General features: G+C 37.1%; 3 protein-coding genes, 1 non-coding gene and 1 pseudogene across 4 annotated transcripts; 3 read left to right on the top strand and 2 right to left on the bottom strand.

Annotated features, from left to right (window-relative positions):
• Positions 1-9,258: 9,258 nt before the first annotated feature.
• Positions 9,259-9,365, bottom strand: LOC116130406. The gene has a single exon (XR_004128042.1). It is a non-coding gene; the product is annotated as a small nucleolar RNA R71 (small nucleolar RNA).
• Positions 9,366-25,626: 16,261 nt separating this feature from the next.
• Positions 25,627-32,371, top strand: LOC116129549 (the record flags this gene model as incomplete). The annotated part of the gene is given in 6 exon segments (XM_031415269.1): positions 25,627-25,890; positions 26,401-27,278; positions 27,390-27,976; positions 28,444-29,202; positions 29,205-29,293; positions 31,316-32,371. Coding segments are annotated over 6 exon segments (3,633 nt in total), but the record flags the coding sequence as incomplete, so codon positions are not given.
• A 13,096-nt stretch (positions 32,372-45,467) lies between these two features.
• Positions 45,468-49,327, top strand: LOC116130056 (calcium-transporting ATPase 12, plasma membrane-type-like). Its single transcript, XM_031415805.1, is given in 5 exon segments — positions 45,468-45,645; positions 45,648-46,430; positions 46,433-46,883; positions 47,717-48,270; positions 48,273-49,327. Coding segments are annotated over 5 exon segments (3,021 nt in total).
• Positions 49,328-58,279: 8,952 nt separating this feature from the next.
• Positions 58,280-61,429, top strand: LOC116129537 (annotated as a pseudogene).
• A 5,864-nt stretch (positions 61,430-67,293) lies between these two features.
• LOC116129432 (calmodulin-like protein 8) lies at positions 67,294-68,061 on the bottom strand. The gene is made up of 4 exons (XM_031415171.1): positions 67,909-68,061; positions 67,673-67,830; positions 67,516-67,596; positions 67,294-67,431 (listed from the first exon to the last, which is right to left on the bottom strand). Exons 1-4 carry the CDS (start codon positions 67,988-67,990, stop codon positions 67,294-67,296), a joined length of 459 nt encoding a protein of 152 aa, XP_031271031.1. The 5' UTR covers positions 67,991-68,061.
• Positions 68,062-72,089: the final 4,028 nt, after the last annotated feature.

Here is a 72,089-nt window from a genome sequence, read left to right as displayed (position 1 = left end):
GCGATTAAATGGTGAGATATAATGAATTCATGATAGCTTCACCCAACTACGTGTAACTTGTTTACTCGGTTAGAATTTGTATTTATCTCATGTCACCAAGTTGTTGCACCATTATCTATTAGCGTAGGTTTAAACGTGGCTTAGAGTTTAGACAATGGAACCAGCTTTTCAGCCTAATATTTTATGTTTTTGAAATTGAAAGGAAAGACAACGATGTAAGGACCTTGGAAGAGATCTCGACTTCCTATGTATCTTTCAGGATGCATGACCCGAAGTGCGGAAATAATTAATTAGATAGCGTGAAGTAGACTTGAAGTTGCAGTTGAACAGGAAATTAAAAAGGTTTCGCCAATTGCCATGCAACACTGCATGATTAATGGGGAATGCTGCTGCCCCAACAACTGATTGGAGCCCTTCCCCTCGTCACTAAACATTTTCTGTCTTGGATTTTACTACTGAGCAAAGGGTTCCGGAATTCCTGGAGAGTGATTTGACTTCGAATCATGAATTATAGAAAAAAATTAGAATATTATCAAATATCACATCATCCATAATTCCATATTACAATAATGAATTCTTACAATTTCATAAATTTTATTTTTCTCTCACTCATCTTTATATTGTATTAATGTTTATTGATAGTTACTAAATAAGATAACTATGTATTACTCATACACTAACTAAATGTGGTACCATATAAACATATAACCGTAATATCAAGAAGGTAGCCAGATTTTTTAGTGAGTGGGTTCAAAATATCTGAGCTCATAAATTTACCATAAAATATATATTAAAGTCTCAAATCTTATAACTTAGGCTTTTCAGCATCTAGGAATTTAATTTTTCAATTTCAAACCCATTTTATTAAGCTCAACAAAAACATATTCATGATCTTTCATTAATAAAGAAAGCAAAAGCAAAAAAAAAAAAAAAAAAAAAAAAGCCCCAAACCTTAACTTAGGTTTTTCAAAAAATTTCTACGAACCTAATAAAATTCAACTCATAAACCAATAAAAACTCATCAAGTCCAACTCTAAATATCAAGCAATTAACCAATATATAAAAAATTAAACCAAATCCCCAAATCTCTACAACTTAGGGTTTCATCAATTTTTTAAACCCATTTAAAATTAACTTAATAACTAACCAAAATTTATCAAACCCAATTTAAAACAACAATTAATTAATCCACTTCTCAACATAAACAAGATAAAATCAAAACCCACATCAAAATCCAGGAATTTAATCTTCCAATTTCAAACCCATTTATTAAACTCAACAAAAACCCATAGCTCATGATTTTTCATCAATTAAGAAAGCTAAAAAAAAAAAAAAAAAAAAATTAAGCAAAATAAAGAAAAATGAGCATATCTTATCATGTAACCTTAAAAGGAATAGACTTTCTTGAGAAATCCAATGAAAAGAAAAGAAAGTATGAGAGAGAATGAGAGGAAATGAAAAAGAGAGAAAAGGTAAAAAAATGTTAATTAATTAAAATTTTTGTGGGGTCAAAATTTAAATTCCATAATATATAAGGACTATTTTGATTTTTTCCAAAAGTTGAGTGGGTTCAATTGAACTCATAATTGTGTACGAGGCTACGTGCCTACGTCATATTGTAGGCTTTCTCTAAATTACAATGTCAATGTTCGTGCCTTCTTCAATGTAATTTCGTAGCACAACCTGTGGGGTACTTGCCCTGAATTTGGGTTGATTTAACACTTCTTTAATGTCTTTTCTCGCGGAGTCTTCGATGTCAAATCAGCAACGAAGTCGTCATTGTATTAATAATAAAAGATATATATCCGTTTCCTTCTACATCAAGTCAAGTGAACTCATCGAAATAGAACGTTATAATCGCTCTAACCAATATTTAATTATTAGATTTGTTAAAGGAGGACAATTGGCATCATATAAACACATAACCATAATACTGTAGGCTTTTTCTAAATTATAATGTTAATGTCTATGCCTTCTTCAATGTAATTTCTAGCACCAACTACAAGGTACTTGCCCTGAATTTGGGTTGATTTCCCACTTTCTTTTATATCTTTCCTTGAGAGCTGTCGATGTCAAATCAATAACAAAATCAGTCATCACATTATTAACAAAAGATATATATTTGTTTCCTCTTGCATCAATACAAGTGAACTCATCGAAACAAAATGTTATCATCACTCTAACTAAGATTTGATTATTGTGGAGGTCAAAAATCACTTGGGCCCCTATTAGGCCTAGGCCAACATCTTCTATCACCAAGGCCTAAGGACACGGTCCAACTCTAGTTGGGCCAGCATCGAACTCCGTGACATGGGCCTGGATCTAGCATCCTTCTTGAATGGACTTCATCAACAGCCCACCAAAGGCCAGGCCTCCGAAACAAGGTAAGTAGGATTCTTCCTACTCAGTTCTATCCTGATCCATCCAAGATTTCATATCTCGGAATTAAGATTATTTCTGCTAATGAGGCAAGTGAATCAAGGTTTTCCTTATTCATTAGATCTCCTCCTATGTAGATTCCAAATCCTATTAGGATACGAACATCCCATAACTACTATATAAACAAGGGTCATCCCACTGTTTAGTCATTCAACATTACACTTTCTAACCCCATAGTTCTCATTCCCAAGAGCTACACTTCTTTCCATGGTCTTAGTTCCTTACTAAGCTACTGGTAACCTTTCTTTCCCTTAACACTCACTAAAAAGCCTTCATTATCCTCGCTGACTTCAGTGTCGGAGTACCTACGGTAAACACCACCTCAATGTTTATCGTTCGCTTCACATTGGTTCCTTTGTGTATGTGTGTGTGTGTGTGTGCAGGTGTAGTAGATTGCCAATGGCCTCAACCTCACAGGATTCGTCCTTCCTTTCGTAACAATAGATTTTGACATCTACAGTTTGGCGCCCACCGTGAGGCCTCTGGCAATCAACATTCCTTCAACATTCTGCTCCACAGGGAAATCAATCATGATTGAAACAATAAACAATGTTCCTACAGATCTCTCGGCAAAAATCGAGGCTTTAATGGCCATGATGTAGCAAAATTTGGATAAGGTGGCAGCACTGGAGGCCTAGAACGAAAACATCCGGGTTGAAAATTAAAATTTGCGAGAGCAGGTAAACCAGTTTTATTCACTTGACTTCACTCATGACCAGCTGCCTGGGAATTGCTTTTGCGTCCCAGTAAGCTTCATGCAAAACCTGTCAACCCCTAACCCTAGAAGCTCAAATAAAGATCCACAATCATCCCACATTCAATCGTCCTTAACGGATGGCTCAGCGTTAAACACAACTGATCCATCCTTACAAACACCTTTCCCAACTGATCCACCACTCACACTCAACCCCATTACTCAGACAATTCCAAACCAACAATTGCAGAGATCAGCCACCATAAGGAATCCTACCCAATCTACCATGACCGATAACTCGTATCAACGAACCCCATTAGGCTTGGCTCTCCCTCATGGGTTGAGCGGACAACACCATGCCCAACAAACCCACCCTGGTATAACTTATCCCCATAGCTTGAGTCATCCTCCAAGTACACCCCTGATCATCCATGCCGGCCGAAACAACCATTGGGTCACACTAGGACAGACTTAACCTGAAGGGGCGATTGAGTACCCCAGCCAAACTAGCATAGAACACATCTCCAATCCACACACTATGACATGACTCGTTCAGGAGGACCAACTGGATCCCAAGCACATAAACAAAGTGTTGACGCTCAACAATTGGCCACGGGCACCCCTCTCGAGCAGATATTGGCGAAGAAACTGGCAGATATAGAGGCCATGATGAGGCGCGTACCAAGAGTGCCCACCTGTTAGTAAATGTTAGTGCATGCCCTAGAAGCTATTTGTGTTGTCGGTTTCAAAGAATTTTGTATTGTATCTAGAGGTGGAACAAATGGGCTGGGTTAGGCGGGCCAACCCTAACCCGACCTGAAATGAAGAGGGTTGAACCCGGACCGCCAATAACGCGGGTCGGGTTCAACCCAACCCGGCAGCAACCCCTAGACAGGCCGAGTTGCAAATGGCAACCTGTCGACCCGCGGGTTGCTGTTTTGTCCTTTCTAAAGAAAAGACCGCCAACCCGCGGGTTGGCTGTTGTCAACCCGGCGGGTTGGCTATTATACAATAATGGTCAACCCACCGGGTTGACCCGCGGGTTGGCAACAGCTGACGGGTTGGCCGAAAAAAATAAAAAAAATAAAAATTTAATTTGTTTTTTCAAATTACCCCTTTACCCTTAAAATATAGCCATTTTATAGCCGTTGGAGGGGTCTTTTTCGTCATTTTTCTTTCCCATTTTTTTCTATAAATTGGCCCTAAACTCTCACATTTTTCTCACAACTCAAATTCTCTCATTCTCTCATATTCTCTAATCTCTAATCTCTCAATTATTCATTTATTCTCTTAATCTCTTTGTTATCAATTTGCTCGTATTTTAATTTTTATTAGTTTTTGCAATTTTTAATTCATATTTCCAATTTTCCAATTTTCATATTCCAATTCTCTTTCTTTAATTTTTATTTCTTCTACATCAATTTTTTTTTCAACTACAATGGATAGATATTTCTCTCCCATTAATTACAATGATGATGGAAACTACTATCCTAGTCCTAGTCCCACTGATTTTACTAACATAAATGCAGGAGGAGATTCAAATAGTCCCGCTTTTCCATTCTCAGAATCCGATACATCTCAAAATATGCCACCGATTCCAACAGCTCCCAGTGGTTCTAGAAGTCGTCCCCGTAATCGTCGTGCTCGTCCAACTTCATCTCAAGTTGAGGCAGGATCATCAACTGTCGTTGAAACCGAAGACAGACACACATCAGACGTTTGGGCGCATTTCGACAAGTTTTACGAGACATAAAATGGTGTTCAAGTTAAGAAAGCGAGATGCAAATACTGTGGAAATATTTATAAAGCTGATTCAAGTAATGGTACTAGTACTTTAAAAAGGCATGCTAATAAACATATTAATCAACATGGAAATAGAGAAAGCAATCAAACTCAAATAACTAATATGGGTACTACTTGGCGTTATAATTCTAATGTATATAGGGAACAATTAGCTTTATATATTACTGCAACTGATCAACCTATTAATATGGCTGAAGATAAATATTTTGAAAGATTTGTTCAAAATTTATTTTTTCCAGGATTTAAAAGTTATTCTAAAACTGCAACTAAAAATGATTTAATAAAATTGTTTAGAAAAATTAAATTAGAATTAAAAAATAAAATACATACTTGTCATGTTAGTGTGGCTCTAACGGCTGATATTTGGAGTGGTAGAGCTAAACAAGATTATATTTGTGTGACTAGTCATTATTTTGATAATGAATGTAAATTAAATAAATCTTTATTAGGATTTAGATTAATGGATGTTGATCATAGTGGTCAACAAATTTATAATAAAATTGTTGAAGTTTTAGAAGATTATGATATTGTTAGTAAAGTGATAAGTTTAACTTTAGATAATGCAAGTTCTAATAGTAAAGCTATAGATTATTTTCAAAGTAACTATCCTTTATATAACAATTTGAAGTTTTTTCACCAATGTTGTGCATGCCATGTTATTAATTTACTTGTGAAAAGTGGTATGAAAACAATTAAAGAAAATATTAATAGAATTAGGATTGTTTAGCTTGGATTACTAGTAGTAATAAAAGAAATGCTGAATTTCAAGACTTTTGTATAAAATTAAATATTTCTCCTTTAACTTTTGTTTTAGATATGCCTGTTAGATGGAATAGTACTTATTTAATGCTTGATTCATGTTTACCTTATGCTAATATAATTAGTTATTTTATAGCAAATAATAGAGGTCCTAATTATTTGGTAGAAAATGATTGGCAAATAGCTAAAGTATTTCATTCTTTTCTTAAAATAGAGGTCCTAATTAGTGATCATAGCCAGTTATTATTGGCCTGCCATGAGAGCTGATTCAGTAGCCTATGTCAAAGGGTGTGATAGTTGCCAAAGGTTTGCCATTGTCTCACACCTCCCTCCTGAAAAACTTAATTCCATCCCTACTCCCTGGCCATTTATGAAGTGGGGTATGGACACAGTCGGTAAACTCCCAACCACACCAGGACAACGAGTATACATGCTAGCGTTCATCGACTACTTCACAAAGTTGATAAAAGCTGAGGCATTCGCCCAGGTGCGATACAGAGAAGTGTAGGGATTCATATAGAAGAATGTGATATGTAAGTTCAGCCATACCAAAGAAGTTAGTAACTGATAATGGGTCCCAGATCATTAGTTTAGGGTTCAAGGACTTCTATGATACATGGGGTATCAAGCTTAGCTTCTCAACACCCTACAATCCTCAATTAAATGGGTAGGTAGAGTCTTCCAACAAAACAGTGATTCAGACTCTCAAGAAACACCTCTAGAAAGCCAAGAGATTCTTGGCAGATGAACTACCTGGAGTATTATGGTCCTACCGAACCACAGCCCACTCATCCACCAAAGAGACACCCTTTTGACTAATATACGGCTCTGAGGCAGTCATCCTGGCCGGGGTGTCCATCCATTTAAGTAGTCTCCAATGGACAGATTAGCAAACCAACAATGAGAATCTTTGTCACAACCTAGATACCATTGATGAATTGAGGGAGCAGGTTTACATCAGGAACGCCATCTATCAGTAATAAGTCGCTTGGCACTATAACCAAAATGTCTGAGTGAGAACTTTCAAAGAAGGAGATTGGGTGCTTCAAAATTTTTTTCAAAACACCAGAAAAGTCAACACTGGGAAGCTCAACCCCAATTGGGAAAACCCATACAAGATAACCAAAGCAATGGACAAAGATGCCTACAGGCTCCAAACTCCAAAAGGTAAAGAAATCAACAACAGTTGGAATACCATCTATCTCAAACGGTACTACTTTTGTCAATCTAATTTTATGTTCCCTTTTTGTTTTATTTGTTTAAAAAAAAAAAAAAAAAAAAAAAGGTGAGAGGGCCTTTCCACCTCTTCTCCAGTCAACCACCCTTTCGGCCAGTATCAATAAAAGTACTATTTGGCAAACAAATCTTTTCAACTATAATCAATTGATTTACATTGACTCGATCGCGAGGCCTGAATTACATCGACAGTCGATCACGCCGACAAGGCCTTAGTACTTAGCATCTACAAAGTTTTTCAAACTTCAACGAATTTACACTGACAGTCGATCACACTGATAATCCGTGAATTATATAGTTTTCATTAGACCTTTTTTGTCGAATTTCAGGTACTTTCTAGTGCATTTTGACCTGAATTGTTGCTTAATTCTTTACTTTTCGTGTTTCAGGTTAAAATGGACATTTTAAGCAAATAAGGACAAAATTTGATATTTTTGACTCAGAAATTAGCGGATCTCAGAAGATAGGAGAGTTCCGGAGTAGGATAAAGCACGATGAAGCTTGTTCCCAATGGAGAGCACCGAGAATCGAAGAATCAAACGAAGAAGCAAGCAGAGTGGCAGTTCTGTAATTTCAGAACTTTTCAAGAAGCTTTGCCCCGGCGAAGGAATTGTCTTTGCCGTGGCGAAGTAAGCCAGGGACGAGCGTGTCTGCTTCATTCTTCGCCGCGGCGACAGTCATTATTTTCAATTTTGTTAAACGCACAGTTTCGTTTTGTGCGTGTTTTAGCTGGGTTATTAGGACGAAGTATAAAAGAAAAACTTAGCCTTTTGCCCAGGGGTCTTCAGCTGTTTAGGGTTAGCTGCTTTTACATTTTTTTCTTAGTAAACTTTAAGCGATTTGGGTTGTTAAAGGGAGAAGATTCGATTCTAACTAAAGGATTCATCTTTTGGGGAGATTTCTTATCTTATACCTCAGTTTCATTATGTTGAACTTGATTATTTCCGTTTTTCGTTTTTGTATTATTGATTTAGCTATGACCTAATCTTTTATGGGTTAGGGTTTTGATTGTAGTTTGGATTTTTAATGGGTTAAGTGTTTGATTGTTTTATTTTCATATGAATATGCTTTGGTTGTGTGTTTACTCTGAATTTTAATGTTGTATGTGATGAACATGATGAGATTGAGAAATAATTCATGTTAGGCTTCTTGGATAATCACCATTATAGTATTGGATGCTAGAGATAGATTCAAGAATTAATGAAATCATTGTAGGATTCTTTTGCTTAATGAGTTTGGAATTGTTAATCTTCAATTTGTTGGGTGCGGAAGGTTAATAAGAATGAATAGAAAAACATAGCCCGAGAGGGTATGTTTAACACCTTAGTGAGTTCGATTTACAACCATTGCATATGAATGTGAATGTAGTGTAATTTTCAGGTTTAACCCATAAAATCCAAATGAAGTGAAAACCCTACCCGCTTTTATTGAATTGATATTCGGTGTTTTCATATTGCTTCCTCAATTAAAATTTTAGTTTAAAATTCATTGTTAGTTTAATTAGAATTAGCTCCCATCAATCCAAAGTAATCGATTGCTTCAACTTGATAACATTAGGAAACTCAGTGCTTTGCTAACAATCCTCGTGGGAACGATACTCTGCTTATCATTTTATTACTTTGTGCGACTAGTATACTTGCTACATTTGCATGTTGTAAGAAACACGCATCAAGTTTTTGGCGCCGTTGCTGGGGATTGTTTTAAGTTAACATTGAGTTTTTCTTTAAGTTTAGCTAGATTGAAGTTTTAATTTTTGTTTTTAATTTTTATTAGAATTGTGATCTCACTTTCCTTCACTTGTGTTCGTTCAGTTTATGCGAAGAGCAAGACGTCAACCAGTGGTTCCTGTTGACCTTGAGCTTGAGAGGACCGTGAGAAGACGTAACAGAGAGAGAAGAGAAAGAGAGAATCTTACTTTAGAATCTGAAGAAGTAGTTGTTGAAATGGCTGAACAAGAAAACAAGACACTGAGGGAATTTTCAGTTCCCACAGTGAATGGAAGTGGGTCAAGTATTAGTAGACCTACAGTACAAGCAAACAACTTCGAGATCAAGCCGGCAATCATCCAGATGATCAAGCAGTCGGTTAGATTCAACGGTGATTTGAAGGAAGATCCGAATCAGCTCATTGCAAATTTCCTGGAAATTTGTGACACCTTCAAGTCAAATGGAGTGTCGGATGATGCTATTAGGCTGAGGTTATTCCCATTTTCATTGGGAGATAAAGCAAAGGGGTGGTTAATGGCATTACCACTGGGAACAATAACAACGTGGAATGATCTGGCACAGAAATTCCTGACCAAGTTCTTTTCTCCAGCTAAATCAGCGAAATTGAGAAATGATATCACATCATTTCTACAAGATGATGTCGAGTCATTGTACGAGGCTTGGGAGAGATACAAGGAGTTAATGAGGAAGTGTCCACATCATGGTTTTCCAGTTTGGCTTTATGTCCAAACTTTTTACAATGGTTTGATTGGTAATGTGCATACCATGGTGGATGCAGCTTCAGGAGGGGCCTTGCAGAATAAGACACCAGAGGAGGCGTATGAGTTGCTTGAGGTTTTGGCAAGCAACAACTATCAAAGACCAAATGAGAGAGTTACAACAAGGGAATCTTCGGGTCTTCATGAAGTTGATGCCTTCACAGCCATCTCAGCCCAACTCACTGCACTTCAAAAACAGTTGGGAACTATGCATGTAAACTCTATACAAGCACCTCAACTAACATGTGAATTTTGTGCAGAAAACCATGTGAGCAGCGAGTGTCAAGTTGGGAACACATTTGCTTCGACATCTTCATCAACGGAGCAAGTGAATTACTTGGTAGGAAATCAGAGACAACCGAATAACCCGTACTCCAACACATACAACCCAGGGTGGAGAAATCATCCAAATCTGGCTTGGGGAAATCAGAACTAGCAAAGTAACCAATGGAATCAGAAGCAAGTTCCAAATAACCAACCAAGGGTGACCAATCAACCAGGAGATCAATGAGTGACGAAGTTGGAGGACATGTTTGGTAAATTCATGCAAAAGATCACAGGTTTCATGAATGAGACGAGGACAAATTTTAGAAACCAAGGGGCGTCCATTCAGAATCTTAAGGTACAGATGGGCCAATTGGCCGAGAAGCTTAATGATAGACCGCAAGGTTCCTTACCAAGCAATACAGTAACTAACCCACGTGAGCAAGTAAATGCAATTTCGTTGAGAAGTGTGAGAGTTTTAGAAGAGGTGAGGGACCCAAGGAAAGAGGAAACTTCATTAAAGAAAAATGAAGATTCTGATGAGGAAATTGATGAAGAAAGTGAAGCTAAAGAGAAACCACCCAGCCTAAGAAAAGAAGAACAGGAACAGGAGCAGGAAGAAGGGAAAAAGAAAAAGAAAGAGAAATTGCCATTCCCCGAGATTCCACCAGAGTTGGCGCATCACACACCACCCATACCATTTCCTCAAAGACTCAGAAAAGAGAATCAGGATAAGCAGTTTATTAAATTTTTTGATGTTTTTAAAAAACTGCATATTAACATCCCTTTTGCAGATGCATTGCAACAGATGCCGAGCTATGCAAAATTTCTTAAAGAAATTTTATCGAACAAAAGGAAGTTAGAAGATGAGGAAACGGTGATGCTCACGGAAGAGTGCAGTGCCATCCTCCAGAAAAAACTATCCCTGAAACTCAAAGATCCAGGGAGTTTTACTATCCCTTGCACTATAGGAGATATAACCTTTGATCGAGTTCTATGTGATTTAGGTGCTAGCATTAACCTTATGCCTTTTTCTGTGTTTAGGAAACTAGGAATTGGTGAAGTTAAGCTGACAACCATAAGTTTGTAACTTGCAGATCGATCAATAAAGCATCCGAGGGGCATTGTTAAGGATGTGTTGATTAAGGTGGACAAGTTTATTTTTCCTGCGGATTTCTTTGTTTTGGATATGGAAGAAGACAAAGAGATTCCTCTTATCCTGGGATGACCATTCCTAGCCACTGGAAGAGCGTTAATCGACGTTCAAGAAGGGAAGTTGATCATGAGGATGCAAGATGAAGAAATAACATTTAATGTCCTTGGATCAATGAAAGCTCCACCTGAACAAGAGTCATGTTTAAAAATCGATATGGTTAATCAGTCAAGAGTTGAGCCTTGCCAACTGAATAATCTTAAGGTGGAAATTAAGAACTGCATTGTAAAACCGAATAAGTTCGGAAGTGAGGACCATGACGGAAGAGGTTGCACAAAATTCCAAGACAAGCCACAGTCGAGTTTGAGTACACATAAGGAACGGGTCTTTGGGATAAAAAAGGGTGAAGTTAAGCAAAGAAAACGAAAGGCGGTCTGAGAGAAGAGTCGAGCTACCAAAGTTATGACCAAGGGATGGAAATGGGTAGTGAAACTTGCAACAAAGCCACTGTGTGAAAAAGATCATCAACAAATGAAGCTCCGGTACAAGGGAAATTTTCGAGATGTGATGTATTTGGATAGTTTGGGTTGATTGAGAATTGAGAGAGTCGAGCTTTCGACTATAAACAAGCGCTTCTTGGGAGGCAACCCAAGTGTTTTTAACTTTTTGTTTATCATTTTGGTTGTTAATTTTGTTTAGTTTCATTATGAGTTTTTTTTTGAAGTCTTATGTAATTGTTTTTGGGTGTTTCAGGTGAAGTCTTTAGCCAAAGGAAAGTATGAAAAAGTTCCAAACTTCGCCGGGGCGAAGAAATTTTCTTCGCCACGGCGAAGTGACTTGAAAGTTGAGTAAGCTCCTGGCAATTTTCGCCTCGGCGAAGGAATTGTCTTCGCCGCGGCGAAGAAAGTGAAATTTTTTTTTGGAAAATTTGGCTAAGGCATTTCGCCGTGGCGAAGAAATTTTCTTCACCGAGGCGAAGTAAACCTTGTATCCTCGGGAAGTTTTCGCCCCGGTGAAGAATTTTTCTTCGCCGCGGCGAAACCTGGAAAATTTGTAGGGTTCATAAATGAAGAATGTTGCCGCGACGAAGTTTCTTCTTCGCAACTTCGTCGCGGCGATGATGCTTTTCTATAAATACTCACTTTTTCTTCTTCATTTTTCACGCCGCCTTACATTTTGAGTTGAGAGAGAATTTTTCAAACTTCCATCTTTTGCTTCCAATTTGTTTTTCCAACCAAAACTCTTACTCTACAACATTCCTAAACACCAAAACAACCCTTATCAACAACAATTTTCGTGAAAATTTCACGAAAATTTTTGGATCGAAAATTTGGTGCTTTCTAATCTGGGTCGTTTCCGGTTCAATTGGTGGTGCACACTCCTTCATATTGGTAAGATCTCAATAACCCAAAGCTTTATTTCGAAAAATTTCAAGTTTCTAATCATAGATCTGAGAATTTTGTTGCGATTGACTTGAGAATTTTTGGGTGATTTTGAGTTGTGATTTTGATTGAAGAAGAGAAGTTTGTGAATTAACTAATTGTTAGGAGTGTGAGTGTTGATTTTTTTGGATTGTTTGTGTTGAATTGAAAAATCATAGTTTGGGGGTTGAATTGCAAATTTTTGGAAGTGTGGGTTGTTTTTGCAGGTTGGAAGTGGCTGCGTAGAGTTAGGTCTGAATTTTTGGGGTTGTAATTTTGGATTGAATTTCATTTGGAACAATGGCTCCAAAAATTAGGCAACCGTACAAGGGCAAGTGTAAGAGTAAGGGGAAAAGTGTTGACAACTGATTTGTGAATGATGAAGCCGCAAAAGATATGAGGCGGTAATCCAAAGAAAGGATAAGGGTTTCATCCCTGAACGTGGGTTGTCCGCAACACAAGCCTTTGACTGGAGTAGAGGGAGACGTTGGGAGATGTTTATGCGTGCTTCTGAACATTCGGCTATAGAACCATTGGTAAGGGAGTTCTATGCCAACCTCTCGGAATGTCATGAAGATACTGTGTTTGTAAGAGGGGAGGATGTGAAATTTACGGCAAAGGTGATCAATGAGTTCTTTAACTTGCCCGAAATTCTCAATGATCAGTATATGGAGTTCAAAAGATCACAATTTGATGACAGTATAATCCTGCCAGTCATTGCAAAACCAGAAGCAGAGTGGGGAGTGTCTAAGAAATAAAAAAAGACGCTCAAAGGAACGCAGCTGATACCGATGGCTCGATTATGGCAATATTTTGTATGTGCAAAATTAATGCTGGAATCGCACTATAGCACAGTGACTCATGAGAAGGCAATTTTGCTCTACTCTATTGCCACGGGGAAGAGTATTGATGTGGGAGACATAATTTTTAACAGCGTCAAGCTAGCATCCAAACAGGGGCGAGCAAGTTACTGTTTCCCACATCTCATCACAGCCTTATTCATAAACGCTAGGGTCAAGGTTTAGGATGACGAGCAGCGTATTCATGCGGCTCCAATTCTAGATTCAGATTATTTCAAGAAACACCTTGACCGAACGGAAGCTGCGCAACCATGAGTAGGGGCGAAAAGGTAGAGAACAAGCCTTGCCACTTCATCCAGCTCCACAAGTACACAAAAAGAGATGATGCAACAGATGATGGGCCTAATGAAATATATGAAGAGACGTCAGGATTGGATGGTGGAGCAGACTCAGAGGATGAATGAGCTGCTGACGAACAGCTTTAAGGAGCTCAATGTTGACACTTCAGCATACCAATGGGTCGATTGGAACTCGGATGAGTAAATGGGCTCCGAGGAAGAAGAGGAAGAAGAGGAAGATGAGGAAGATGAGGGAGAAGAGGAAGATGAGGGAGAAGAGGAAGAAGAGGAAGAACAAGACTGAGCCGGAGCACCTGTTTTTGTTTTATGTTTGTTTAATGGTTTTAATTTAATTTCATGCCCACTTGAAACATTAAACTCAGTTTATTTTGGTTTTGGATTCTGTTTATTTTGTTAGTTGTTTAGTGTTGTTTTTAATTTTGTAGTTGTTGAAAGGACAAGATTAGGTTGTAATATTTTCAAGTTAGTTGTGAATTTAAGCTGACACAAAGGACACCACAGTTTTAATTGTTTTGACAGATTTTGGATGATGAAAAGTCCAAGAACAGGTGATCATTATGGAGCGACAATTCATGGATTAACCAGGGAGCATTCTCGTACCTTTCTTGTTTTATTTTTTTCTAATCCTGATTTGTGCATAATGGAACAATGGGGACAATGTCATGTTTAGTTTGGGGTTAGAAAATAGAATTAAAACCGAGTTTAAGTGTATATTGGCTGGAAACCAGTAACCACCTTAAAAACTGTCTAGCAGCACTTGGCGACCTCGGGTTTAACAACGCCACGTACACTTTAAACTAAAAAAAAAAAACTGTAAAAAAAAAAAATTGTTGATAGTTGTTTCTTTTGTCTGTTTCGTTTTTGTCAATGATGAATTGTATAAATCAATGATGAGAATAGGATTGTTGAATTTTTATTGTTAAGAAATGTTAAGCATTGCTTCAAGTTTATGTTTATTGACTGGATTTTGATTGAGGTTTGTTGAGTGGTTCAACCACCATTTTCATTTTTTTTCGGCATGCTTAGATTCATTTTATGTGGTTAGGTAAAGTCTTGATAATGTTGGTGGACTCTAGAACCTAGTTGAGAAATGCTTGAGGCGAAATTCTAGGATTAGACATGGTTGAGGAGATGATTTAGGCATTTTTCAAAACGTTTGAGCCTTTCTAGCCGACCCATGAAGGAAAGTATCCCTAGTCACCCATTTGAGCCGTATGAATTCTCTTGCTTTATTTTTCTTTCTTAGAAACCAACAAAATTGTCTAATCCTTTTCCCTAAACACTCTATTGTACCCTTAGGAGAATTCGGTCCTAGTGCAAAACAAAGAACAAGAAGAGTGTACAAATGAGCAAAAGAATAGTTTGGGGGTTGCGAGAAGAGAAATAATGAAGAGGCCAAAAGAATAGTTTGGGGGTTAAAAGAAAAGAAATAAAAACAAAAGAGGTAGTCACCTCAATTCAATTCAATTGTTGATTGTTGTTTAAAAAAAAAAAAAAAAAAAAAAAAAAAACCTAATTCTGCCTAGTTTAAGGGTATACCGGCTGGAAACCAGTAACCGCCTTAAAAACTGCCTAGCAGTACTTGGCGACCTCAGGTTTAACAACGCCACGTACACCTTAAACGAATTTCCCCCGCGTTTGTGGTATCCAAAAATAAGGAAGATACGCATTTGAGAGCTGTGAATTAGTGGACATGTCTTTTGGTGGTTGAGAAGAAGTGGGGTTCAATGTGATTGTAGTTTTGCTTTAGGACAACCGAGTTCTCTTACTTTGTTACTCCTATACTTTTTATTGGAACCCACTACCCGAGCCTAACGTTACAAGCTTTTAAAGACCTTTTGATTCTTATCTGTGTCGAGTCCTCATTAGTGGAGAGTAGTTCGATATTTAGGCTTATGGAGTCTGCCACCATTTGATAAACTTTACATTTATGCATAAAATAATCCGGGAAGTTGGAATGTGGATTGAAGTGGGGATCACCTACTTGGTGGACCGATTGAGGAAAACAGTCGATGTAGCTTATAACTTCTTGGAGTGTTCAACATTTCCTGTTAATAATTTTTCAACAATTTTTGAGACATGTGCAACTAACTTCTAGGCAATTCGCTGTGGAATTTGAGTTTTGTTGGTTTTGTTCATTTTGTCTTTCAGTTTTATTGTGTGTGTTTTGTGTTTTTATTTTTGTTTGTTGTCTGTGTTTTCGTTAGTTTTGTACTGTATGCTCGGGGACAAGCATATCTTTAGTTTGGGGGTAGTTGTCAACACTTTTCCCCTTGACACTTTTCCAATAGGGCCTCGATACTCACCATCTACAAAGTTTTTCAAACTTCAACAGATTTACATCGACTTAGTTGCGAGGCCCAAATTACATCGATAGTCGGTTACATCGACAGGGTCTCATTACTTAGCATCTACAAAGTTTTGCAAACTTTAACTAATGTACATTGACTTGGTCATGAGGCCCGAATTACATCGACAGTCGGTCACACTGATAGGGCCTTGGTACTCAGCATCTACAAAGTTTTTCAAACTTCAACTGATTTACATCGACTGGGTTGCGAGGCCCAAATTACATCGACAGTCAATCACACCAATAGGGCCTAAGTACTTAGCATCTACAAAGTTTTTCAAAATTCAATTGATTTACATCAACTCGGTTGTGAGACCCGAATTACATCGACAGTCTGTCACACCGACAAGGCCTCAGTGCCTAATATCTACAAAATTTTTCAACTTCAATGGATTTACATTGAGTCGGTCACGAGGCCCAAATTACATCAACAGTCGGTCACACCGACAGGGCCTCAGTGCTTAACATCTACAAAATTTTCAACTTCAATAGATTTACTTCGACTCAGTCGCGAGGCCTGAATAACGTTGGCAGTTGGTCACACCGATAGGGCATTGATACTTAAAATCTTCAAATTATTCAACACTCAATCAACACACAGTCGACCATGCTGACCGAGACTCACAACCTTAATTCATATCTAAATTACACCTACGGATTTGCAAATGGTTCTCATCGATAGTCAGCCATGTCGACCAAGCCCTAAAACATCTAAATTACATGCAATCTACAAAGACAGTCGGCCAGATCGACCTAATCCTTGGGAACACACATTAGGAGATTCAATCACCCTAACCAAATACCCGAGTTCCTAAAGAATGAAAACATTCCAAGTATGCGAATCGCAAAGCAGATGAAGAAACAAAATAAAGATTTATTAGAAGTTTAAGCTTGAATCAGCAAATAGTCACGAATACAAAAGTTAACAAGGCATCACATACCTGAGAAATCTAAGGCAGAATTGGAAAGAAGATAAAAACTAAGGGTCGACAAGACCCGACTGATCCTCCTAGGTCAACTGATCTCCAATCAGCTTGACTTCTTTTTCTTGGACGGTTGACCCACCAGCAATGGCCGCATCTTTTGTAGACTCAATCGAACCCACCAAAGCCTTCTCTTGATCTTCAACAAAATCCGTCTAATCTTTCGAATCCGACTCGACTCGCCCCCGTCTATTCAGTCATCGGCACCAGCTGCTTTAGCTTCTATTTCCTCCCAAAGCTCAATGTCGCCATCAGGATCCCAATGCGAAGCCTTCCTAGCCATGTATTCTTTCATCAACTCAGTACGGGCCTTGATCATAACGTCCCCCGCAATGGATTTACAACACTCTTAGAGTGCGACCAACTCTTCCTCTTTCTCAGCTAGTTCTTTCCTTGCATCGGAGAGCGCCTTCTCAAGTTTGGCTAGCATACTTTTCAAGTCGACCGACTCTGACTTTGCATGCCACTTCTTGGCTAAACTCTCATTTGCATTCTTCAAAGCTTGAGCCTCCCGAGTTCTTAGACTAGTGTTGGACTTGGTTAACTCATGGATCCAGGCGTCCTAAGTGATCATGGCCTTCTTCAAATAGAGTGTCCCGCTTAACGCCTACAAGAAATCTTGAGAGTTAGTTCCATAACTTGGCAACAAAAGAATGGAAATTTGAAGGTACTTGAAGTTACTGAGTCATTACCCACTCGGCTGCAATAATCGCCTCCATTTGGTTTAATTGGGACTTGTCAACCGGCAACAAGAATGATTTAGTTAGGTTACTTATCCTAGTTGCATTAGAGTAAACTAAGGCTGCATTGGGAAAGATGATAGTCAACTTTTCATCCTCATCAAAAAGAGCTTCCTTAGATGATCCAGCTCCAAGCAACAACAGACCTACTGCAGGTCAACTCAGTATGCTGAACCTAAGCCTTACTGTGGGACGACTGCCTCTTCCTCTTGGCCTTGCGTCACATGACCACATCACTCGTATTTGGGATATCCACCTTCTGATTCCTCATTAGCCTCTCTAGAACGGTGTTTGTGAATGAAGAAATGAGTGGCCGAATAAAATCTAATTATTGTAGCGAAGTAGTAGCTTGTGCCACAGCTGCTTCGACGAGGGAAATGGGATACTTCTTTGAACAGCCTCCACTTCGGCCTAAAGATGACTTGTTTTTAAGTTGGAATCTTTTAGAATCACTCTCCAATGTCACCGTTCTTTTGGAATGGCAAAGAATTCTCTCGTCGTCATGTTGAGATTGTCTTCGCTCTGTCCAGCTCAGTTGAAGTTGGGATCTACAATAGAAAGGGGGAATAAGACTTAGTAATCATAAGTATAAGCAAGAATCAGTCTCTCACCCGTGGCTCTCCATGTGTATGGTATCTCTCCCCGACCTTTTTAGCTGCATATAGCCTCGCCCTTCATGAAGAAGAACTGCTCCTTCCAGTTCTTGGCACTTGACCTCAAGTTTGTCACCAAGTCGAGTTGATCATGCCTGAGGGCGATGGAGTATCTACCCTTCTTTTGATCACGCTCCTTCAAATAGTAGGAGTACAAGAATTCATGTAGATCAAACATGACTCGGTTTTGGACATATAACACATCCAAGCACAACAACAGCCTCTAGGAGTTCGACATGATCTGTGTTGGTGCGATCATAAAGTGATTCAATACTTCTCGGACGAGCCAAGGTATGGGGAGGCGCAATCTATCATGAAACCATATCTCATACGCACTCACCTATCCCTCAGCTTCCCAGTCCACCCATTTGTAACTCTTCGGAATCCTGAGATCCACTGAAATAGGGATGTAGTACTGCATTCGGATCTGTCATTGATCATTCTCTTTAAGTAAAGGTAGATAGTCGATGCCTAGGATTCCACTACCTAGCCAGCTTGGTTCTTCTACCAAATCGCCATTAGTCAAAGCATCACTCTTAAAGCTATCAGACTCGTCCTTTGTCTCTTCCCCACTTGTCCCCTACCTCTTCGAGCTATCGTTGCCAGACTCAATAGCACCAGTCGGCTAGGAAACTGCTACATTTAGTCCCTTAGAGACTCCTACTGGCATGTCACCCTTCTCCGGCATTACTACCATGGTTGGGGCGTTCTCGTACTCGCTCCCTAGGTTTGTCACCATATGATGTTCCTCTCTCGACTTGGAGTTCAACATTAGATGAATCCCTGTGATGCCTCACTCGGCTTGGAGGATCGACCAAATGACTAAGAACAAGAATCTCACTCGTAGGGACTCGGCTCGGAGTAAGATGCCGAGATGAGTTGAATAAGACTACTAAGTAACTTGACTTCTCCTTCCCTCCCATGAAACCTAGAAAAACTCAAATCATCAACGAACTAGTCAAATCCCATAAAAAGCACACTTCTCGCCCAAAATTTTTTTCCCTCTCTTTGCCGAACTCAAACAGCAATTGGACATCACTCATAAACTAGAATAGACCAAAAACTTTATCAAACCAAATAGGAAATCTTATCTCAAGGAACCTCAACTTGTTTGCTACTAAAACACACTGAAATCCCCTAAAATTTGTGGAAGTGTTGAATAGAAGAATTTCCTCCATGGACCTGAGTTGCTTCCTGGAAACAAAAGTGAAGAATGAATAGTTCTAAACAATGCCCCCTCATTTTCTACTCCCGTAACCTATCAAAAAGAGATACGTAGCTGCTAGCAATTGGGAGTGACTACTCGAATTCCAGCCTAGAGCATAAAGGGAATCCCTGTCGTACATATTCATACGACAGCTCCAACATAGGATTTGTGATCCTCCATTTCCCGCTTAACTTACTCTACACATGGCCCGTTGCCAGAGCGCCACTAAGTTACCTAAACGATTCTACTCGACCAGACGAGCCAACCCTATCTTAGCGCAAAAAGCAATGAGTATTCCAAATCTGGAGTATACAAATGCTCGGTCGTACCAAATGATCGAGTACTACCAAAGGTCCCCTTGTATGTAATCACTCAGCTCGGTGAGCCAAATGGACGCGGCCCCAAGATTCGCACCCTAAATCCTAACATTGACTCAATCGACCAAATGAAGTCAATTGCCTGAGCGTGTGAGTACAACCTATGGAAGAATTTCGAGTCTTGCCAAGACATAACAAGTTTGCTCGGTCAAGACAGCACCCGCTTGCCTGGGCAGACTGCCTATTAGCATGATTAATCCTACCAGACCAATTACTTTCCAAGTAAATAGTTTTTAGCTTGGATAGTGGGGGGCTAACTATGGAGGTCAAAAATCACCTGGGCCCCTATCAAGCCCAAGCCTGTATCTTCCATCGCTAAGGCCCAAGAATAAAGTCCAACTCTGGTTGGGCTAGCACCAAACTCTGTGACGTGGGCCTGGATCCAGCATCCTTCCATAATGGACTTTGTCAACAGCCCACCAAAGGCTAGGCCTTCGAAACAAGGTAAGTAAGATTCTTCCTACCCGATTCTATCCTGATCCATCAAAGATTCCATAGCTTGGATGAATTAGGTCTCTTGCTACTAATGAGGTAAGTGAATCAAGGTTTTCCTTATTCACTAGATCTCTTCCTATTTGGATTTCGAATCCTACTTGGATACAAACATCCCACAAGTACTATATAAACAAGGGTCATCCCACTGTTTAGGCATTCAACATTATGCCTTCTAACCCTATAGTTCTCATTCCCGAAAGCTACACTTCTTCTCCGTGGTCTTAGTTCCCTATTAAGCTACTGGTAACCTTTTTTCCCCTTAATCCTCACTAAAAGGCCTTCATTATCCTCATTGACTTGAGTGTCGGAGTGCTTACGGAAAACACCACCTCGTTGTTTACTGTTCGCTTCATGTTGGTTCCTTTGTGTGTGAGTGTGTGTGTGTGTGTGTGTGTGTGTGTGTGTGTGTGTGCAAGTGTAGTAGATCGCCAGTGGCCTCAACCTCACAAGATTCGTCCTTCCTTCCATAACCATAGATTTTGATGTCTACAATTATTATAATTTTTAAAAGGGAACAATTGGTATCATATAAACATATAACCATAATACTGTAGGCTTTTTCTAAATTATAATGCCACTGTTCGTGCCTTCTTTAGTGTGATTACATAGCACCAACTATAAGGTACTTGCCCTAAATTTGGGTTGATTTTCCACCTCTTTTATGTCTTTTCCTGAGAGTCTTTGATGTCAAATTAGTAACAAAGTCAGTCATCGTGTTAATAATAAAATATATGCTTTATTTCCTCTTGCATCAAGTCAAGAGAACTCATTGAAATAGAACGTTATAATCACTCTAACCAATATTTAATTATTAACATTTTTAAAAGGGAACAATTGGTATCATATAAACATATAACAATAATACTGTACGTTTTCTCTAAATTATAATGTCAATGTTCATGCCTTCTTTAGTGTAATTACTAGGGGTGTTCAAAAGAACCGATTGGAGCCAGAACCGGCGGATACCCGGGGTTTGGTTTTGGTTCTTATCCAAAACCAGCCGTCAACAGGTAGGTTCCAATTCCAAATTTTTGGAACCATTAATGTATGGTTCCGATTCCGATTTCGATTCCTAACTATAGGAACCGAGAACCAAGACTAATATAAAATAAAATAAAAGAGTAGGGGGTTAATAAAACCTTTGTAGAAAAAGTACTGTGAATACATTTATATTTATATTTCATAACATTTAAAGTAAGTTAGTTTGACTTTTGAGAATCTACCTTTACAAAGTAATGGAGTTTGTAATTTTATTTTTGTTAACAAGTGCCAGGTAGGCAGGTATTTGTAACTTTTTAAGGGTTTTTTGCCATTTTAAAAACTTTGGGGGGTCATATAATTTTACAGGGTACCCAGAACCAGAACCAAACCTAGGAATTGGAACCATTTTGGTTCCAAATTTCAAGGAACTATCGGCTCTGGTTTCGGTTCCGGTTCCTTAAAAAAATACAGGGCACCCGGAACCGAACACCTATAGTAATTATGTAGCACCAATTATGGGGTACTTGCCCTAAATTTGGGATCATTTCCCACTTCCTTTTATGTCTTTTCTTGAGAGTCTTCGATGTCAAAACAGTGACAGAATCAACTATTGTGTTAATAATAAAAGATATATATCTGTTTCCTTTTGCATCAAGTCAAGTGAACTCATCAAAGTAGAATGTTATAATCATTCTAACCAATATTTAATTATTAGAATTGTTAAAGGAGAACAATTGGTATCATATAAACATATAACCATAATACTATAGGTTTTCTCTAAATTATAGTGTCAATGCTCGTGTCTTCTTCAGTGTAATTTCGTAGCACCAACTATAATGTGCTTGCCCTGAATTTGGGTTGATTTCCCACTTTCTTTTTATGTCTTCTCTTGAGAGTCTTTGATGTCAAATCAGTAACAAAACCAGTCATCATATCAATAATAAAAGATATTTATCTGTTTCCTCTTGCATCAAGTCAAGTGAACTCATCGATATAGAACATTATAATTACTCTAACCAATATTTAATTATTAGAATTTTTAAGAGAGAACAATTGGTATAATATAACCATATAACCATAACACTGCAAGCTTTCTCTAAATTATAATGTCAATGTTCATGCTTTCTTCAGTGTAATGACGTAGCACCAACTATGGGGTAATTGCCCTGAATTTGGGTTGATTTCCCACTTTTTTTTGTCTTTTGTTGAGAGTCTTCGATGCCAAATCAGTCACAAAATCAGCCATCGTATTAATAATAAGATATATATATATGTTTCCTCCTATTAGAGTCATGAAAGTGACTCTATTTTGGTGATAAAAATACCCCATGTGTGATTAAATTGAAGTATATTGAGACAATTAAAGAATTTATGAATTTATTCACGAAAATCACTTCCTAATATTTTTCTTATGAATTTAACGTGTTTGGAATGATTTTGGAAAGGATATGGGTTGATATTAAGTTATGGTTCAGGGATTATGGGTGATTTTGTCTCATTTATACTGTTTAGGGGGTAAACTATCATTTTTATAAGGGTTGATTTTGTCACATTTCAATCATGTAGGGACCAAAGTGGTATTTTGGCACTTTGTCTATAAAAGAAAACAAAAAGTCGCGTTCACCTGGAGGCGTTGTTCATCTATTTTCCGGCGACTCTTCGTCTTCTTTTCCAGTGGCCTCCGGCGACTGTTCATCTTCCCAGACCATCTATCATCTTCATCAGCCATCAACGCCACCGTGAGAAGTGATTTGCTGCTGCGACTGTTCGCATTTCACAGCCGTGACTGTTCGCATTCCGTCGCTGCAACTATTGGCATTCCAGCTGAGATTTCACCATTTTTCGGCAATGGTTGGGCTCCCCAGGACTTGATCTTCCTTCCCCACGGTTAGATATACCCATTCCAAGCTTCAGCAGCCGCAAAAACATCTGAAATCCACCAAATCGCTGTCGCGCCTCTTCATCTTCCAGCCTATATCTTGCTCACTTCTGGCGACCTTTCACCTCCCCAAGACCTGATCTGAACTCCCCATCACCAGAGCTTTCCATCAGTACCTTCGGATCCTATTTTCGCCACCACTTTCCAGAAGACCGTTGGAAAATTAACGTTTTTAGCGAGTGTGACTATTCGTATTTCGAGCTGTCTGTTGGTCGTTTTCACCCCTTCTTTGCATCATATCGTTGTCGGTTATCTCCTCTCCGCCATGATCAACTTTGTTTCCACCGTTTCAGCCTCCGTCATCACCACCATGAGCGACTAAGTTCCCAGTTGTTTGTTACGGCATAGGCGAGATCGAGATTGACTCCATGACTCTGCTCATCAGCTCTCGACTAGTTGGATGAGCCCGATTATAGGACATTTGGTAGTATTGTGCTTCGGATTATATTTGTTTTCGTTTCATGTTTGATTTCGATACTTTGATATGGTTTGAGCATAATCTGTGATGAATATTGTTGTCCATTGTGATTTAATGTTTTCATAGAACTCGCTGAATGATAAACGTTGGTTTGAAATAATTAAATGATTCATATTGCTTTTCATTACTTCGCATCGATTGTAATTGAGTTGTGTTTGGATTTAATTTCATTTCTACTGTTGTTGCGTTTATTGTGAAGTTGGTTGTTTGGAAGATACGTGTTGACAAATTGTATTTGTTAATAGCGTACCAACTAGTGGTATTGTCTTGTAGTGTTTATCGGCATTTAATGATATTTTTTAACCAATCAAACTTGACTGATCGAGTGAGACAGGATAGATTATACCTAGAGTGCCGGCAAACTATTTCATTGATTTACCTTGCCTTGTAGGTTTAGGGGATTGTAGAGGGTGGAGGAGAATTGTGTGAGTTGGTCTCGTGTCGAACCAAAACCGTAATGGTAACATTGTTATTATAAAGTCTTTATTAGTTTCAATTTCACTCTTTTATTATTTGCATTTAGTTTGTTTAGTTTCATTAATCAATTGCCAATTTCATTTCCGCTACTCGAAATACATTAGGTTGTTAGTCTTGCTCCCTGTGGATTCAACCCTGCTTACCACTAACTACAGTATTTAGGTTTAATTTTGTGACTATGACGACCGGTTCGACAAAATTTTGGTGCTGTTGCCGGGGAGCAACGTGCTTTTGACTTTGTGTGTTTGGGTAGTCATTAGTTTTTATTCTAGGTTTATTTTAGTCTTTGTTGTTTTGTTTGTGTTATTTTCTTTGTAGTGATTACTTTGTTTGGGTGAATTGTTTAATTTTTGTGTTCCGTTTAATTTGTCTCTTTGCATAATTTCATTTTTACTTCGTTTTATTTTATTTTCATTTTATTTTTATTGGAATAGTTTCATTTGTGTTTGTTTTTGTTTTGCAGGAAAATTGCAAATGGGAAAACGCTTCAGCGTGTCGAGAGCATTAAAGATCCTTCATAACCCGATTATGAAATTCTCTTAACCTTTGTTTATTTTTTATTCCTAGGATTTAATTTTTGTTCTTAGTATTAAATTCTTTTAGGTTGCATTGATAACTTTAGTTTTGATTAAACATATTTGCTGTGTGAAATTTTGTTGGCTATAGTTTTATTAGATTTTAGATTTGTTTTAGTTTTGTTTCGTGTGCTTATTAAAATTTGTTTCTTAGGATTTGCATTTAGCTAATTTTCTTTGAGATTGTTGTTGCGTTGCTTGTTGAGTCTTTTGTGTGTTTGATTGATGAATGCAAACTAGAAGGTCTTGTAATGAAGAGTTATTACCTTTGAATCTTGAAATTGAATGCACTTGTAAGAGGAATAGAAAACAAGCACGTAGGATGGCTGACCAGGATGAACCCGCACATGTGCCCCTTAGCAAACATTTCGCACCCACCACCTACACTTCAGCCTCATGTATCCGTATCCCCAATGTCCAGACACAACACTATGAGATCAAAACTAGTGTCATCCAATTACTGCCAATTTATTATGGGAATTTAAATGAGGAGCCATACAAACACTTAAATGAATTTTTAGAAGTTTGCTCCACAGTTAGACTTCAACATGTGAATGAAGATGTCGTGCGCTTAATTTTATTCCCATTCTCACTTAAGGATTGAGCCAAACAATGGCTCAATTCTTTGGTAATAGGGTCCATTATCTCTTGGGCCCAAATGCAACAAGGATTCCTAAAAAAGTATTATCCCATTTGTAAAACCAACAACATAAGATGAGCCATCACTAGTTTCACTCAACTAGATAGCGAGGAATTTTATGAGAGTTGGGAATGTTTAAAGGAAATGCTTAGGAAGTGTCCCCATCACGCAGTCCCTACGTGGCAATTAGTTTGTAGTTTTTATGACGGACTAACCGAGAGGCATAGGAATATGGTAGACGCCTCTTGTGGAGGAACATTTATGCACAAGGACGAGAATGAGTTATGGCAACTCTTCGAGACCTTAAGTGAAAATTCAATGCACTACATTTCTGCGTCTAGAAGGCCTATTTCAGGGCAGCCATCCAAGAAGGGTGGCGTGTATGAGGTGTCACGGTTAGATGACATTAGCTCCAAGTTAGAGGTGTTGGCTCACCTATTTGACAAGTTTGTATCTATACAAGGGCAACCCTCTACACAATCATATCAGAATAGGGCAAACCAGGATGTTTTTTCCATGCACTCTACTCTTGACAATCCAATTGAGGAACCTGCCCCTAACCCTTTTGAGGAGCAAGTGCAGGTTGCATAAGGCTTCCGAAGACAGAGCAATCCGTACTCAAACACGTACAATCCTGGGTGGCGTAATCACCCTAATTTTTCATGGAAGCCACAACCACCTCAGAATGTCTCCAATAATATGCCATACAGGAACAATCCTTCCAATCAACAAGGCAATTATAGGGAGCAACCTTCAATCCAACCACCCATCCAACCTAGGATCCCACATTCTGTTCAGCATCCCACTCCAGTGCCTAGTTCACTAGAATCAATGATGGCTCAAATGCTCCAAACCATGCAAGAACAAAAAGCCGACATGAATGCTAGGTTCCAAGATTTAGAGCAGAATACCCAACTTCTACATTCTCATTCCCAATCCATTAGTAAGCTAGAGACCCAGATTGGTCAAATAGCCGAAGCAGTCAATAGGAGGGACCAAGGCCAATTGTCTAGTCAAGTCATAGGTAACCCTAGTGGTTCTTCTCAGCAGAGAGGGTTTTCCGAACAAGCCAAGGCTGTGATGACTCTTTAGAACGGCCGAGAGCTAATTAGGCCTGAGAGGGAAGTAAAAGTCCAGGGTAGAGAAGAGGAAATTCTAGGTAGGGACCAAGCCAAAGAGAGTGAGAGTAAGCCACTTGTAGAGTCAATTGTTCAGAGACCGGGTAAGGAAAACGTTGGGGAGAATAAACCATCCCTTGCATCGTACATACTGAGAGCACCCTTTCCTCAGTGCTTAAAGCCCCCAAATGTTCCCACTACTAGGAAAAGTGCTAGGATGGAGGAAATGATTGAGTTGTTTAAGCAGGTTCAGATTAACATTCCACTTTTAGATGCCATTAAGCAAGTACCTGCTTATGCCAAATTCCTCAAAGACTTATGCACGCAAAAGAGGTGAATGAAATATCACACATCTAAGACTGTACATTTACCGAAAAATGTAAGTGCAGTTGTCTCAAACCGCATTTCCCCGAAGTTAAAGAATCCTGGAGCTCCTATTATTTCTTGTGTGATAGGTAATGTCACGATTGATAGAGCATTCTTAGACTAAGGGGTGAGCATGAACTTATTACCCACTTTCGTATATGAACGGTTTAACTTAGGTGAGCTCAAGTCTATTGAAGTCATCTTACAGTTAGTTGACCGATCGGTCAAAATGCCTAGGGGCCTAATTGAGGACGTGTTAGTTAAGGTTGAGGAACTATATTTTCTGGTGGATTTTCTTGTCTTAAACATTGAGTATATGAGCAGTGGAAGTATGCCACTGATTATTTTAGGGAGACCTTTTCTAGCAACAGCAAATACTTGCATTAACTATAGATTAAAAGAGATGGAAGTGTCTTTTGGGAATAGGAAACTAAGACTTAATGTGTTTAATGCTGGTTTAGGACCGATGCGTGAGGACGATAACTAGTGTTTCATGGTTGATGCTAGTGACAGTCTAGTGGAGGCTCATGCCCCACAGATGTTATGTGATGATGCAATTTACACTCTTATGAATCCATTTGTTTAGGAGATATCTAGCTTGAGTGTCGTGTCTAAGATTCAAGAGGTTAGTGCCTATATAGCTAGGTCGCCCACTTTAGAGCGTCGACCTTGGAACATCAAGTATGAAACCTTACCACCTTTGTCTAAGACGACACAACTGAGGTCAATTGAGTCTCCAACAGTCTTAGAGTTGAAAGTCTTCCCTGATACTCTAAAGTATGTTTTTCTAGGACCCAACAAGACCTTACCCGTGATCATTGTCGCCAACTTAGATAGTGAGCAAGAGGAGAGATTAGTGGCGGTCTTGACAGCACATAAGGAAGCAATCGGTTGGTTGGTAGCCGATTTGCGAGGGATTAGCCGTTCTTTGTGCATGCATCGCATATTTTGTGAAGAGAATGCTAAACCGGTGCATGAAGCTCAAAGAAGGTTAAACCCGAACATGAAGGAGGGGATGAAGAAAGAAGTGATCAAATGGCTTGATGCGGGTATCATCTACCCTATATCCGACAGCCAATGGGTGAGTCTAACCCATGTTGTACCTAAAAAGAGTGGCCTCACCGTTGTTGAAAATGAAAAAGGTGAGTGAATTCTTACCCGTACTCCCACAGGATGGAGAGTTTGTATTGACTATAGGAAGCTCAACCTAGCCACTAGGAAAGATCATTTCCTGCTCCTATTTATTGACCAAATCCTAGAAAAACTTGCAGGGAAAGCTTTCTATTATTTTCTGGATGGCTATTCCGGATATAACCAAGTACCAGTTGCCCCCGAAGACCAGGAAAAGACCACGTTCACATGTCCTTTTGGCATGTTTGCCTTTCGTTGCATGCCCTTCGGGTTTTGCAATGCATCGGCAATGTTTCCAAAGTGCATGTTATTATATTTTTTGACATGATGGGTCAATTCCTTGAAGTCATCATGGATGATTTTTCTGTGTTTAGTGCATCTTTTGATGATTGTCTCGAAAAACTTGAGTTGGTGTTGAAACGTTGTAAAGAGACAAATCTTGTTCTTAGTTGGGAAAAAAGCCATTTCATGGGTCAAAAGTGAATTATCTTAGGTCATGTAGTTTCCAAGGAGGGGATAGCAGTGGATAAGGCAAAGGTAGAGTTGATTTCTCAACTACCACCGCCTTCATCGGTCAAACAAATTAGATCTTTCCTAGGCCATGCAGGATTTTATAGGCGTTTTATCCAGAATTTTAGAAAGATCTCTAAGCCCTTGTGTGATTTGCTTGCTAAAGATGTGCCATTTGTTTTTTATGACTCTTGTATGATTGCCTTTACCATTTTGAAGGAAGCGTTGACCACAGCATCCATTATGCAACCTCCTGATTGGAACCTACCTTTTGAAGTGATGTGTGATGCGTCGGACTATGCCATTGGTGCAGTCCTTAGCCAACGGGGGAATAAAAAGCCCGTTGTGATCTACTGTGCAAGCAAGACCCTCTCTGATGCTCAATGTAATTACACCACTACAAAGAAAGAGTTGCTTGCAGTAGTGTTTTCCTTTGATAAGTTCCGGTCTTATCTTCTTGGGTCTAAGATAGTTGTCTTTACGGACCACATTGCAGTTAGGTATTTGTTAGCCAAGAAAGACACTAAGCCTAGACTAATTCGATGGATTTTGTTGTTGCAAGAGTTTGATCTAGAAATCAAAGATAAAAAGGGTAGTGATAATGTGGTCGCCGACCACTTGTCTAGACTCTTTACAGAGTATGTCTCTGGTCAATGTTTGAATGAATCTTTCCCGAATGAGCAATTATTTGCAATATCCCAATCCAAAGCACCTTGGTATGCCTATATAGTCAATTACCTGGCCGTAGGACAATTACCATTAGGGTGGACCAAAACTCAGAAAGATCATTCTTTGCAACCATCAAGCATTATTTTTGGGAAGACTTGGACCTTTTCAGGGTGTGTAACGCCCCACTTGAGGTACGTAGCTAATGTTTCTTCTTTTGCTCTTATTTGAGTTGGTTTATTAGTATTATTGTTTGGTTGACCTTTGATTGAGTGATATGTTGAATACTTGCCCTGAAATTGGTCGAAATAGAAGAAGTTCAATGTTCCAGGCTTCGCTTGAAGCCACGGGAAACTACTGGACAGTTACGCCGTAGCGACATAATATTCTTTGCAGCAGCGACATAATATTCTTCGCCGCAGCGACAGGCCGACCAAAATGTTTGTTAAGTTTTAGATATTTTCTTCCCTAAGGGCAATTTGACCATTTTATCCCTAATTAGTAGGAAAAGTGGGGAGTAAAATGTAAGGAATTTTCATGGAGAATATGTTGTTATTGGGGTGTGTTTGTAATGAATCAAAGGATATAGATGGAATTCCTAAGGAAGAGTAAGGGCAAAATGGGAATGCTTGTGCATAAATTTCATTAAAAGGAATTAAGTCATTGCAAACCCGTCATTCTTCTTCTCCATCGCCACTCTTCTTTCTTACTTCATCTCATTTTCTCTTTCATTTGTTCAAGGATTTTTTGAGGGCTTTTGGAGTGTTTTGGGGTAGAAAATCAATCTAAGGCATCCTAAGGTAAGGATTCTTGCTTTGGATGTGAAGCTTTGTGAGTTTTATGTATTTTTGAATATTAAGGTCTTTTGGTTCATTTGTTTAAAGAGTAGAGAAAAATCAAGCAAACCAAGAGAAAGGAAGAGCTAGTGAGATCTCTCCATAACAAGGTAAGTAAATCCCAACCCAAGTTGAGATTTGAGAATTTTCTTGATTAGGGTTTTAATAGCAATTATGTATGTATGTTATATACATGTTATATGCTATGTTATTGAGTTTTAAATGGAGATTATTATTGCTTGTGGTTGTTCATACACTTCAATTGTGAGAAGTGAGATGTGGGTTGGAAATGTAGTTTGAGATGGAATTGAAGGATATTGAGAAATCCTTTTTGGAAGTGCTATTCTATGGCAGGAATTATGGCTATGTGAGGGAGTTTTCTCCCATTTTGGATGGTTAGAGAAAGACATAGAATTATTGTTATAGTAGAGTTTTATTATGCACTTGAGTTGTTTGATGAAATGCCTAATAGAGGTTTGAGTATGAGTAGTGAACCTTAATTCTTGCAACATTGCATGTTGGCATTTCATAAGTGCATTAGTGGAGATGAACCATCCATAGGCATTAATTGTGCATTGAGAAGTGACTTAAGAAAGAGTAGGAAACTTTGTGTATGCACTTGCTCTATGAGTAGAGAACTTTGTGGATGCAACTACTTTAAAGGTAGAGAGAATGAGAAGTGCTAGAGTAGAGTGAATGAGAAGAGTATTAGAAATGGGTTGATGCTTTGTGATCATCACCCGACAGTTATGAGAATCGGGTTGATGCTTTGTGATCATCACCCGATAGTTATTAGAAATGGGTTGATGCTTTGTGATTGTCACCCGAAAGTCATGAGGAACGGGTAAGTGCTTTGTGGTCTCCACCCGATAATTACGAAAGCCGGGTAGGTGCTTCGTGATCCCCACTTGGGAGTCACTAAGAGCGGGTTGGTGCTGTGTGAACTCCACCCGACAGTCATGAAGAGTGAGATGGTGTTGTGTGAATGCCATCCGGTTGTACCTCCGGTAAAATGAGGCCATGACGTTTAGTAGAAAACAACAGAAAGTGTGAGGAAAGAATTAAGAGAAATACATACGGGGATAAACAGTTAGAGGGTTTACTTACTGAGCATTATTTTGTGCTCACCCCGTTATTTTCCTTGGTGGATGCAGGATCTAGGTGATGATGCAGTCAGAGGGGCGTCGGCAAGCGAGGAGCAATAGCTACACTGTTTCCCCTGTTTTTGTCTTTTTAAATGGCTTTTTGTAAATGATGCTCTTTGTGTATAAAAGACTTATTACATATAATAAAAAGAAAAGTTTTGGGCCCATTTTCTATTATTATTATGCATGCATTGTACTAGTTTACAGCAGTTGTTACAGGGTGTGTGTAGACCAGATAGTTAGGAGATGTGTTCCCGACCACGAGTTTAGTAGCGTACTTGCATTTTGTCATTCTTATGCTTGTGGTGGTCATTATAGTGGCAAGAGGACCGCTTTAAAGGTCCTCCAGTGTGGTTTTTATCGACCCATTCTTTTTTGTGATGCATTCTTTTATTGTCGTGCTTGTACTTCATGTCAAAAAGTAGGGAATATTGGTAGATGAGATATGATGCCCCTGAATCCTATTTTGATTGTGGAAGTGTTTGATGTATGGGGTATTGATTTTATGGGTCCATTTCCCTCATCTTTTGGCTTTGAATATATCTTGCTTGCAGTGGATTATGTGTCTAAATGGGTAGAAGCCATTGCCACTAGGACCAATGATCACAGGGTGGTCGTCAACTTTGTTCAATCGCACATCTTTAGCCATTTCGATCATCCGCGCGCCATCATCAGTGATGGTGGCTCACATTTCACCAATATTCACTTTGGCTCACTATTGAAAAAGTACTCAATCACTTATCGAGTTGCCACACCTTATCACCCTCAAACTAGTGGAAAAGTGGAACGTGCTAATAGGGAAATTAAGACTATCTTAGAGAAAATGGTACGGCCCGATCGTAAGGATTTGTTAGTGCGTCTGAATGATGCACTTTGGGCCTATCAAACCGCATATCGTACCCCTATTGGCATGTCCCCTTATCGGTTAGTTTTTGGGAAAACATGTCATTTACCTGTAGAACTTGAACATAGAACATATTGGGCCACAAGGAAATTCAATTTTGATATGACCACGGCCGATGACCATAGGAAACGCCAACTTTCAGAGTTAGATGAGCTAAGACATGAAGCTTATGAGAACTCTCGCATCTCTAAAGAGAAGACCAAAGCTTTTCACGATAAACACATTGTTAGGAAGTCATTCTCTCCTAATAAAAAAGTGTGGCTCTTTAACTCTAAGCTTCGCTTATTTCCAGGGAAGCTTTGGTCACTATGGGATGACCCTTTTATTGTTCTTAATGTTTTCCCTCACGGAGTTGTTGAAATCCAAAACCCAAAAACGGGACAAGTTTTTAAGGTTAATGGCCAAAGACTTAAACCTTATGTCGATAGCATTATTGATGGAGAGGTGATTGAGGAGTGTTCTTTATTAGAACCACATTAGCCATGTTAGTGCACTAAGTCTGGCTGGAGACTTTAAACTTAGCGCTTGTGAGAGGCAACCTATCTTTGTAAATATGTTTTTACTGCTCTTATGTTTTTGTCTTCGCAGGATTGTCATGTTTGGAAACTCATTAACTAGTCCAAGGCTATGCTAATGCATGCTCTACAAACTCTGTTGATGACAGCCCCACCATTGTTCCTCAGGTTGTATCTCTCCACCTTATATGTTGTTATTGTTAGATTTCTTGCTTCTCAAATATGTTGGACGATTTTAATGTTATTGATCATATTGCCATTTGAGATCATTTGATGCTAAATTGGGGAGGATGTTTGTAGTTGTGGGTCATTGAGGACAATGACATGTTAAGTTGGGGAGTGTTGATTGATTTTTATTTTTGCGAAGTGTTATTGATGATGCTTTTGTGGAGATTGTGATAGCTTTGTGAAGTGTTGTTGATTATGCTTTTGTGGAGATTGTGTGTTGAATGGATTGTGCTTAAATTTTTGTGGCATGATGAATTTTTTTGTTGAAAATATGTTGAATCTTACTCTTGTAAGTCCAAAAGTGGTTAAAGTGAACTAAAGTGAGTCATTTTTAAAAAATTTCATGAATTCATGCATAATCACCATTTTAGAAGCAATTGAGGTGCTAGATGAAAGGTTTTGTGAGGTTTTTTTAAATTGTTTGTTGCAACATGGTTTTAAACATTGAACTATTGGTTCTGTTTTGTGCTAGGTTTGTCCATAATCGTGGTTAGACACTGTTTTGTGTAAATGTCATGTGTTTTAATGTTTATGCAAGTCTCCCACATACTTTACATGCCCATGGAGCAAAGTTTCATTTATTATCTTGCGTGTGTTAAAAGTGCTTAAATGTTGCTTGATGATTTGGTTTTGATTTGTAGCCTAGTTGACTCAAGTGAGTACGCCCGAGGGGTGTTCTACACCTAATCCCCTAAAGCTATCTAGCTTGGGAGCAGTTGGCCTAAAGCTCGTTACATGGGTCCTCTAGAAAGCTTAAAAAGTCATTACATAGATCATAAGCTTTATAAAAAAGAAATAAAGTCTTGACTTGTAGCCTAGTTGGTTTGGCTGAGTAAGTTCAAGGAGTGTTCTACACTTAGTGCCCTATAGCCATCTGGTTTGGGAGTCATTGATCTAAAGCCCATTACACGGACCTTCTAGAAAGCTTAGAAGTTAAGACAAGAAAAAGGAAAAAAAAAAAAAAAAACAAGTGATGAATGAAAAGAAATAATATGTCAAAATCTTGTGTGGAAAATGAGCATTATGTTGCATGTACATAAGTTAGGGAGTTTTGCATGGCATTTTAACATTGAGTTATGAATATGAAATGTGTGTTTGAGAAGCTTAAATGGAGATAGGCAAATCTTGACAGAAACTTTAGTTTTTTATTTAGGATTGTGTTGTTTGCATGTTAGGTTCAAATTCTTCACTTTACCTTTTGATGAATGTCTTGGTTGTTGATGAATATTGTTGTGTATGGTTTTGTGAGAATGTTGAAAGAGTTCTTTTAACTTTACTCGAGGACGAGCAAAGAGTAAGTTGGGGAGTGTGTTAGAGTCCTGAAAGTGACTTTATTTTGGTGATAAAAATACCCCATGTATGATTAAATTGAAGTATATTGAGACAATTAAAGAATTTATGAATTTATGAATGAAAATCGCTTCCTAATATTTTTCTTCTGAATTTAACGTGTTTGGAATGATTTTGGAAAGGATATGAGTTGATATTAGGTTGTAGTTCATGGATTAGGGGTGATTTTGTCTCATTTATGCTGTTTAGGGGGTAAACTGTCATTTTTATAAGGGTTGATTTTATCACTTTTCAATCATGCAGGGACCAAAGTGATATTTTGGTAGTTTGTCTATAAAAGAAAACGAAAGGTCGCGTCCACCTGGAGGTGCTATTCATCCATTTTTCGGTGAATCTTTATCTTCTTTTCCAGCAGCCTCCGGCGACGGTTCATCTTCTAGGACCATCTATCATCTTCATCAGCCATCAACGCCACCGTGAGACGTGATTTGCCGCCGTGATTGCTCTCATTCAGCCGCCGTGACTGCTCGCATTCCAGCCGAGATTTCACCGTTTTCTGGCGACGGTTGGGCTCCCCAAGACTTGATCTTCCTTCCCCACAGCTAGATCTACCCATTCCAAGCTTTAGCCGCCGCAAAACTGCCAGAATCAGCCAAATCGCCGCTGCGCCTCTTCATCTTCCAGCCTAGATCTTGCTCACTTCCGGCAACCTTTCACCTCCCGAGGACCTCATCTGAACTCCCTATCACCAGAGTTTTCCATCGGTATCTTCGGATCCCATTTCCGCCACCATTTTTAGAAAGACCCGCCGAAAAAATTAACGTTTTTCGGCGAGTGTGACTGTTCGTATTCCGGGCTGTTCGTTGGTTGTTTTCGCCCCTTCTTCGCATCATATCGCTGTCGGTTACCTCCTCTCCGCCATGATCAGCTTCATTTCCACCGTTTCAACCCCCGTCATCACCACCACCATGAGCGGCTAAGTTCCCGGTTGTCTATTACGGCGTAGGCGAGATCGAGATTGACTCCACGGCTCTGCTCATCAGCTCTCGACTAGTTGGATGACCCTGATTATAGGACATTTGGTAGTATTGTGCTTCGGATTATATTTGTTTTCGTTTCATGTTTGATTTCGATACTTTAATATGGTTTGAGCATAATCTGTGATGAATATTGTTATCCATTGTGATTTAATGTTTTCATAGAACTCGTTGAATGATAAACGTTGGTTTGAAATAATTAAATGATGAATATTGCTTTTCATTACTTCCTATCGATTGTAATTGAGTTGTGTTCGGATTTAATTTCATTTCTACTGTTGTTGTGTTTATTGTGAAGTTGGTTGTTTGGAAGATACGTGTTGACAAATTGTATTTGTTAATCGCGTACCAACTAGTGGTATTGTCTTGTAGCGTTTATCGGCATTTAATGATATTTTTTAACTAATCAAACTTGAGTGATCGGGTGAGACAACATAGATTATACCTAGAGTGTCAGCAAACTATTTCATTGATTTACCTTGCCTTGTAGGTTTAGGGGATCGTAGAGGGTGGAGGAGAATTGTGTGAGTTGGTCTCGTGTCGAACCAAAACCGTAACGGCAACGTTGTTATTATAAAGTCTTTATTGGTTTCAATTTCACTCTTTTATTATTTGCATTTAGTTTGTTTAGTTTCATTAATCAATTGCCAATTTCATTTCCACTACTAAAAATACATTAGGTTCTTAGTCTTGTTGCCTGTGGATTCAACTCTGCTTACCGCTAACTATGGTATTTAGGTTTAATTTTGTGACTGTGACGACCGGTTCGACACCTCCTACATCAAGTAGAGTGAACTCATCAAACTAGAACGTTATCATCACTCTAACCAATATTTAATTATTAGAATTGTTAAAGGAGAACAATTGGTATCATATAAATATACAACCATAATACTGTAGGCTTTCCCTAGATTATAATGTTAATTTCTGTACCTTCTTTAGTGTAATTATGTAGCACAAACTATGGCATACTTGCCTTGAATTTGGGTTGATTTCTCACTTTCTTTTATGTTTTTTCTTGAGAATCTTTGATGTCTAAATAGTAACAACATCAGCAATTATATATATTAATTATACAAGATGTATATTTGTTTCCTCCGGCATCAAGTCAAGTGAACTCATCGAAATAGAACGTTATAATATTTAACTACTAGAATTGTTAAAGGAGAACAATTGGTATCATATAAACATATAACCATAATACTATAGGCTTTCTTTAAATTATAATGTTAATGTCCGTGCCTTCTTCAGTGTAATTTCGTAGCACCTACTATGGGGTACTTGCCCTGAATTTGGTTTGATTTTCTTTTATGTCTTTTCCTGAGAGTCTTCAATGTCAAATCAGTAACAAAGTCAGTCATCATATTAATAATAAAAGATATATATCTGTTTCCTCTTGCATCAAGTCAAGTGACCTCATCAAAATAGAACGTTATAATCACTCTAACCAATATTTAATTATTAGAATTTTTAAGGGGGAACAATTGGTATCATGTAAACTTATAACCGTAATACTGTAGGCTTTCTCTAAATTATAATGTCAATGTCCATGCCTTCTTCAATGTAATTTCATAGCACCAACTATGGGGTACTTGCCTTGAATCTGGGTTGATTTCCCACTTTCTTTTATGTATTTTCTTGAGAGTCTTCGATGTCAAATCAGTAACAAAATCGGCCATTGTATTAATAATAAAAGATATATATGTGTTTCCTTCTGCATCAAGTCAAGTGAACTCATCAAAATAGAATGTTATAATCACTCTAACCAATATTTAATTATTAGAATTGTTAAAGGAGAACAATTAGTATCATATAAACATATAAACATGATACTGTAGGCTTTCTCTAAATTATAATGTCAATGTTCGTGCCTTTTTCATTGTAGTTTCATAGCACCAACTATGGGGTACTTGCCCTAAATTTGGGTTGATTTTCTACTTTCTTTTGTGTATTTTCTTGAGAGTCTTCAATGTGAAATCAGCAACAAAATCAGTCACCGTAGTAATAATAAAAGATATATATATATATAATTTCCTCTTGCATCAACTCAAATGACCTCATCCTAATTGAATGTTATAATCACTCTAACCAATATTTAATTATTAAAAATTTTTAAAGGGGAACAATTAGTATCATATAAACATATAACCGCAATACTGTAGGCTTTCTCTAAATTATAGTGTCAATGCCCCTTTCTTCTTTAGTGTAATTTCATAGCACCAACTATGGGGTACTTGGGTTGATTTCCCACTTTCTTTTATGTATTTTCTTGAGAGTCTTCGATGTCAAATCAACAACAAAATCAGCCATTGTATTAATAATAAATGATATATATCTGTTTCCTCGTGCATAAAGTCAAATGAACTCATCAAAATAGAACGTTATAATAACTATAACCAATATTTAATTATTATAATTGTTAAAGGAGAACAATTGGTATCATACAAAAATATAACCATAATACTATAGGCTTTCTCTAAATTATAATGTCAATGTCCGTGCCTTCTTTAGTGTAATTTCGTAGCTCCAACTATGGGGTACTTGCCCTGAATTTGTGTTGATTTCCCACTTTCTTTTATGTCCTTTCTTGAGAGTCTTCGATGTCAAATCAGTAACAAAATTAGTCATCTTACTATTAATAATATAACTATATTTATATATTTCCTCTTGCGTCAAGTCAATTGAACTCATCAAAATAGAACGTTACAATCACTTTAACACATATTTAATTATTAGAATTTTTAAAGGAGAATGTATGGGCAAAAAATCGTCTTGGCCCTTATCCGGCCCAAATACGAAACATCTATTGCGTGACCCAATGCATGGCCTAATTCCGTTTGGGCCTATTCTAAGATTCATGTCCTAGGCCAGCCTATTGCACCAACTAGGCAAGTGATGAGTTGGATCTCCCAGTCACTATGGCCTTGCCCTAAATTGGGCCTCATAATTAACACACTTAGGCCTAGGCCCATCAACCCATGGTCACTCCAGAGAACCCAGAGTTCTATTTAAACCCTATTTCATCCACTTCCTATATTCATCTATATCCTAATTTGTTTAAGATATTGAATCATATATGAATTAGGATTCCTACTCCTCCAAAGGCAAGTAAATCAAGAGTTTCCTGTTTACCCAAACTCTACCATTATGGACTCAAAGTTTTACTAGGACTCAAAGATCCTATGTTCACTATATAAATAGAGGTCTGACCTCTCATTAAGCATCCATTATTCAATACCACATACTAGCTCCTGAAGTTCTTGCTCCTAAGAACTAGCACCTTCGTTGTAGTTCTAATCTCTAATCAGACTCTAGTAACCCTTCCTCCCCTTAGCCTTCACTAAATAGTCTATATCAGCCCTCCTAACTTGAGCATCAAAGTGCTTATGGCAGACACGACACCGGTGTTTTACATAAGCTTTGCACTTGTTTCTTTATGTGTGTGGGTTTAGCAAATTGTCAGTGGCCTCAACCTCATAAGATCAGTTTGTTCTATAACCATAGATTTTTACCATCTACAAGGAAAAATTGGTATCATATAAACATATAACTGACACACTGTAGGCTTTCTCTAAATTATAATGTCAAAGTCCATACCTTCTTCAATGTAATTCGTAGCACAAATTATGGGGTACTTGCCCTAAATTTGGGTTGATTTCCCATTTCTTTTATGTCTTTTCTTGAGAGTCTTTGATGTCAAATTAGTAACCAAATCAGTCCTCATATTAATAATGGAAGATATATATCTATTTCCTTCTGTATCAAGTCAAGTGAACTCATCCAAATAGAACGTTATAATCATTCTAACCAATATTTAATTATTAGAAGTGTTAAAGGGGAACAATTGGTATCATATAAACATATAACCGTAATACTGTAGGCTTCCTCTAAGTTATAATGTCAATGTCCGTGCCTTCTTCTGTGTAATTTCGTAGCACCAATTATGGGGTACTTGCCCTGAATTTGGGTTGATTCCCCACTTTCTTTTATGTCTTTTTTTGAGAGTCTTCGATATCAAATTAGTAACAAAATCAGCCGTCGTATTAATATATATATATATATATATATATATGTTTCCTTCTGCACCAAGTCAAGTGAACTCATTAAAATATAACGTTATAATCACTCTAACCAATATTTAATTGTTAGAATGGTTAAAGGGGAACAAATGTGGGTTAGGTAGGATTCATAAGCAGCTTGTACACATGGGCAGATCCAGGCCCTTTGAAATATTTAAAAAAAAAAAATTACTAATAAATAGGTCCACAAAAAATTTATATTAATATATATACCCAGGCCCACCCTTAGATTTTTAAAAAATGAGAATTATTGTACATATATCCATATATCTAAGTCCACAAAAAACTTGCTATTAATATATATATTCCAAGCCCACATCATAATTAAAATTTTAAAACTCTCTCAACTTTTTTTCTCCACATGTCCACTTGTTTTTTATGATTTTACCCTAAAATTCTTTACTCTCATCTTCTTTCTCATGCTATTCGCTTTAAAACTTTTGAAGACTAAAATCGTTAATTTTCACTACTTAAAGTATCACAATTAACTCTGTTTTCTATTTTATTAGTTTTAGGTAGTATATTACTCATTTCAATTCAGTTATTTTAGGGTTGAATCATGCTTGTTTTTTAAGAGGTTTTTTATTCTAATTTGAGGGTAAAAGACATGGATCTTGTGAGTTTTTTTATATTTTGTGTCAAGAAGAACATACTTTCTCAAATTAAAAAATTAATTATATTTAAAGGACTTATTCTTCACCCTTCTGCCATCATTTCCTACATTTCAAACGTCACCATTTAGTTGCTTAAAAATTAAAGAAATTTGAGTTACTATCTATGTTATACCAAGAAAAGTCCCCCCCCCCCCCCCCCCCCCTTTTTTTTATCAATTCATATTAAAAGTCAACTCAACATTGACTTGATTTAAGTTTTAGTTAACTTTAGCTTAGGCTATATCTGATCAAAATCATAAAAATTTATATTATAATATTTGGAAGCCAAAAAAAAAAAAAGAGGTTTTGCTCAAGATTTACTCAAAATTTTGCTTTTCATAGATTTGTTCAAGTATGAAAGTATTGTGTTATTACATTCTTTTCTCTCAGATTTTTTATATTGTATTAATTTCTTTGCTTAAGGTTGTGTGATTTTTTTAAGTTTTCACTAGTTGTTTAACAAACAATGGTGGAGCTGCGAAGGCCCCCAAGCAAAAATCCTAGATCCGCCACTACTTGTATAACAAGTTTTCAGCAAAATGTACATTGTTAATAGTAAAAGGAGACACTTTTAGTTAAAAAACCCAAGATGATTTGCATTATAAAAAGAACTGGCACTGTTTATTTTGTGGAAATCAAAGTTCAGAGCCTTTACTTGATAGAAAAAGTAAGCAATTAGATATATATCTGCTTCATGAAGAAGGCAGTCGATTAAGTGGAAATAAAAAATGTGATAGAAAAAAAAGAAAAAGAGAAAGTGAACAGCCATAAAGAAGAGAGTAATTAAAGAAATTAAAGACAAGAAAAAAACAAAAGAAGAGAAAACTGAGAGGGGAAGTAAAGTAAAAGAGAATGGACTGGAGAGGAAAAAAGATAAAAGTGACAGGAAATCAGCATCTGGTTACAAAACGAAGGAAATGGATTACTTCAGTTTAGGGAAATCGATTTATTTGATCACACAGCGCTACTGAATTTTATTCATCTTTTCCGGAAAGGGAAAATGGTGTTGCATTTAAGAGTTTTCTCTTATAGGAAGAGGACAAACTAGTAAGAAAATGTAAAGAGTGGATCGGTACAATATTGTAATCAAATTTTAATTCAGTCCCCAATTTTGGTATAATGTAGTATTTTCAATCTAAAAAATGATGAAGGATCATAATTTCTGAGATGCAGACGTGATAAATTAAAGTGCTTGCTTTATTTTTTTCTTCTGAAAATCCGATTCCTATTGCTTCATGGTGAGGAAACACGTATATATAAACCGAATCAATGGGAAAGCATCTTGGAAGTCACGCAAGGGGACATAAGTTTTGATGTAAGGAGAAGGAAATCCAACAGAAAGTCTAAAGAATCTTTGAAATTGAAGGGAGAGGACAATGAAATGTCTTTATAACTTATAATACAATCCTGGAAATCTGGAATCCTAGAAAATGACTAGTGTTTTTCTTTTATTATTAATCCACCTAATGTGAGTCAACTGGGTAGTTCAAGTTGGATAGAAATTTGGTATAAAGGTCATAAAGTAGGGATAATAAATTAATAATTAACCCTAAGGGGTTAGCCTAATAGTCACTTCCTTAAGTTCTTGGGTTCAAACCTTGAGACCACTTCCACAATAATATTATGGCTTACTTAATTCTTTGGACTTGTAGGTATTCAATAGACCACAGATTAGTTGAGATATACGCAAGCTAGCCCAAACACCCCTGTTACCAATAAAATAAAATAAAACAAAATAAATTAATAATTGTTCATCATTAAGGTTTAAGGAACATACATATGGGTCCAATAAAATTGGAAAGTGATATCATGCAATCTTTGTTAAAGTGTTGTATTCTAAAGTCTGTGTCTTCTTTTGCTCTCACTAAACCTAAAGGATGTCCATAAAAACCTCCTCAAGTGCCTTAAAACTTCATTTTTATTGTGGTAACTTAATCTCCAAAATATTTTCTCAATTACATTAAGAGTACTTTTCGTAAGTTTGTTTAAAATTTAAATTCTTAATTTTGAATGAAAAATAAATTATTTAATTATCAAGTAATAACGTTATGAGTATTTCAAAATTTCACGTGAGTTTTCAAATAAAAACACAAAAAATTAAAATCAAAATTTGAGTTAATAAAGTACGACAATTTAGGTAATTTTTTTACCCTGGCATTCAATTTACATTTAATAGGAAAGTATATTTATTTTTTAAAATTATTATCCCAATTAAGAGTAATATTATTCTTACAAAGTGTATATACAAATTATAATGGACAAACTGATCATGTGTCACATAATGATTGAGAGAATGAAAATGTAAAATCAACTTATTAGATGAAGATAAAGGATGTGTCAATTAAAAAGAAATGACATCACTTTATATACTTAATTTTGTATATAAATTTTGTAATATACTTTTGAGTTATTAAAATCCCATTATTAAAGAAATTTGCTATTGCACTGTCCGTGAAGCCACTATACAAGTTCTATAGTAAAAGTTAATTGATTGACGAAAGGAAAATAGGGACGTTTACCAAAAATTTCAATTTTCCACCAAACTAGGCCCTTGCTGAGTTGCAGATTCATTTTCTATAGAGAATGACTGACTTGACCAACAAGCTGTTCATATAGCGAATGAGTATTCAACGGTTCACATTATTTCCCATGAATCTGGAGCAGCAAAATATATAGAAAGAAAATCAGCGATCCTGTGCAACATGCAAGATTATCATTTTATTCAATAACACAAAAAAATAATTGTTTGGAATTTCCAGGAAAAAAGTAATACTTCACGAAGTACTCCAAGTGCTTCTTTACTTTCATAAATACCTTTTTGTTACATGTCGCATTATTAATGAATAAGAACTTGCGTCAACTTATATTCTTCAAATCCATTAACTCAGTAAATGGACTTTGGCTGGAGGATGATATATTGTCTGAAGTCTAAAACTGAATATGTGTAGACTGGATTCAATTGGAGAATATCTACACAGTTAGGCCCAATCAGTTATGATAAATTTCACAACAGACTTGAGATTAGAAGGTGAGATGTGATGAATTCGTGAGCTTCATGCAGCAACGTGTCTACTTTGTCAGAATTCGTATTTGTCTCACGTTACCAAGTTGCTATATCATTACGGGTGTAGGTTTATACGTGGGTTTTAGACATTTAAGTCTTGAGCTAGCTTTTGAGCGTAAGCTTTACTCTCTACGTATCAGCCTAATATTTTATGTTTTGTTTTATTTTTTTATTTTTTTGGAAAATGAAAGGAAAGACAGTGCTGTAAGGACCTTCGGAGAGATCTCGACATGAAGTTTTGCTGAAGTAATGAATTATTATAACGTAAAGTAGACTTGAAGTTGGCAATTGAACAAGAATTTAAAAAGTTAAAAGTTTCCAAAAAGAAGAGAATAAAGAATCAAAGTAAAAGGAAGAGGAACCGAGGGAAGAAGTATAGAAAAAGAGAAGAGTGGAGAGGAAAAATAAGAAGGAAATTGACCGGAAACAGTCAGCATTTGTTTACAAACGAAGGAAATGAATTGCTTTAATTTTAGGGAAATCTTAGTTAATTTTATTCATCTTTTTGAAAATGGAAAATCGTGTCGGGGTTAAGAGATTTCTTTTATAGAAAGAGAACAAACTGGTGAGAAATGTAAAGAGTGAGTCGGTCAGAAATGTAGATTATCCATCCACAAAATGATGAAGGATGATAAGGCATAGCCCATGTCTGCATTATCACACTTCATTTCTGAGATGTAGACTTGACAAGTTATAGTACATGGTTTATTTATTTATTCTTATGAAAATCCTGATTTCTTCCCGGAGGTGAAACACTATAAAAACAGATCAATGGGGAAGCCCCTTGGAAAATAACGAATGAGGACATAACNATCAACCAAAACTTAAATCAAGTCAACGTTGCATTGATTTTTAATATGAATTAACAAAAAAAGGGAATTTTCTTAGTATAAACATAGTTAGTAACTCAATTTTCTTTAATAATTTTGAGCAACTAAACATTGATGTTTAAAATGTGGGAAAGTGGTACATGAAAGGTGAAGAATAACGTCCAGAAAATATAATTAAGGTTTAATTTGGAAAAGCATGAACATTCTTAGACACAAAATATAAAACATATTCAAAAGATCTATATCTTTTCCCATCAAATTAGCATAAAAAACCTCCAAAAAAACAAACAAACATGATTTAACCTTAAAATAAACTAAATTAAAATGAACAATACATATACCTAAAACTGATAAAAAAAAAAAAAAAAAAAAAAACAGAGCTAATTGTGAAACTTTGCGTAGCGAAAGCTTCAACAACTCTAGTATTCAAAAGTTTTAAGAGCAAATAGCATGAAAAAGAGAGAGAGAGAGAATGAGAGAGTAAAGAATTTCAGAGATAAACTCATAAAAGCAGGTGAAGCCGTGGAGAAGAGTAGAGAAAACTTTAAACTTTTAATATGATGTAGACGTGGAATATATATATATATTAATAGTAAATTTTTCGTGAACCTAGACATATGTGTAATAATTCTCATTTTTAAAAAATTTGAAGGTAGGGTTGGATATATATATATATATTTTGTAGGCTTATACAAACAACCTTTTTTTTTTTTTTTTTTTTAAATGTGAGGGTAGGCTTGGGGCTACCCTCAAAGGGGCTGAGTTCGCCCTTGTATATAGTGACATAGTCACACCCCTCCAATCTCCAATTTGGATTGAAAAACCGACAAAGGGGAAAATAAAATACCCATCTTCACATTGTTGCTAAATCCATGGATCTAGAAATTCATTTCAAATTGTTTCTTTTCAAGAACCAAAAGTATTTGTGCCAAAACAACGGATGCCAAAACGACCAAAAGGCCTTGGACACAATAATAAATTAAAACGTATTTAATTAAAAAAAAGGGTGGATTATGGAGGGGTAAAAATAAAAGAAGTTCAAACTATGAGGGACATAAGGTGTGTATTGCCAAATTTAAAAAGTAGGAAGGGGGACAAATTTGTACTAATGAAGTTCAAGAAATGAGTTAAATACATGTTGCTCCGGTAGACTCAGATCCTTGCCGGTTAGTTAGCNTAGAAAAAGTATGAATAATTAGATAAAAAATTCTTTTTAAAACTTAAATTCTTAATTTTGTATAGAAAAAATTGCTAATTATTTCATTATCAAGTAACTAAAATTATTTAACAAGTGTGAGTATTGCAAAATTTTCAAATAAAAAAAATAAAAAAATCAAAAATCATAACTGGTTTCAATGGACTTAACTTCGCACACGAACTTCATGATACCGTGGCATTAAGTAACTACATTTTTAGGTAATTTTTTGACCCTAGCCTTCAATTTTCATTTAACAGGAATGAGTTTTCTTTTATTTTTAAAAATCATGATTTCAATAATGTATATGTTTTGGGAAATTAAAATAGCATGATAAGAGGAGTTATTATACACGTTTTCCAATAAGATACAAAATACGTTCCAAAAAAAAAATGTGTAACTACTAACTATTATAAATAGAATAATCTTAGATACACTACTCTCACCTAAGACTTTTCTACTTAAATAAAATTGTTCTTATTTCTCTGTTACTTTTTTTATCTTTCTTGATTGATTTGTTGTTACCATCTCAATCCATTATTTTGGTCCATCCAATTTACACCATTCCGGAACTTTTCAACCCTCCATTACCATGTCTTTGAGGTTTCAAAAACCCAACGAACCAGAAATCTGTGACCAAGAAGATAGTCTCTTGGCTCGGGCAAAACTCCATCAAAGAAGGTGGAGGTTGGCATTTGATGTCATTCGCTTCACCAGGGCTCTTGCTTCTTTGTCAAAGATAGCTCTAGACAGCAACAGCAAAATCTTGCGGTCCTTTCTTATGTTGCCATTGATATCGGTAGAGCATTGCAAAACGATGACGCTGGACTTAATTTTCTCGACATTGATCAGAAAATACTCACTACCATGGTGAAAGAGAAGAACTTCGAATCTTTGAGTAACCTTGGAGGAGTAAAGTAAGTAGCTTCAATTCTTGGAACCGACGAAAAGAATGGTGTCCCAGGTAATGACGCTCAACTTCTGCATAGGACGAATGCTTTTGGTAAAAACTGTTATAAAAAGCCAGATGCAAAAAGCTTTCTTAGTTTTGTTTATGAAGCATTCAAAGATACGACCATTGTCATACTACTAGTCTGCGCAATACTTTCTCTAGCCTTTGGAATTAAAGAAGATGGCTTGAAAGAAGGGTGGTACGATGGCAGCAGTATTATATTTGCTGTGTTTTTGGTTGTAATTGTCTCTACCGTGAGTAACTTTAATCAAAATAGACAATTTGAGAAGCTTTCTGATGAGAGTGGTGACATAAAAGTTGAAGTAGTGAGAGATGGCAGGCGCCAAGCCGTGTCAATCTTTGAAGTTGTAGTGGGTGATGTTGTGTGTTTGGAGATCGGCGATCAAATTCCAGCTGATGGGTTGTTCTTGAATGGTCACTCCTTGAAGGTGGATGCATCTAGCATGACTGGTGAAAGTGACCATGTCGAGATCAATGGCAGCAAGAATCCTTTCTTGCTTTCTGGCACAAAGGTCACAGATGGTTATGGTTCTATGCTCATCACTTCTGTCGGTATGAAAACGGCATGGGGAGAGATGATGAGTTTATTAGACGTGACCTGGATGAGTAGACTCCACTGCAAGTTCACCTCAACAAGCTGACTTCCTATATCGGAAAGATTGGATTGGCAGTAGCTGCCCTGGTCCTTCTTGTTATGTTGATTCATTACTTCACAGGTAACACCACAGATGAAAGAGGAAACAGAGAATTCAACCGCGGCAAGTCAAAGTTTGACGAGGTAATGAATGCAGTTCTTAGAATTATTGTTGCAGCAGTCACAATAGTGGTGGTTGCAATTCCTGAAGGTTTGCCTCTGGCTGTTACTCTCACTCTGGCTTACTCTATGAAGCGTATGATGGCAGATAATGCATTGGTTAGAAAACTCTCTACTTGCGAAACGATGGGATCTGCCACAACAATCTGCACAGACAAAACAGGCACGCTCACTTTGAATGAAATGAAAGTGACAGAGTTTTGGCTTGGAAAAGAAGCAATGACGGATACGGATATAGCTGCTAACATTTATGAGTTGCTACAAGAAGGGGTTGGTCTAAACACAATTGGTACTGTTTATCAGTCAAACTCTGGATCTTTGCCTTAGATATCTGGTAGTCCAACTGAGAAAGCAATACTTTCCTGGGCTGTGTTAGACTTTGAAATGAACCTGGATGTGTCAATATTAAATTGTGACATAATCTATGTAGAGGCCTTCAATTCGGAGAAAAAGAGAAGTGGTGTCTTGATGAGGAGGATCAACGAAAAGGTTGTTCACACACACTGGAAGGGAGCTGCCGAGATGATACTGGCCATGTGTTCTCATTATTATGACAGAAGTGGTACGATGAAAGTCATTGATGCTGAAGAAAGAAAGCAGATTGGGAAAATTATTAAGGGTATGGCAGCTAAGAGCCTGCGATGCATTGCCTTTGCTCACACAAAATTTGCAGAAGAAAATGGGAAAACTCATGAGAAGCTNTTGTGCTGGTCCTTCTTGTTATGTTGATTCGTTACTTCACAGGCAACACCACAGATGAAAGAGGAAACAGAGAATTCAACCGCGGCAAGTCAAAGTTTAACGAGGTAATGAATGCAGTTCTGAGAATTATTGCTGCAGCAGTCACAATAGTGGTGGTTGCAATTCCTGAAGGTTTGCCTCTGGCTGTTACTCTCACTCTGGCTTACTCTATGAAGCATATGATGGCAGATAATTCATTGGTTAGAAAACTCTCTGCTTACGAAATGATGGGATCTGCCACAACAATCTGCATAGACAAAACAGGCACGCTCACTTTGAATGAAATGAAAGTGACAGAGTTTTGGCTTGGAAAAGAAGCAATGACGGATACGGATATAGCTGCTAACGTTTATGAGTTCCTACAAGAAGGGGTTGGTCTAAACACAATTGGTACTGTTTATCAGTCAAACTCTGGATCCTGGCCTAAGATATCTGGTAGTCCAACTGAGAAAGCAATACTTTCCTGGGCTGTGTTAGACTTTGAAATGAACCTGGATGTGTCAAAATTAAATTGTGACATAATCCATGTAGAGGCCTTCAATTCAGAGAAAAAGAGAAGTGGTGTCTTGATGAGGAGGATCAACGAAAAGGTTGTTCACACACACTGGAAGGGAGTTGCCGAGATGATACTGGCCATGTGTTCGCATTATTATGACAGAAGTGGTACGATGAAAGTCATTGATGGTGAAGAAAGAAAGCAGATTGGGAAAATTATTAAGGGTATGGCAGCAAAGAGCCTGCGATGCATTGCCTTTGCTCGTACAAAATTTGCAGAAGAAAATGCGAAAACTCATGAGAAGCTTGAAGAATCTGGATTGACCTTGCTGGGACTCGTTGGTTTGAAGGATCCATGTCGGCCAGGTGTGGGTAAAGCTGCAAGAAAGCTGGAGTGAATGTCAAAATGATCACTGGATGCAACATCCACACAGCAAGAGCTATAGCGATTGAATGTGGAATACTCAGTCCTAGTGAAGATTTGAATACCAAAGCCGTAGTAGAAGGTGTTCAATTCAGGAATTACTCCGATGAAGAGAGGATGGCGAGGAGCGATAAAATCAGTGTAATGGCAAGATCATCCCCTTTTGACAAGCTTTTGATGGTACAGTGCTTGAAGCGAAAAGGTCATGTGGTAGCTGTTACAGGAGATGGGACAAATGATACACCTGCTTTAAAGGAAGCTAACATTGGGCTATCCATGGGGATCCAAGGCACTAAAATTGCAAAGGAAAGCTCAGAAATAATCATCTTGGATGATAACTTTTCCTCTGTGGTGACTGTTTTGAGGTGGGGAAGGTGTGTCTACAACAACATTCAAAAGTTCATCCAGTTTCAGCTCACAGTGAATGTTGCAGCCCTTGTCATCAATTTTATTGTAGCAGTTTCTTCTGGTGATGTTCCGTTGACTGCTATCCAGCTGTTGTGGGTGAATCTAATCATGGACACCTTGGGAGCTTTAGCATTGGCTACCGAACGACCCACCAACCAACTTATGACCAAACCACCTGTGGGCCGATCTGCGCCTCTCATAACCAAGGTCATGTGGAGGAACCTTGTTGCTCAGGCTTTGTATCAAGTAATTGTGCTATTAATTCTGCAGTTCAAGGGAAGATCCATCTTCAGTGTGGACGAGAAGATAAAGAACACCCTAATATTCAACACATTTGTCTTCTGCCAGATTTTCAATGAGTTTAATGCAAGGAACCTGGAGGAGAAGAACATATTCAAGGGGCTACACAAGAACAAACTCTTTTTTGGGATTGTTGGGACTACTCTAATTCTGCAAGTGTTGATGGTGGAGTTTCTGAACAAGTTTGCCAACAATAAGAGGCTGAATTTGGAGCAATGGGGTGCTTGTGTTTGCATTGCTGCTATGTCCCGGTTGATTGGTTGGCTCATGAAGTGGATTCCAGTTTCTGGAAAATAATTCCTCTTCTTTTCCAAGCAAGGAGCATCTACCATATCCAGAGTCTGAAGTTTTTCTTCTTTCTTTAGTTTTTCCAGAAGTAAATAGGGTGGAACTTACATTTCAATAAATGACTCTCTTTCAGATTTATATTCAGTCCAAAATGCAATTTATTATAGCACAGGTTTCTTAGTACTTCAACTGTTAAATTGAATACAGTTTCTAACTTTCTATCTAGTTTCATACNACACCCTGATATTCAACACATTTGTCTTCTGCCAGATCTTCAATGAGTTTAATGCAAGGAACCTGGAGGAGAAGAATATATTCAAGGGGCTGCACAAGAACAAACTCTTTATTGGGATTGTTGGGACTACACTAATTCTGCAAGTGTTGATGGTGGAGTTTCTGAACAAGTTTGCCAACACTAAGAGGCTGAATTTGGAGCAATGGGGTGCTTGTGTTTGCATTGCTGCTATGTCCTGGTTGATTGGTTGGCTCGTGAAGTGGATTCTAGTTTCTGGAAAACAGATCCTCTTCTTTTCCAAGCAAGGAGCATCTGCGAGTTGAACAATTTTACGATAGCCATAGTCTTGAAGTTTTTCTTCTTTGTTTAGTTTTCCAAAAGTAAATAGGATAGAATTTTCATTTTAATAAATGACTCTCTTTCAGATTTATATTCAGTCCAAAATGAATTATCTGTTCATCCTGATAATGCAAATTATTAAAGCACAGATTTCTCAGTACTTCAACTGTTAAATTGAATACAGTTTCTATCCAGTATCCTGAACAGGATCCGATATTCACCAAGGTCTATCCCTACATGAGAGTGCATTATAAGTTCTTCCAAAGACTCATATAATTAATTTTCTGGGCCCTTTTCACAAACATATTGTGCTCAATGACTAATTTCATACTTAATGTAATGAGACTTATGATTGAGCGAATACAAGATTTACGCTGACCGAACTTGAAGAAGCATTTGAATAAACTTACTCTGCAATTCATCACCTCTTTGCCCTCAAGTAAGTGAAATAGCAGCATCACACACTTACGTATAGGCAATTATTTTACGATGACATTGTCATTTGTCAGCATCACATCGAAAATGAAATATAGAATTTGACTGTTTGCTATGGGAAACATTAGATATGTGTGTCTAATTTACAGTGATAAATTATATCACTGTTTTCTGCTTTTTACTCCAACCTTTTTTTTCCAAAAGAAAAAATATCGTTGATTCATAGTTGCCTTTCTAAACAATACTATATCTATAACCCAATTTTATAAACTTTTTCTTACAACCTCGACATAGTAGTTATAATTGATCAACTCGTAATAAGTCTTGTCTATTCAATTACAAGTCTTGTCTACTCAATTACGAGTCATATCTACCTAATTATGAACTGTCATCTCGAAATCATTAGAAAAAGTTTGTAAGAAGGATTGTAAATCAAACTTTATTGCTCTTAGAAATTAGGTTCTTATGCTCACTGTGGAAATTGTGTGATTATGTAATCAAGAGATACAAAGTTTTGTACCCACCACTAGATTCGGTGTTTCAGTCAGTACTATTAAGAAAACAAGAACACTGAATGAAACCCAATTGCAAATAATAATACCATAATAGAAGTCAACTAGCCAATTCAAACCAATTAAAAAACTGACCATATATATTTGGTGGTCTGTCTCTGTCAGAGACACAGAGGGCAGAGGGCTGCTTTTGACTTCACCTTTNTTGAGGAATATGCAAATAAATTTTTGCTTTAATTTAGTGGAGATTTTAGAAAGGAGGAAGAAGAAGAGCTCCAAAAAAGGAGATAGTATTGCCTAACAAATATTATTCCGATGTTTTTGCAATATTTGAATATGTTTTTGAGACCAGACATATATGTTTTTGCAATAATGTTTAAAACCTATTTACAACTTTGATGGATAGAAGTTGTAGCTCAAGGACTGACATTGGATGCGTGACTCTCTTAAATTAACTCTAAGATCTTAGATCCAAAAGATGGTTGTCAATAATAATAAAGGCCGAACGACTTATACCTACCCAAGTTTGGCGAAACGATAGATTGGTACCCAAAAGGTTTCAAAACGACAAACAAGTACCTTCCGTTAGTGAAAAGACTAGAATGCCCTTTGAGAAATATTAGTCTATTTTTTTAGTTACTTTTAGTCCCCCTAAGTTTATTAATTCCATCAAATACCTCCAGAAAAAAGTTTAAAAATTAACAAAAACATCCCCATCCACCCATATTTGCCAAATTTCGGCGGCCACCACCGTAAATGGCCAGTAATTCACCGATCTGGCATTTTTCGGCCAGATATACAGTGGATCTGGCCGGAAAAGGCTAGATCTGGCCGAAAAGTGATGGCTAAAGTCAACGACGGCCAAATCTTGGCCATCATTGACAGACAACGACAGCCACATCTTTAGCCGTCGATGGCCAGATCTGGCCTTTTCCGGCCATACCCATGATGGATCTGGCCGAAAAAGGCCAGATCGGTGAACTACCAGCCATTTCTAGTGGTGGCGTAGACCGTTGTGATAGATTCCAGCTACCACCGGCGGTGGCCGTGGGAATCTGGCAAGTATGGGTGGGTGGGGGTGTTTTTGTTAATTTTTAAACTTTTTTTTTTGGGTATTTGATGGAATTAATAAACTTAAGGGGTCTAAAAGTAATTAAAAAAATAGACTAATATTTCTCAAAGGGCATTCTACTCTTTTCCCTAACGGAAGGTACCTGTTTGTCTTTTTAAAACCTTTTGGGTACCAATCGTCGTTTCTCCAAACCTTGGGTAGGTGTAAGTCGTTTCCTCTAATAATAAACTATTAACAGACAATAATAAACAAAGGATCATATAAAAAAACTAAGCATATATTCCTTTACACATACCTATTTTGTTTTTTAGGTGAATTTCTATTATTATAATTACAGTGACTATAAAACCCATGTTCCTATCATGCGATTGAGTCATTTTGCTCTGTATGGATCGATCATATGTTATATTAATTTAAGTACATAAGTTGAGGAAGATAAAGTGAAGGAGGTTGATGAATGAATTAAAAACCCAACATCATCATTCTGACGAATTCCTCGTAGTTAACTTGACCATCACCATCAAGATCAGCCTCCCTAACCATTTGCTCTACCTCTTCATCTGTCAATTTCTCCCCAGGTTCAACATTCCATGCCTCAACTGCATNACTGAGTTCGGTAAAGAAAAAATTGATGATTCTACTACCTTTGACTGACCATATATAGCATCTAAAATCAATTGGTCACAGCCAATTTCATCTTCCGGGTATAGGATGTTTAGCTTGTTGTGGCAATCTACAGGTAGTGGAGTCTCGTCATCCAACTTTCAAGGCAACGCTTATTGGAGCATCATCTCTCTTCTTGTTGTGTTCATGCCTGCACGAGTGACCAGCATAGAAACATAACCTTCTGTCACCATTCTGTGCCAGAAAGAAAGAAAAGGCTCTCTTGTTGTCGCTCTCAACATGGTCACTTTCACCGGTGATATGCCAAACTGCTGATTCTCGAAACAAGCCATTAACGATCTTCAATTCTCAAACACACAACATCACCCACTACAACTTCAAAGATCAACACGCTTCGGTGCCTTCCATCTCTCGAGACTTCAACTTTTATGTCACCACTCTCGTTTAAAAGCTTTTCAAATTGTCTATTTTGCTTGAAGTTACTCACAGGAGACAACACGACGACTAGAAAGGCAACAAAAATTATGCTTCCACCGAAGGCCTGTCAAAGACTCTTAATGGAAGGTGAAAATATATCAGTAGCGAGGAAGAGAAAAAGGTCTAGATAAATGAACAACAATAATAGAAATCAATTTCTAGTGCGTCAAAAAGACTTTTTCTGGATGAAACTAAATGAAGAAAACGCCTAAGAAAATGATGGGGAGGAGCTACCATGCTCTGAGTTATATATATAAATAATATCATAATGCAAATTTGAAACGCCTTTTTTTATTTACTCGGCATGCCAAAAAAACAGTAAAAACACGAGTCGATTGGGTATGAATGTTTTTTAGCACATGGAATTCATGCAGTTTAAATTTTGGAATCTAATTGACCCAAAAGATGGAGTCTGCACATCTAACTTCCAATTCACAGCGGGGACCATGAGCAATAATAAAGGTGACAAAAACTAAAAGCCAAAAAGTTTTACCCACACGTAATCTGCACATGGCCAATCTGGGGAGTTTCCGCAATCCTCGCTGTACAAATGGAGCCGCAACCTTTGACCAATATGCAGCCATCCGACATTATTAATAAAGTGCACGTTATTAGTTGGAGTCACGTCATAAAGTTTATATTTAGGATATGTTTGATCAGGAGAATATTGTATTACTGATAATTATATATTAATGAGAATATAGATTATCTTAAAAGTTACTAAGAATATTTAAGGGTCTATTTAAGAGTTTTTTTATTGATTTTGAGGAATTTTTAATTAGATTAATTTTAATGTGTTTAAAAATTATTATTTGTCAGATTTTTTATAGACTTGTTTTGACTAATTTAAAAACTCCTCAAAACTAGTATAGTGTATTTTTGAGATGTTTATAAAACATCTTAAATCAGGGTGTTTTGGCTGATTTAAAAATTTTATCCCAAAAAACCACTCTCCACTATTATTCATATACAATAATCCCTTTGCTGGTTTAAAAATTTCTTCAAACCCCATTTAATCTTCAACTTTTAGATGACTGTTACAGTGCTTTTGAATCTTTTATCTTAGGCTTTCTAATCCTTCATTAGAGATATGAAGGTTTTTCTTTCTTTCTTCTTCATTTTCCCCTTCAACTTTTTGTTCTTTTAATCTGGTAAACTTCTCTACAAACTATATACAATTTAATTGCATTTCTTTACCAGTTGTTTTACAAAATTAGGTGGTTTTTCTTTTATTTGATTCTTTCTATTTGCATTTAGGTGATTGATTGAATCTTTGTCAGTTTGTTAAATAAAGATTGTTTTTGATGACTTTGCTTCATTGGTTGAAGAAAAGAACAAAAAACAGTTTTTTAGAAATGCTATTGCGGCTATTATATTGATAATTTGCGAAGTCCAACATTGTGGCAATATATTTATTCTCTTTAAATGACAAATTTCAAATGATTGTGTGATGAATTAAATAATATACAATGAAAGAACTTACAAATAAATTAAACTTGGAAGGAACTTTGATACTAAGTATTGGTAATTGAAAAAAAAAAACTCCCAAATACTGGTTGAAGTTCTGGTATTTTTATGGACATATATGTAAATTTATCATTTTAAAAAATTGTCAGAACTGTTGGAAAATAAACTCTCAAGCACATGTTGGGTGTTTTAAAAACCGCCACTAAAAACCCCTCAAAACCGCTACGGTGGTTTACCCTCAAAATCGCTACGATGATTGACCCTCATAATCACTATCATAAAACTCCCAAGCAGACCCTAAGAGAATGTGTTTGGTTGATTGGAATAAATTAATGAGTATGTTATATTAATATGTTAAATTAGTGGGTATGTTATATTAATATATTTGGTTGAAAGAAATAAATTGGTACTTATGTTATATAATTTATTAAATTGTCTTCTTTTTTAAACATTAATATAATATTATTTTTATGAGTAATGCTATGTTCACAACTTAATCTCACAACACCTGATGGCTAGTTCGCAAAAATAAGTCCCGTTTGCTTGTATGGGTCCCACTTGCCCATTTGCAAGTTAATCAATGACAAGTTGCCACGTCGAGGGTTGTGAGATTGAATTGTAGACCTAACATTATTGTATTTTTATTATGTTACCTTAAAGACAGATCTAGCAGCCGCTAACAGCCAAAAACCCAGAAACGGCTAGATTGGTGCACGACCGACCAAATTCGGTCGATCGGTTGCTAGCAGTGATGGCCAGATCTGGCCACCACCCTTGGGTGGTTTTTTTAAAGTCCAAGGGTATTTATATCCTAAAATTTTTGCATATAAGAATGAAAGAGTCTATTAATATTTTTGTAAATTGTTTTTAAAACAAGAGCATTATTGTTCAAAAAAATTTAAAAGTTAAGGGGTAAAATTATAACAAAAATAAGATTACCAAGTAATCTTAAAATACTCAAGAAAATGGGGATTACCAATAGTAATTACTATTAGTTTTAGAAGATTACCAGAATCGTATATTATTTGACAACCAAACGTGATAATCAAGTAATATAAGATGACATTACCTCAATAATCATATATAACTCTCAACCAAACATACCCTTAAATGTTTGAATTAGATGATGAAAATGGTATAAAATAAGAAATGCAAATCGGTGGATCAATTGGAACTTAATAGTGAATCAGCTCGAATCCCCAATAAAATTGAGGGTCCAATGGTCAAGGTAAAATGGATTACAAATTTGAAATTTAAAGATTATAATAAGGGTAAATTTATAAATTTAAAATGTATTTAAGGGATAAATGTGTTACAGAAATTATTTAATTTTGAAACTTAAATTTCTTGATCCAAGGGAGGTAAGTAAAGATGTTGACAAACCGAAGGAAAGTTAGCCACAATTTCCCGTACGGAAAAACCTCAGACGGCCCTGACTTATAGGTTAACTAAAAGAGTAATACTAGTCTTATAAAGAAGCATACAAAGAGTCAAATCCAGCCCTTGAAAGAAGGGAAAGAAAGAGAGAGAGAGAGACAATTGAAAGAGAGAGAGAGACAATTATGAATTTCAAGGGCTGGATTTGACTCTTTGTATGCCTCTTTGTAAAACTAGTATTACTCTAACTAAACTAAAAACCCACGATACAATTGTCTTCCAAGTTCGAGTCTCTATAAAAGTAAAAAAGTAAAAGGAGGATCTAAGATAGTTTTCTAAGTTCAAGTCTTCACGATTGCTAATAGGAGTGGCCACTGAAGCTCGTATCTAGCCGATAATTCTAAGGTCCTGGAGGATTAGTTGAGGTATACGTAACCTGATCTAAACACCCTTGATCATAAAATATATATATGATACATTTATTTTTTACTAGCAAACGAGTCCTTGAAACAACCGGATGTTATATTATACAAGCAGGTTGATTGACATAGAATAAAAATGCCCTTAAAAACTTCTGAGTCAAAACAAATTATCCTTAAAAAGATTTTGAAATAATAATAAAAAAAGAAATTGTTGAATTTAAAAGAACATTGCCTTCTCAAAAATTTGGCCATGCCAGAACGAAAACATAAAAATATCCAAAGAAAATTGTCCATCATTTTCACCCGTAAACCAACTTTCCTCTTCATCAATTCATCTTAAAATTAAAAAAAAAAAAAATCAGTGAGATGGACAAAATAAAAAACACCATCAGCACAACCCCGTTTAATCTCTAGTAATCCATGTTAAAAACAAAATAATTCCAAGCCCGACAGAAGAAACTCAAAATAAAAAATAACAATTCCAAACAATTTCAGGTGAGAAATAGATGAGAAGAGGAACTTGTACCCAAGAACAGGCTGGATTGACAAGAACGAAAATCTTAAACTAGACGAGAGAGAGGACTTTTGAATCCTGGCTTCGTTCAGAATTTTTAATAAATTATTTTTATATTTTATTGAAAAGTCAAATATGCCATTCATCTGTTAGTTTCATATTAACGTCAGTGAGTCAGGAGGATGATTTTGATAGTAAATAAATATGTCCTGAATGTTAATAAACCCAAACCATAGGGATAAAATGTAATTAACCCTAAAGTTCTTTTGTCTTTCCCCATTGATTCAACTTTTAACTAAACCATTTAAAGTATGGTAACCACCCGTCTGTCTTTCTCTTTAACTACTTTCATCCCCATGTAAAGACATTCTCAACTGACCCAATTACTTCTACCCACAGGAGATTTCTGTAGGAAATTAGTGTTATAAATCTCAATTCTATCATTAAAGTCAATATCATAAAATATAAATAAAAAATAAAAATAGAAAGAGGGTATTTTTCTCTTTCCCACTTTTTTGTTTCNGGATCAATTGGGTATTCAAGGTTGGATATAAATATGGCCATAAAGAAGAGGTAATAATTATTCGTCCCTACGGTTTAAGGAAAACACATTTAAAACTTAAATTCTTAATTTTCAAATAAAAATATAAAAAATAAAAATCTGAATTTGAATTTGAGTTTGAGTTTGAGTTTGAGTTTTCAAAAATCATAACTAATTTCAATGAACTTTCCAAGAAATTAAGTTCAAAATTTCAGTTACTTTGGGATAGTCCCAACTTCATGATACCATGATAAATAAGTAACTACATTTTAGGTAATTTTTTTACCCTTGCCCCTGACCTTCAATTTTCATTTAATAGAAATGATTGGAGGAGTTATTTATTATAAACACATTATATGAAGATAGTAAACACGTTCTTGGAAAAAGATATGAAGATACTAAATACATTCTTGGAAAAAGATATGTGGTTACCAACTATTATAAATAAATGAACTCTTGATACACTGTTCTCACCTAAAACTTTTTCACTCAAATAAAATTGTCCACATTTCTCTGTTATTTTTTTAAACTTTTCTTGATTGATTTGTAGTTACCATCTCAATCCATTATTTTGTTCAACTAATTTATTTTTGTTCATCCAATTTACACCATTATTTGAATTTGAGTTTGAGTTTTCAAAAATCATAACTAATTTCAATGAACTTTCCTTAATTAATTTTCAGTTATTTTGGGATAGTCCCGACTTCATGGTACCATGGTAAATAAGTAACTACATTTTAGGTAATTTTTTGACACTGCCCCCTGGCCTTCAATTTTCATTTAATAGAAATGATTTGATGAGTTATCTATTATAAACACATTTTATGAAGATATTAAACGTGTTCTTGGAAAAAGATATATAGCTACTAACTATTATAAATAAATGAACTCTTGATACATTATTCTCAGCTAAGACTTTTCTACTCAAATAAAACTGTCCATTACTTTTTTGCATTGATTTGTTGTTTCCCTCTCAATCCATTATTTTGTTCAACCAATTTATTTTTGTTCATCCAATTTACACCATTCCGGAAATTTTCAACCCTCCATTACCATGTCTTTGAGACTTCGAAAACCCAACGAACCAGAAATATGTGACCAAGAAGATAGTCTCTTGGCCTTGGCAAAACTCCATAAAAGAAGGTGGCGATTGGCTTTTGATGTCATTCGCTTCACCAGGGCTCTTGCTTCTTTGTCGAAGATAGCTCTAGACAGCAACAAACAAATCTTGCGGTCCCTCTCTTATGTTGCCATTGATATCGGTAAAGCATTGCCACACGATGACGCTGTAGTTAATTTTCTCGACATTGATCAGAAAATACTCACTACCATGGTGAAAGAGAAGAACTTCGAATCTTTGAGTAATCTTGGAGGAGTGAAGCAAGTTGCTGCAATTCTTGGAACCGACGAAAAGAATGGTGTCCCAGGTAATGAGGCTCAACTTCTGCAGAGAACGAATGCTTTTGGTAAAAACTGCTACAAAAAGCCAGATGCAAAAAGCTTTTTTAGTTTTGTTTATGAAGCATTCAAAGATACTACCATTATCATACTTCTAGTCTGTGCAATACTATCTCTAGCCTTCGGAATTAAAGAAGATGGCTTGAAAGAAGGGTGGTATGATGGCAGCAGTATTATATTTGCTGTGTTTTTGGTTGTAATTGTCTCTGCCGTGAGTAACTTTAAGCAAAATAGACAGTTTGAAAAGCTTTCTGATGAGAGTGACGACATAAAAGTTGAAGTAGTGAGAGATGGCAGGCGCCAAACCGTGTCAATCTTTGAAGTTGTAGTAGGTGATGTTGTGTGTTTGAAGATCGGCGATCAAATTCCGGCTGATGGGCTGTTCTTGAATGGTCACTCCTTGAAGGTGGATGAATCTAGCATGACTGGTGAAAGTGACCATGTTGAGATCAATGGCAGCAAGAATCCTTTCTTGCTTTCTGGCACAAAGGTCACAGATGGTTATGGTTCTATGCTCATCACTTCTGTCGGTATGAAAACGGCATGGGGAGAGATTATGAGTTCTATTAGCCGTGACCTGGATGAGCAGACTCCACTACAAGTTCGCCTCAACAAGCTGACTTCCTATATCGGAAAGATTGGATTGGCAGTAGATGTGCTGGTATTTCTTGTTATGTTGATTCGTTACTTCACAGGCAACACCACAGATGAAAGAGGAAACAGAGAATTCAACCGCGGCAGGTCAAAGTTTGACGATGTAATGAATGCAGTTCTGAAAATAGTGGTGGTTCCAATCCCCCAAGGTTTACCTCTGGTTGTCACTCTCACTCTGGCATATTCTATGAAGCGTATGGTGGCAGATAATGCATTGGTTAGAAAACTCTATGCTTGCGAAATGATGGGATCCGCCACAACAATCTGCACAGACAAAACAGGCATGCTCACTTTGAATGAAATGAAAGTAACAGAATTTTGGGTTGGAAAAGAAGCAATGACGGATACGGGTATAGCTGCTAACGTTTATGAGTTGCTGTAAGAAGGGGTTGGACTAAACACAATTGGTACTGTTTATCAGTCAAACTCCGGTTCACCGCCTGAGATATCTGGTAGTCCAACTGAGAAAGCAATACTTTCCTGGGCTGTGTTAGACTTGAAAATGAACCTGGATGTGTCAAAAAGAAATTGTGACATAATCCATGCAGAGGCCTTCAATTCAGAGAAAAAGATAAGTGGTGTCTTGATGAGGAGCATCAACGAAAAGGTTGTTCACACACACTGGAAGGGAGCTGCCGAGATGATCCTGGCCATGTGTTCGCATTATTACGACGGAAGTGGTACGATGAAAGTCATTGATGGTGAAGAAAGACTGCAGATTGGGACAATTATTAAGGGTATGGCAGCTAAGAGCCTGCGATGCATTGCCTTTGCTCACACAAAAGTTGCAGAAGAAAATGGGAAAACTCATGAGAAGCTTGAAGAATCTGGAATGACCTTGCTGGGACTAGTTGGTTTGAAGGATCCATGTCGTCCAGGTGTGGGTAAAGCTGTAGAATCCTGCAAGAAAGCTGGAGTGAATGTCAAAATGATCACTGGAGACAACATCCACACAGCAAGAGCTATAGCTATTGAATGTGGAATACTCAGTCCTAGTGAAGATTTGAATACCGAAGCCGTAGTAGAAGGTGTTCAATTCAGGAATTACTCAGATGAAGAGAGGATGGCGAAGATCGATAAAATCAGTGTAATGGCAAGATCGTCCCCTTTTGACAAGCTTTTGATGGTACAGTGCTTGAAGCAAAAAGGTCATGTGGTAGCTGTTACAGGAGATGGGACAAATGATGCACCTGCTTTAAAGGAAGCTGACATTGGGCTCTCAATGGGGATCCAAGGCACTGAAGTTGCAAAGGAAAGCTCAGACATAATCATCTTGGATGATAACTTTTCCTCTGTGGTGACTGTTTTGAGGTGGGGAAGGTGCGTCTACAACAACATTCAAAAGTTCATCCAGTTTCAGCTCATAGTGAATGTTGCAGCCCTTGTCATCAATTTTATTGCAGCAGTTTCTTCTGGTGATGTTCCGTTGACTGCTGTCCAGCTGTTGTGGGTGAATCTAATCATGGATACCTTGGGAGCATTGGCTACCGAACGACCCACCAACCAACTTATGACCAAACCACCTGTGGGTCGATCTGCACCTCTCATAACCAAGGTCATGTGGAGGAACCTTGTTGCTCAGGCTTTGTATCAAGTAATTGTGCTATTGGTTCTGCAGTTCAAGGGAAGATCCATCTTCAGTGTGGACGAGAAGGTAAAGAACACCCTGATATTCAACACATTTGTCTTCTGCCAGATCTTCAATGAGTTTAATGCAAGGAATCTGGAGGAGAAGAATATATTCAAGGGGCTGCACAAGAACAAACTCTTTATTGGGATTGTTGGGACTACACTAATTCTGCAAGTCTTGATGGTGGAGTTTCTGAACAAGTTTGCCAACGGCAAGAGGCTGAATTTGGAGCAATGGGGTGCTTGTGTTTGCATTGCTGCTATGTCCTGGTTGATTGGTTGGCTCCTGAAGTGGATTCCAGTTTCTGGAAAACAGATCCTCTTCTTTTCCAAGCAAGGAGCATCTGCAAATTGAACAATGCTAAGATTCAAGGGTTAATGAAAAACTAATTCAGTGGTGAAAATCTAGCAACAGATCATCAATCAAGCTCATGACAGATAAATAGAAACACGAATAGAACAAGACACAGCAAAATTATAGTGGTTCGGCTTTACAGCTACATCCACTCTCCAAGACTCACACTAGGGATTTTATTATCAATCAAGAGTGTACAATGACAATGATTCCATTAGAACATAAAGGGAAAAAGTAAACAAGGAAGGAACACACCAATTTTGTAAAGCCCTATTCTCTCAACCTGAAATCTGCTTTCCCTCTAGCACCAGCAGGTGTTAAATACACATGCTGTAAGCCTGAGTCATCATCCAGCTGTCTCTGATTCTCCATAACCGCAAGGTAACAAGATCAATTCGAGAACCTTCCAAAGGGTTGTGAGTTGTCGAAACGAAAACAGAAAGAATAGAGAAATGGGGTTTGCGCAAATAAGAGATAACCCTAAAACATATAGCCTTTTAGTTTTAGTCCAAAACGACGTCGCATAAGAGAGTTGACTTGAACCCTTATGCTGACTTCCACCGTGGCAAATAAGGAGCCACATCACCACAATTCTCCACCTTGGCTTCTTGATTTGTCAATCCCCTCCAATGTGGCCTTGGAAATTTACCAGTTCACTCTTGAATTTGAAGCAGGCTCATACAGGGCCTGTGTTTCTCAAATGGGATAGGGTTGGTGAACATGTCGGCTAGATTATGAGATCCATCAATTTTCTCAATCTCAATTTCTCCTTTTTCAATCATTTCCCTAATGAAATGAAGACGGACATCAATGTGTTTGGTTCTTTCATGATAAACTTGATTTTTACAAAGGTGGATCACACTCTGACTGTCACTGTTGATCTTCACTGTCTGTTGCTCAATACCCAGTTCACTGATCAGACCTTTCAACCAGGTGGCCTCCTTTGCTGCCTCAGTCAATGCAACATACTCTGATTTAGTTGAAGACAGAGTTACCATATGCTGCAACTTTGATTTCCAACTGACAATGTTTCCCTACAAAGTAAAAATAAACCGGGATGTAGACTTTCTTTTGTCTAAATCCCTTGCATAATCTGCATCACAGAACCCCTCAACATACTCATCACAACCATGATTTTTCTTAAAAACAATTCCTACTGATTTGGTGCCTTGTAGGTATCTCATAATCCATTTAAGAGCCATCCAGTGAGTCCTTCCTGGATTGCTCATAAATCTACTAAACAAACTTATAGCATAACCTAAATCTGGTCTGGAGCATACCATTAAGTACATTAGGCTGCCCAGTGCACTAGCATAAGGTATCCCTGCCATTTCAAGCTGCTCAGTTTCAGTTTGAGGACTCTGCTCATGTGAAAGTTTCAGGTGAGCACCGAGAGGAGTCTGAACAGGTTTAGCATCCACTAGATTGAATTTCTTCAGAATTTTCTCAGTGTAGTCCTGCTGGACTAACTTTATACTTTCAGAAGCTCTGTTTCTGACAATGGAAACACCAAGAATTTTCTGAGCTTGACCCAGCTCTTTCATTTCAAACCTGGTGTTCAGCAACTTCTTCAGATGACACAACTCAGATTTATCATGGCATGCCACAAGCATATCATCCACATACAGCAGTAAAAAAATGTGTGTCAGTTCTGAGATTCTTTTATAATAAAAACAACTGTCAAAGTTACACCTATTAAACCCTATTTCTATCATAAAAGAATCAAATTTCTTATACCACTGTCGTGGTGACTGTTTCAAACCATACAATGATTTTTTTAAAAGACAAACTTTACCTGTAGCACTGTTGTAACCTTCAGGCTGCTCCATTAGGATACTTTCTTCCAAATCCCCATGCAAGAAAGCCGTCTTCACATCAAGTTGTTCTAATTCTAGATTGAATTGAACTACTAGAGAAATCAGGACCCTAATGGATGTATGCTTGACCACGGGAGAAAATATTTCATCATAGTCAACCCCCTCTACTTGTGTGAACCCCTTTGCAACTAACCTAGCCTTGTACCTAGGTGCATCCTGAATTTTTAAACCTGGTTTTCTCTTGAAAATCCATTTACATTTTACCACCCTACAGTCATTTGGTTTATCAATCAGAGCCCATGTATTATTCTTCATAAGAGAATCAAATTCTTCCTCAATGGCTCTCTTCCATTCCAATTTTTCAGATCCGGAAACTGCCTCTTGGAATGTCTTGGGTTCATCATTCATCTCTTCCTCCACCTGAAGAGCATAAGCCACCAGGTCAGCATATCCCAGTCTACTTGGGGGTCTGATTGTCCTCCTAATCCTATCTCTTGATAACTGATAATCAATCAAATTTGAAGTATCTACACCTGGAGTATTCTGCCCTACTTCATGATCACCAACTGGTTCTTCCTCATGAGTATCTAACTCCTTAACTCCACCTTGATTCAAACTTGGACTAAAACTGGAATCTGTCACTTCTAGTTCTAGGTGTCCAGCTTCTGAATAAGAGTTCTCAGATTCATCAGGTTTGTTTCCTAAGCCAGGTAGGGTATTTTCTCTAAATATGGCATCTCTACTCACAATACATTTCTTAGTTTCTAAATTCCAGAACTTGTAGCCTTTAACCCCATCTGGATACCCTAAGAAAATGCATTTAGTGGCTCTAGGTTTTAACTTTTCATCCTTAGAATGAACATAGGCTAGACATCCAAAAATTCTAAGGTTTTCAAGGTTTACAGGATGACCAGTCCACCTTTCAAGTGGGACTCTAAAACCTATAGCTGATGAGGGTGTTCTGTTTATCAAGTAGACTGCAGTATGGGCTGCTTCTACCTAGAACTTGACTGGAAGTTTGGAACATGATAGGATACTTCTTACCCTTTCTAGAATAGTCCTATTCATCCTTTCACAAAGTCCATTCTGTTGTGGAGTGTGTCTCACTGTCCTATGTCTAACTACCCCATTAATTCTACAGTAGTTATTGAACTCCTCATTAATGAATTCCAAACCATTATCAGTTCTTAGTTTTTTCAGTTTCTTTCCACTTTGCTTTTCAACCATGGTTTTCCATTCCTTAAATCTAGAATAGGTTTCATCCTTGGTTTTAAGAAAGTAAATCCAAACATGCCTAGAGCAGTCATCTACAATACTCAAAAAATACCTACACCCTCCAAGTGAATAATGCCTAGATGGTCCCCATAAATCAGAGTGCACATACTCAACTGGTGAGCTTGAGTAGTGCTGTCCAATCCCAAACTTTACCCTGTACATTTTCCCAAATACACAGTGTTCACAAAAATTCAGATTCCCTGTTTTATCCCCACCTAGTAGGTTTTGTTTACTGAGTTCACCTAAGCCCTTTTCACTAATATGGGCAAGCCTTCTATGCCACAAGGTAGTCTTATCTAGTTCCTCAGTTGCCCTAATATTAGCCTCTCCACTATCAATCCTACCTTTCAAAACATACAGCCCATTTCTTTTTTCAACCTTCATAATAACCAAAGACCCCTTTAAGACACTAAGACTCCAATTAACAGCCTTGTAATTCAATCCTATAGAGTCTAAAGTTCCAAGAGAGATAAGATTTCGTTTTAGGTCAGGGATATACCTAACATCAGTAAGTGTCTTAGTTAATCCACTATGGAGATTCAGCTTAACAGATCCTATTCCCTTAATATGACAGACAACATTGTTTCCCATCACTACTTTCCCACCATCTAAAGGTTGAAATGAGCTAAACCACTCCCTATTAGGTGTCATATGATAGGTGCAACCAGTGTCTAAGATCCACTCATCCCTAGTACTGCCCTCTGAAATAACTAGGACCTCTGAACTCTCATAACCTTCTGATACTACCCCTGCATTGCCTCCATCATCCTCTTTCTCATATTTCTTCTTCTTTCTCTTAGGACAGTCTCTCCTAAGGTGACCCTCCTTATGACAGAAGAAACACTTCCATTTCCCAGGTTTGGACTTAGATCTATGTCTATTTTGCCCTCCCTTTTTCCAATTCTTCTTTTCAAATCTTTCTCTTACTATAAGATCCTCACCATCACTCACATTCTTATCCCTAATTCTATTTTCAGTATCCTTAGCTGAGATAGCTTCTACTACTTCTTCTAATTTCAGAGTCTATCTACCATATTTCAAAGTCTCTACAAAATTCGAATAAGTTTTAGGTAAAGAATTTAACAAGATTACAGCTTGATCTTTATCACCTATTTCAATAGATATACTCTCTAAATCTTGTACTATCTTAAGAAAATCATTCTTATTATCTTTTAGTGACTTTTCTTCATCCATCTTAAATCCAAACAAACTCTGTTTTAGAAATAACCTATTAGGAACAGTCTTAGACTAATAGAGTGAGTCTAACCTGCTCCATATCTCTACAGTAGTCTTCTCTTTCTTGACTTCTCGGAGCACTTTGTCACCCAAGCCAAGAATCAGGGAACTTTTGGCCTTGTTCAGCATGTCTTGTTTTTCTGTGGTGGTTAACGTATCAGGTAGCTCTTCTTCTCCTTTCAGAGCCAACGCCAAGCCTTCTTTAACCAACACTGCCTCCATCTTCATTTTCCATAAGCTGAAATCATTTTCACCTGTAAACTTTTCAAGCTCAAATTTAGTCGACATGTCTTTCTTATGAATCAGAAAAACACTCAGTAATAGGAAAAGAGATCAGTTTTAAGGAAATCCTAAAACACGACTAAAGAACAGAGAAACCCTAACTGGACCTTCAATCAAGCTCTGATACCAATTTGTTAAGATTCAAGGGTTAATGAAAAACTAATTCAGTGGTGAAAATCTAGCAACAGATCATCAATCAAGCTCATGATAGATAGATAGAAACACGAATAGAACAAGACACAGCAAAATTATAGTGGTTCGGCTTTACAGCCTACATCCACTCTCCAAGACTCACACTAGGGATTTTATTATCAATCAAGAGTGTACAATGACAATGATTCCATCAGAACATAAAGGGAAAAAGTAAACAAGGAAGGAACACACCAATTTTGTAAAGCCCTAGTCTCTCAACCCGAAATCTGCTTTCCCTCTAACACCAGCAGGTGTTAAATACACATGCTCTAAGCCTGAGTCATCATCCATCTGTCTCCGATTCTCCATAACCGCAAGGTAACAAGATCAATTCGAGAACCTTCCAAAGGGTTGTGAGTTGTCGAAACAGAAATAGAAAGAATAGAGAAATGGGGTCTGCACAAATAAGAGATAACCCTAAAACATATAGCCTTTTAGTTTTAGTCCAAAACGACGTCGCATAAGAGAGTTGACTTGAACCCTTATGCTGACTTCCACCGTGGCAAATAAGGAGCCACGTCACCACAAACAATTTATTATTGTCTGAGTCTGAAGTTCTTTTATTATAGGGCATATTTATTCAGTCCAAAAAATACAGATTTCCCTGGACTTCTAATGTTAAATTGAATACTGTTTCAATCCTAGACAGGCATCCAATATGTATATCAAGATCACCAATACACGAATGCATTATAAGTTCTTCCAGACTATCATCTGGTGGGTGCTTTTCAGAAACATAATCTGCTCAATGACTAATTTCACACTCAATTTATTGAAACATATGATTAACCAAATACAAGTTTTACTCAGGCCGAAAGAATGACAGACAAGACATTCCAAACAAAAAATAGAATAAAATGCATACAAAAAATTGTTGATTAATAGTTGCCTTAATTAGAAATTAGGTTATGATATACAGTCACAATAGAAATTGTGTAATCAAGATATACAAAGTTCCTACCATGGGATTGAGTCATTTTGCTCTGTATGGATCGATCATATGTCATATTAATTTAAGTACATAAGTTGAGGAAGATAAAGTGAAGGAGGTTGATGAATGAATTAAAAACCCAACATCATCATTCTGACGAATTCCTCGTAGTTAACTTGACCATCACCTTCAAGATCAGCCTCCCTAACCATTTGTTCTACCTCTTCATCTGTCAGTTTCTCCCCCAGGTTCATCATTACATGCGTCAACTGCATATACATACATACTCAGAAGAAACTATTACTATATATTCTGTATCTGTATTTATAAGTTGAGATTTTGAAGAACTGAACCTCATTTGGAGATATGTAACCATCTTGATCCTTGTCAAATACTTTGAAGGCTTCTCTCAATTCCTCTTCCGCTTCACATTCCTATACATAAACCAAGTAATTATATCACTCTTTATCAAAGATTTTTTCCTGTATTTGTAATGAACTGATTAGTTACCTTCATTTTTCTTGCCATGAGATTCAAGAACTCCCCAAGCTCTATAGTTCTATTACCATTCATATCAACTTCATTGATCATGTTATGAAGTTCTTCTTCTATAGGATTTTGATCTAATGATCTAATCGCAGCCACTAGTTCTTTGATAGTAATACAACCTGGGGCCATATATGAACCAATCAGTCAATATTAAGAAAATTATAATCAAGAAATTGCACAAATATAAGAAACTGCACCATCTCCATCCTTGTCAAGTAGGCAAAATACTTGCTGAAACTCAATAATCTGTTGTTCAGGCAAAGCATCTCCCTCTCTCATTTTGCCTTCCTTCTTCAATGAAATTAATTACAACACTTGAGAATTTAAGGGAGAGCTCTAGAGTTCACTTGGAAAATGCTTACAATGGGTTGAATAATTTCAGAGCTATCTATTTATGGTGAAACTTGCCCTTTCTTTAAGTTAGAAAATAGACATCATTTAGTTAAACATGCTTACTAGAAATTTCTTTCTCCGAATTTCTAGACTTCTACGTTCCCAAAAAGAAAAAAATAATATGAAGACTTCAAACTATTTGAATTTTTTTGGGTTGAATTAATATTTCTTAACACGTGTACTTAGGTTAGAAATTAGATTTTTATTATTTGCTATGAAAGAAAATTGAATTTCGTTCTTGCGTGGAAGACTATTGTGCTGTGTTACGTTACTTACGTACAAGAACATCCTATATTGATTTTCACCATTCAGTCATTGAGTCATGGCTGAAAAATAATAAATAACAATATAATGAGTATTAAGTTCCCATCATGGTAAAAAAACAAGATAAGAATCCAATATGATCTCATAAAAAGAGGATCTAATTTAGTTTTCCAAATTCGAATCTCCTTTATGATAAAAGAACAAAAGGAAGATCTAATGTTTTTCCCGAGTTCGAGTCCCCACAACCTCTAATAGGAACTTGGCTTACCAAGATCTTTAATAGTAAACTGAGCATGAAGAAACTTCTTAATAACAAGAATGTCAATTGCAGAAGAACCAGTAATGATGACATCATCAACATATACTAAAAGAGCAAGAAAAGAAGTAGTAGACTTAACAAACAAACAAGTATCATGAGTAGACTGAGTGAAACCATAAGTAAGTAGCTAAGAAGTAAACTCATTATTCCATTGTCTGGAAGCTTGTTTCAGACCATATAAAGATTGTTTCAAATGAAAAACTTGATCTGGTCCAGCTTTATCATGACCATCAGGTGGTAACATATACACTTTTTCATCAAGATAACCATGTAAAAATGCATTATTAATGTCAAGTTGATGAATAGTGTAACGCCCCACCTGAGGTACGTAGTTATTGTTTCCTCTTTCGCTCTTATTTGAGTTGGTTTTGGTAATATTGTTTGATTGAGTGTTGTGTTGAATGCTTGCCCTGAAATTGGTTGAAAATAGAAGAAGTTCAGTGTACCAAGCTTCGCCGGGGCGAAGAAGAATCTTCGCCGCGGCGAAGATGTGTTGAAACCACGGGGGAAACTCTCTGGACAGTTTCGCCGCGGCGACAGGCCGATTAAAATGTTTGTTAAGTTTTAGATATTTTCTTCCCTAAGGGCAATTTGACCATTCTACCCCTAATTAGCAGGAAAAGTGGGGAGTAAAATGTAAGGAATTTTCATGGAGAATATGTTGCTATGGGGGTGTGTTTGTAATGAATCAAAGGATATAGATAGAATTCCCAAAGAAGAGTAAGGGCAAAATGGGAATGCTTGTGTATAAATTTCATTAAAAGGAATTAAGACATTGCAAACCCCTCATTCTTCTTCTCCAACGCCACTTTCCTCTCTTGCTTCCTCTCAATTTCTCTTTCTTTTGATCAAGGAGTTTTAAAGGGCTTTTGGAGTGATTTGGGGTAGAAAATCAACCTAAGGCATCCTAAGGTAAGGATTCTTGCTTTGGTTGTGAAGCTTTGTGAGTTTTTGTATATATTGAATATTGAGGGTTTTTGTTCTTTTGTTTAAGAGTAGAGAAAAAGTCAAGCAAACCAAGTGAAAGGAAGAGTTAGTGAAGTCTCTCCATAACAAGGTAAGTAAACCCCAACCCAAGTTGAGATTTGGGAATTTTCTTGATTAGGGTTTTGATAGCACTTATGTATGTGTGTTATATACATGTTATATGCCATGTTATTGAGGCTTAAATAGAGATTTCTAGTGCTTTGTGATTGTTTATACCTTTCAAATATAAGAAGTGAGTTGTGAGTTGGAAAGGTAGTTTGAGATGGAATTGAAAGGGTATTGTGGAACCCTTTTTGGAAGTGTTTTTATTTGACAGGTTTTGTGGCTATGTGAAGGGGTTTCTCCCCATTTTGGATGGTTAGAGAAAGATTTAGAATCATTGCTATAGTAGAGTTTTATAATGCACTTGAGTTGTTTGATGAAATGCCTAATAGAGGTTTGAGTATGAGTAGTGAACCTTAATTCTTGCAACATTGCATGTTGGCATTTCATAAGTGCATTAGTGGAGATGAACCATCCATAGGCACTAATTGTGCATTGAAAAGTGACCTAAGAAAGAGTAGGAAACTTTGTGTATGCAATTACTCTATGAGTAGAGAACTTGGTGGATGCAACTACTCTAAGGGTAGAGAGAATGAAAAATGCTAGAATAGAGTGAATTAGAAGAGTAGTAGAGATGGGTTGATGCTTTGTGATCATCACCCGACAGTTATGGGAATCGGGTTGATGCTTTGTGATCACCACCCGAATAGCCCTTAGAGATGGGTCGATGCTTTGTGATCGTCACCCGATGAGTAGTAGAAATGGGTAGATGCTTTGTGACCACTACCCGGTTAGTTGTTAGATAAGTGGGTTGATGCTTTGTGATCATCATCCAACATTTAGTAGAAGTGGGTTGATGCTTTGTGATCATCACCCGACAGTGACTAGAGACGGGTTAATGCTTGGTGATCGTTACCCAAAAGTCATGAGAAACGGGTAGGTGCTAGGTGGTCTCCACCCGATAGTTAGGAAAACCGAGTAGGTGCTTTGTGATCCCCACTCGGTAGTCACTAAGAACGGGTTGGTACTGTGTGAATTCCACCCGATAGTCATGGAGAGTGAGATGGTGCTGTGTGAACGCCATCCGGCCGTACCTCCGGTAAGATGAGGCCATGATGTTTAGTAGAAACAGAAATAGTATAAGGAAAGAATTAAGAGTTATACATACGGGGACAGACAGATAGAGAGTTTTACTTACTGAGCATTATTTCGTGCTCACCCCGTTATTTTCCTTTGTGGATGCAGGATCTAGGTGTTGATGCAGTCGGAGGGGCGTCGGCAAGCGAGGAGCAATAGCTACACTGTTTCCCTTGTTTTGTCTTTTAAAAGGAATTTTTGTAAACAATACTTTTTGTGTATACAAGACATATGAATTATAATGAAAAGAAAGTTTTGGGCCCAATTTTCTATTGTTATTATGCATGCATTCTACTAGTTTCAGTAGTTGTTACAAATAGGCTAGAATTTAGCAGTAGCCGCAATAAGAAAAATCCGTACAGTAACCAATTTTGCCATAGGAGAAAAACTATCAAAATAGTCAACATCTTTGACTTGATTGTAACCCTTGGCAACCAATCAGGCTTTATACCTATCAACTGAACCATCTAGATTAAGCTTGATCTTATAAACCCATCGTGAACCAATGACTTTCTTTCCTACAGGTAAAGATGTTAGCTTCCATGTATGATTAGCTCCTAAAGCGTTAAGCTTATTTTGCATGGCCTATACCCACTGATCATTAAGTCAAGCTTGACTATAAGAAGCAGGCTCTTGGACACTAGATACATTTGCCAAGAAGGATATATATGATGAAGTAAAAAGAGCTGACTGTACATATGGAAATGTAGGAGGTGTATATGGTGAAGAAACGGTAGGCTGAGCAGTAGTGGTAAGATCATTAGAGACAAAATCCTCTAACCAAGCAGGGCCTTTGGATATCTTGCTACTGTGTCATATAGGAGGAGGAATAATTGGTAAGGGTGAAGATTCAATAGGAGAAGAATTAGTTGATGAAGGTGATAAAAGGGAAGAAGGTAATTCTGTATGACTAGGAGTAGTAACAGGACTATATTGATGATTTTCAGTAAATCTGAGGTAAAGATGCAGTTGTTGAAGTTGGACTACTCTATTTAAAAGGAAAAGAATGCTCATGAAAAATTACATCCCTAGAAATAAGCACTTTCTTAGAATGAATATCAAACATTTTATAAGCTTTGTGACCAGTGTTATACCCTAGGAAAACACATTTATAAGCTCTGACGGCAAATTTATCTTTACATGGATGTGTGTTAGTAGCAAAACACAAACATCCAAAGGTTATGAGGAAAAAATAATCTAGAGGTTTACACGAAAGTATTTCATAGGGGGTTTTCC

This window comes from Pistacia vera, unplaced genomic scaffold (assembly GCF_008641045.1).
Source record: "Pistacia vera cultivar Batoury unplaced genomic scaffold, PisVer_v2 Contig106, whole genome shotgun sequence".
In the NCBI taxonomy this organism is placed as follows: domain Eukaryota; kingdom Viridiplantae; phylum Streptophyta; class Magnoliopsida; order Sapindales; family Anacardiaceae; genus Pistacia; species Pistacia vera.
The sequence above is the reverse complement of the archived record's forward strand: the minus strand, read 5'-3'. Positions and strand labels throughout refer to the sequence as shown.

Excerpts from the sequence above, each read along its gene's own strand:
- LOC116129432 (XM_031415171.1), bottom strand. The coding sequence starts at position 67,990 with ATGAGAGAGGGAGATGCTTTGCCTGAACAACAGATTATTGAGTTTCAG. Across the intron at positions 67,831-67,908 it reads ACTTGACAAGGATGGAGATG|GTTGTATTACTATCAAAGAA; the intron begins GTGCAGTTTCTT and ends ATATGGCCCCAG. Across the intron at positions 67,597-67,672 it reads TCATGGCAAGAAAAATGAAG|GAATGTGAAGCGGAAGAGGA; the intron begins GTAACTAATCAG and ends GTTTATGTATAG.